Source organism: Balaenoptera ricei, chromosome 3 (genome assembly GCF_028023285.1).
Source record: "Balaenoptera ricei isolate mBalRic1 chromosome 3, mBalRic1.hap2, whole genome shotgun sequence".
Taxonomy (NCBI): Eukaryota; Metazoa; Chordata; class Mammalia; order Artiodactyla; family Balaenopteridae; genus Balaenoptera; species Balaenoptera ricei.
The window spans coordinates 25,909,210-25,981,298 of record NC_082641.1 but is presented as its reverse complement, the minus strand read 5'-3'; positions in this window follow the sequence as shown (position 1 = coordinate 25,981,298).

Genomic DNA, 72,089 nt, shown 5'->3' with positions numbered 1-72,089 from the left:
AACCTTTAGCCAGACTCATCAAGAGAAAAAGAGATTCCCAAATCAATAAAAATGGAAATGAAAAAGGTGAAGTTACAATTGACACCACAGAAATACAAAGAATCATAAGAGACTATCTTGCTGTGCAGCTAAGAACAAATATAAGTCAATAAAATGGACCTAGAAGAAATGGACAAATTCCTAGAAGTGTACAATCTCTCAAGAGTGAACCAGGAAGAAATAGAAAATGTGAACAGACTGATTACCAGTAATGAAATTGAATCAGTAATTTAAAAACTCCAGCAAACAAAAGTCCAGGAGCAGATGGCTTCACACCTGCCAGAATGACTAACACCAAAATTAACCCAAATAACATGTTGGTGAGAATGTGGAGAAAAGGGAGCCCTCTTATGCTTTTGATAGGAATGTAGATTAGTGCAGACACTGTGGAAAGCAGCGTGGAGGTTTCTCAAAAAACTAAAAATAGAGCTTCCATATGACCTAGCAATTCCACTTTTGGGTATACATGAAAAAAAATGAAAACACTAATTCAAAAAGGTATATGGACGCCAATGTTTATAGCAGCATTATTTATAACTGCCAAGTTACGGAAGCAAGCTAAGCGTCCATCAACAGATGAATGGGTAAATAAGATATGGTATATATATACAATGGAATACTACCTAGCCTTAAAAAAGAATGAAATTTTGCCATTTTCAACAACATAGATGGACTTGGAGGGTATTATGCTAAGTGAAATAAATCAGACTGAGAAAGACAAATACTGTATAGTATCACTTATATGGGGGATCTAAAAAACAAACTAGTGAGTATAACATAAAAGAAAGAGACTCACAGATATAGGGAACAAACTAGTGATTACCAGTAGGGAGAGGGAAGAGGGGGGAAAGATAGGGGTAGGGGATGAAGAGGTACAAACTACTGTGTATAAATCAATAAGCTACAAGGATATATTATACAACACAGGGGATGTAGTCAATATTTTATAATAACTATAAATGGAGTATAACCTTTAAAAATTGTGAATCATTATGCTGTGCTTCTGAAATTTATATAATAAGGTATGTCAACTATACCTCAATAAAAAGTAAAAAAAAATGTTGGTGTCCAGCACCCACTGGCTGTGACAAGTCTTCTCAAATTTTAATTTCCCCTCCTCTGCATTCTTTTTTTTTTTTTCTTTTCCTCATGTGTTCTTGATCTTCAGAAACAGTCATCCTCATTTCTCCCTCTCTTCAACTGCATTGGTTGGGGCTCACTTCTCCCTAGACCTTGGCAGAGGAGAATGGAGTAAATCATTTATCTGTTTATTCAGTACATGTTGAGCACTGACCTTGAGTTGTTCCAGGTGACCCATGAGGGGACAGAACACACAGATCTCCACCCTCTTTGAGCTTGTATTCAAGTAGGGCTGACTGACAGTTAACAAAATATGTAACAATTAGCAATGTTAACAGACACATATTAATAATAGTAGATGATAAATGGACCAAATAAAAGAAAAAATGTGAGCAGTAAAGAGAGCCAGGAATGCTGGGATTGGATTAAGCCTCAAGGACAGAGTTGAAATGCTTTATTTTACTCATTGGATCAATTTTTAAAAAATAATTAGCAATTCACAATTATGTATTGCCTCAAAATCAAAACATTGTTTCCTTTCTGACTCATCTAAAAATTTTAAGGTGTAATAAACTCAAAATTAATGCAAATATCCTCAATATGATTTCATTCTTATTTTCTGAGGAGAAATAAGCATATCTGTTTTCTGTGGGAAATTTCCCACTCCCACAGAGACCTACTTCCCTATTTTACTCATTGCAATAAGGCTAGATAATCACAAATAGAACTTGAAGAAAATTTGTATATATAGCATCAAAGGAAATAATGTGGGTGCAAACGTGCTTCAAGAAAAACCTATAAATAACTATAAAATGAAAATGCTTATTTCAGTCTATAAAAATATCTATATATTATATGTATCTCTTAAAAATTCATTCAGAGGGTTTTGATATTATATATCTTTTGGAAGTTGTATTATTGTCCTATGACTGCCATAAGAAATTACCACAAATTGGGTGGCTTAAAACAACAAAATTTATTCTCTCACAATTCAGGAGGCTGTATATCTAAAATCAACATGCCACACTCCACCCTAAGGGCTCTAGGGGAGAAGGCTCCCTTGCCTCTTCCACCCTCTCATGACTGTAGGTATTCCTTGGCTTCTTTGGCTTCGGACCACATCACTCCAGTCTCTGCCTCCGTGTGCCTGTGTCTTCTCTCCTGTCTGTGTGTTTCTTATAAGGACACGTGTCATTGGATACTATTTAGGCCCTACCTACCCATATAATCCAGGAATATCTTCTCAAGATCCTTAATTTAATTACATCTAAAAAGACCCTATTTCCAAAATAGCTAACAATAAATTCTGGCGTTAGCACCTGAGCATATCTTTTGGGGGGCTAACAGTCAACCCAGTACAGGGGGTTTGATTTTCATTTTTGTAATCACATTTTTATTTCAATTGTCTTATAGCTTAAAACATTTGCCATGGTTCCTAGTTATAGCCCATCAATATATGCAATGAAAATATTTTAGAAAGTAAAATACAGAGTAAAAATGCAATTTTATAACTACAACACACACAATCTGACGATACTGACTGGACCTTAATCATATATTTTGGGGGGAATAATTGGTTAATTTTGATGAAAACAGAAATATATCTTATATAATAGACTTGATTTTCTTTGCTACTGCCGTGAACCCCGTTAGTTACTTAGACAACCCTGTGCTTCTGCATAAAATTAAATGTTATAGAAAATTCCAGTAGGAAGTAAAATGTCAGAGCTCTACCTTTTTTCTTTTGTGCCACAAAGGACAGAAAAGAGGAAAAGGACTGGAAAAATTTGAAGCTTTGATATAAGAAAAGAGGAATGAAAAAAAAGAATTTTAATAAAATAAAAATGAAACATTTATACAAAACAGAAATAAAATAGAAAAATGTCATTAAAGAGACAAGGCACAAGTGGAACAGGCATTTGAGAACTGATGAATACATAGGCTGTATCTCAGATTTTCTGGTATATTCTGCTTCTCTCCTGAAATTCATATATCTGACCTAGCTGCCTCAGAGAATGCCAGGTGTTGGAAAACTCTTGCCTCTCTGGACATTACAGACCTCTACACGCCTCAAGGACAATGACCTAGTAGGTACCAATGGCAAGTCAAAATGGCCATTAGTAAGAATACAGAAGACCCTCTGACAACATTCACTTACCTGCTGTTGCACTGCTCTGAGCCGATCATTTCCTTCACTCTTAAAACTTGCCTTTCAGTGCTGCCCTGAGGCCTATTTTCCTCTCTAAGTAAGCAGTAATGCGTTTGATTGAGTCTCCCTTTCTCTGAGAGTGACCAGTGTAGATTTATCTGTTTCCTCTCTTCTTTCCCCTGTGTAGGGTTGCAAAACTTTTCTGCTTCAACTACAAAACTGCACTGGGGTCCTTTGGTTCTCTCTGTTCTTGAACAATAAAGAAATGTATTACCTCAATTCAATAACAGATTAAAGACAGAAGAGCAAAAGCAAATTTGCTGATTTAAAAGTCATCACTTATCCTTGTTCTTTTTTACTTCTTTCAAAAGAGAAGGAAAGTTCTCTGGCAGAAAATAGGTGATCCCAAGGGGATTGTGGGCATGTTTAATGAAACCAGCACTGTTTGATCAATTGCTTTTGCATAATTGAGAGGAAAAGATTTGCTGTCCATCCAGCTTTTATGATGGCTGAAAAATATCTTCATAAAAATCAACCTTTTAAACTTATATAGCCAAAGCCCTAGCATCCTACTTCCTTGTCTTTATTCAATAAAGGTTTTAAAGGCAAATGAAATGATCATTATTCAGTTTTCATTCTCACCTGAAATCGTTTGCTGGTGGTAAAATTGGTCAATGTGACACGGATGAGTTCTAATGGAAATTGACATTAACTCACTGTGAGGCCACTAAATCAGAAGTAACCAATCAACTACGTTCTGCACCTTGAGTTTGATTTTTCCTACTTATATGTTCTGTATGATTATGATTGTCACTCTTACATTTGTCAGTGAGTACTGGGTTGGAGTTTGGTAATATGAGAATATAAAACATGCAATACTCTGAGTGGTCAGAGAAAGCTAGTGTAACTTGATATCATATTTCTAGGAGAAATGTTTTTCTGGGAGTTTGGGAGAAAGCCTGTAAGAAGATGCTATGACCTTTGGAGGAAAAGCCCAATCCAAATTTAAGAGGTGTTATCTTGGGCTTGAAGCTCTTTGCAGATCTACTTTAAATATTTAGCTATTTGTTAGGTAATATGAGTATTACAGTTTTAATCTCTGCTGTGATTTAGAAAGGAATAAAGAAGTAGTGATCTGTTTACAGTACATATTAACTAAATGCATTCATTTGCATAATACCTCTTTAGGGATGGACTACATTATACAGAGATTTCTATATGTAGAACTGCAGGGATATTTTAGGCTTCAGTGACACTGAGGCCTTAAGTTAAAGTCTATTAGATTAGCACGACAACTTTTCCTGATTAAAAATTCCCATTAGTGGTGAGACGACTTCTGAGAACCACTTTTCACCTTATGGTGCCAGCAACAGGGTAGAATAAGTTTTCTTGTTTGAAAGTGAATTCCAAATAGAAAGGCCTACAGTTGCTTTTAAAGATATGGAAACAATCACTTTTTGATGCTGGAGGAATTTAAATGTCCTGGAGAAAAAAAATCCACCACACAATCCCACAATTTAAAAAATATTTAAATTCCAAATTTCTAATAAAAGTTCTAAGGGCAGCTATGTAAAAAATGCTGATTCCATGGTAGATTTCAATTTTGACATGTTCATTAAAAAATGAAAAGTCTTGATACTTGTTCTTGATTGTAAACTGCTAGTCTTACTTTTAACTGGGTAGTTATATGTGGTAGATTAAATTACAATTTCCAAATGTTTCCTTCTCTACCCTGTGAAAAAACATTCTCCCCCTCCATAATCAGGCTTGATCATGTGATTTTTATTACTCAACCTTATGAGAAGATTTTTCTTCTCCACCCATTGAAAACAACCTTATCTTGTGACTTGGTTTAGCCAGTGAATTGTGGGTAGCAGTGATGTATGCCCCTTTCAAGGAAAAAGTTTAAGAGCCACCAGTGGTCTGCCGTTTCTTTCTGTCTGCCATGGAAATGGCAATATTCTATCCTATATCCTCCTTCAACCTGGAACTGGAACAGATTTCCACTTGACCTACCATGTAAAAGACAATAACCTTTAATTATTTACATGAGAGACCTTTGTTGTTGGAAACCATTGGCATTTTGTGTGTGTATGTGTCTAGTGTTGTTGTTGTAGCCATTGATGTTACTGTAAAAATAAACTAGGGGAAGTTAAATGGTATAGCATTTTATTTATTTATTTTTAAGTTTTTTTTTTGATGTGGACCATTTTTAAAGTCTTTATTGAATTTGTTACAACACTGCTTCTGTTTTATGTTTTGGTGTTTTGGCTGCGAGGCGTGTGGGATCTTAGCTCTCTGACCAGAGATAGAACCCACACCCCCTGCATTGGAAGGCAAAGTCTTAGCCACTGGACCTCCAGGGAAGTCCCATGGTACAGCATTTTAAAATTCAAAATAATTATGGCAAATATTGGGAAACAGGAAGATGAAGCTTTTACTACAAAAAATAAAAGAACAAAGCTGCAATATCAATGCATATTTCTTTTCTTCTTTGAAGGTTATATAATATTATTTCATATTAGGGAAGATTACATCAATTTTTACCTCTTATGTGGCTTAAACCAAATCATTACATAGTGTAATTTTCAAGTCCATCACATGAAGAGGATGAATGCCCCAATTATCAGTTCTTCTCCCTCCCTCTCTCCCTCCCCCCTTCCTCCTCCTCCTCCTCCTTCTCTTTCCTTCTTTAACAAACCTTTTAAAAACACTTCTTGCAGTCAAACTTTTACATGCTATTATTATCCTATGAAAATAATAGAATTAGGTTGTTTTCTCTCTTTTTCTATGTCTGTTATGGAAGTTCTCTGCTCCCACTTTCCTCAACTCAGTAAAGCCCAAAGCTTCGGAATAAGGAAGATATAAAAATGTCTAACAGGTGAATAGAAGTACCAAAGAGAGTAATTCCTTGGGCTCTAGAATTCTAGTGTGAAAATGTTCCTAAGAAGGCACAAATTGTCTATATTTTTGGCTTTATGTGTAGATACCATGCATAAATAGAGACCTCCATTAGTTTGGAAGGTATATGAATAGAAATAAACATTCACTGTAGGATGATTTTTTTTTTTCTTACTGTGTAGCCCAAAAGATATTTAGTTGGGTTCTTCTTTAGGTGTGTAGTCTATGAATAAGGCTAAAGTTTTAATAAAGTACAACTAAAAATTACTGTTTGACTGATGCAATTAAATATAATTTTAAGCATCTGGAGTAAAAATTGTTGTTGAACCCAAGTTCATGTGCCTGACAGACAGTGAAGCCAAACAAACCAAAATGGAGTTTGGAGCAGAGAAAGGTTTATTGCAAGGGCCAAGCAAGCAGAACAGGGCAGCTTATGCTCAAAAGGCCGGAACTCATCTATGGGTTTCAGGGAAGCATTTTTAAAGGCCAGGTGAGGGAGGGGAGGAGTTGCAGGGTATGTGATCAGCTCCTGCACAGTTCTCTGATTGATTGATGGTGAGGTAGCAGGGCGGTGTCACAGGGGTTAACATTGATCCGCTGGCTCCAGTCAGTCTGAGGGCCACGTGCTCATGGTCATCATGTAATTAACTTCTTCTGTTTGGTGGGGGCTTTGGTATCTGTAAAACAATTCAGGAAGGTGCGTCAGATACTGTTATCTATGTATTTCAGAGAGGAACTAAAGATTCTGTGACTGCCATATGGCTGATTGACTGTTTAAACTGTTACCAGTTCTCCTGGCCCAACTGCTACTTTTGTCACTACATGTTCACATCTTTTCAATCACTGATTCTTGAGCCAGGCTTTTGTGACTCAGGGGAGGCCTGAGAGACTACAGTTTTTCCACAAACAAGAGGCAGGCAGAGGACATGAGGGGAGGGGTCTGTCCTGGGAAGGTGCCAAAGATTCCTGCTCAATTACAAAATAAAAACCTTCTTGGGAGAAAATTGAAACAGTGGTTATGAGAGTGAAAGTAAAACATAAGCCATAAGAAGTTGCAACAAGGTATTGTTGGTATTATATTGCTAATATGAAGATAAGATTGTTTTCTTACATCTATCACTAACCTTGAAAAAGTACATGTGAAATTCTCTATTTTGGCTAACCAAATTTTAATTTTTTGCTATTTTTAAAATTTTGTTTTATTTATTTATTTTTTTGTTTCTGCTTTTTAAGCAGAAACTGTGAAATATGAGCTATGGCAACTTTATATCTAAAATTTAGTGGGAACAAAACTTAAATTATACCTCATAAATAATAGTGCTCCCCGTGTCTATTACTTTCAATGCAGCCGCTGCATGGCTAGTATTAATCTCTCAATCTAGCTCATTACTGTCCATTAGTCAAAGAACATAACACTGGCTTAAGGCAGGTGTTTAAAATATCACCAAGGATGTGACATTAGGGCTCAGAGCAAGCATTGTATTTGTCAAATGATGGAGTCACCTCCCATGTCTTACTGACTGCTTGGAATTTTCAATTATTTATAATATATGTATATTTATTTGATGTATTTGATAAAGGTTTTGACTCTTATTTATAGGATATTCTATATTAAAGACATGTTCATAGCATCAAAATTATGGTGCTCCAAAGTGAAATAAAAATGAAGAAAGTCTGCTGTGAGGAAGAATTAGAATCAGTTATATTAGACGAATGAGGAATGAGCATTGAAAGGGAATCTAAAATCGAAGAAAACAAGGAAGAAATGAGAAGACCATGCAAAAAGAAAGAAAAGGAGATGATTTTAGCCATAAATGCCTTGGTCAGGAATTTAGAGTTTTCTAGCGACATGATTTATAAACAAATGCCCAAAGGTTAAATAGATGGATAATTTTGAGAACATAAAGAAAAGAAATTCAGAGAAATTCAAATTAAAAATAAGTATGTGAATATGGAGACAATTGAGAAAATGAGAGAAAACTGAGAAACCATACCTCCTTCTGCCTCATTCAGATCTACTCTTTCAAGGCATGATCCTTGGAAGGATTTGAAGATGATGTGCAACCTGTGAATGAGTCTCTGTACTCAGAAACATTCAAAGTATGCTTTCCAGTGTTATAGAATTCAAGGTGGGTCCTAGAGAGAAACTTGCAGTCATTCTGTCTTGTCTTACCTCAGGTGAGACAAAATTTCAGAAAACAACATTCAGAGACATTCCTGAATAAGTTAAATTGAGCACACTCAATTGTGCCTTCATTTTCTACTTTTTGTTTTTCTGCTGAGAAAACAAAGTCCATTTGGCCTTGTCCGTTTTCAGGAATAAAAACGTTGCTATGTTTCACCTCTGCTTCTGACTGTAACCTGCTGCCCCACCTACAATTGTGGGGTGTGAAAGTGAGAAATGAGGACTGTGTTGAAAAACACTAATGACAGGACAAGGGGTAAAAGTTTTAACTGGCCTGGAATAGGCAGTGACCAGTCAAAACAGGATGGTGCACAAGTGCATTGGAAGGCCTGTATGAGTGCTTATCAGAAGAAAATCAGTTCTGAAATTGTCAGCAAGACCACTGAGTTGCGAAAAGCTGAGAGAGATTCATGAATACAGTTACAGTGTTCTCATATAATTTGCCTTAACTCTTGTAATTCCTGAGTAAAAACATCTTTGTGTTCTTTCTCATCAGCCTGCTTTCCCTGTTGAATCAAAATAGTAACGGGTACAAAGTAGTATAAAATTTCCATCATTCATATGTTAATGTGATTTCACACTTGAACTGGGTTATATTCACCTGGTGGCCTGTGCACAGGAATCTGAAAGGCCAGAAAAACATCAATAAGAGGAGGAGTGGGCAACTTCCCTGAGTAAAAGCCAAAACCTATGACTGTCCTGCTGAGGTCAAAGTGCCTCTTCTCTTGGGAAGCAATACATTGTCATGGTTAAGAGTATGAACTATGAAACTAGAATGTCTGTATTTGAATCTGCCAATCTGTGTTGACCTTGGCAAGCTATGTAAATCGTGTGCACCTCAGTTTCCTCATCTGTAAAATGGGAAATACTCTATTATCTACTCCATAGGGTTTTGGGGAGAATTAACTAAGTACATATGTAAACAGTTATAAAAGTGCCTGGTACATACTATACATGTGAGTCACTATTGTATTAGTAGTGATAGAGGTCTAGAGTCTATTTCCCCTGTGTTTTCTCCCAAAGTCTCTCTGTTCTGGCTTTATTCTCCACTTTTAGTTGTGATGAAAATATTCTCACCTGTGGACTGGCCATCTCCAACTCCTGTCACCCAGTATCCTTAGCCTGAGCTTTTCTAGCAATTAGGGAAGGGCAGAAAACCGACATGTGTTCTATTAAATATTTTTTAGAAAAAGGATTTCAACAGATAGAGGACTCATGGGAGACATCTCAGTTCTGGGACATTCTGGGGACAAAGCAGTAAAAAGTCCAGGTGAAGTTGGATATTGTTAGAGTATATATGTGTGAGTGTATCCATTAAAATGAAATTAAACTGCACATAGAAAGAAGAAAATTATCAACGGCAGTGTTTATTTTAGAAACTGTAAAACTAAAATAACAAAAGAAAACTAGAAACTTAACCTAGTTTTTTAAAAAATAATTTTCATAGAATTTTTATATCTATTTTGATTACAACATGACTCAAAAGTTTGTGTCATGCTATCTTTAATGTAACTTGGTTAATAAGACACAGGCTGTCATGAATGTTTGATTTTCTGTTCATAGCACACCTTTCATGAAATGAGACTGTTTACTGTGTTGGTCTTTATTTTACCAGGGTGTTGCCAATTTCCATCCAAAAGCACATAACACCCAGAACGACTCGTCCTGTTACTTCTTTTAGAGACTGGTTTCCTACTTTGGCAGGAAATATAGTCAAATCCATATGACACTGGAATATATTTGAAGAAAGTTATTTTTGAAAGAGGAGACATATGACTTAGTAAAATTTTCTCTCTTTCTAAGATTCCACTCCATCTCCTTACAAGGCTACATTGCTGTTTATTTTATATTCTCCTTTTTTTGGTTTCTTTTCTTCTGCTTCCCCTTTAATATTAATGTTCTTTTAGATGGCCCAGTACTTCTTATTTTATTACTTACACTTCCTATGAGTTACCTCATTCAAAAGTGCTCCCACTCTCCTTATGTTAATAAAATAGACCAGTGCTTTCTGAAGAATCATTCCAAGATATTTGAAATGTACCAAAAAGACTTTGAGTCATTTTTATGGGAAACAGAAGGTTGATAAATCCATAGCAATAGAGACTCAAATATTTGAGTAAACTCCTGAACCCCAAAATAGTATGAGGAAATTCAAATGACTAGTTATGGAAAATCTTGAAAATAGTTTTCCTATTATTGGTAAAAATAGGTTTTTTAAAAATCAATTTATGATGAGTTCTCCAGTTGAGTCATTTTATTTATAAATCTTTAGTCTGTGATGAATAGAATTTTAGTGTGTTTAAATTTCAAGGACCACCTAATCTGCATCAATGGCTAAAAATATTTGAGGTAAAAGAGAAAATGAGAATTTTATTACAAAAAAAAAAAGGAAAATGTAAAGGAGAGGGAGCGGTATGGGAAAACTTGGTGAAACTGCAGAGGAAGGCCAAAAGATGTGCTCAGAAGCTTCATGCTGTTAACTAAAGTATTACTCTAAAGTTGATTCAGCTTGATGGGAGAGTGTGTGAAGAGTAATTTGAAGGGGTAGATGACATACAGCTTCTAATTGATTTGTAAAGACATATATCTGCTCTCCCTTAATTATCTCTTCACAACTAAGCAGGTTGAAGAGATAGAATCAATCATCAGAGATAATGATACAGGATAAAAGCAGTACAGAGAAGGACCTTTCTCTGCCAACTGTCCTGAGGTCCTAGACATGTTAATAATCCATGGGAGTATCTACATGTGATTTAGAAAGACTTATGCCTAAAGTTTGGGGATGCACCAAACTCAGCAGCAGTTAAGAATATTTTAAAATATACCCAATTACATCTAGGCATATGGTTCTTATCTATTATTGTAGAGGCATATGAATGTTGATACCACCACTGAACATTTTTTTCAACTTGAATAGGTTGTTTTGTGCTTGGGAAAGCAATCCAAGACCCTAAATAACTTCCCTAAACATGGCTGATTCTACATAGGCAAGCCTATTTACAAAATGTCCTGATTTTACACGTGAGCTTCAGTAAAGAAACATGTATTAACAATGACAATGGAATGGAATGGGAAATAGAAATAGTATCCATGAAGATAAATGAAGAAAATAGGGTTTTTAAAATAATTCTTCCTCCATCCAAGTCCTAATATTCCCTGCCTTTTTAACTGTCAACTAGTAAAATATGTACACTTTGAGGCATATAGACAAGAAACTTCCCATGTACACTGGTTGCAAAATATATTTTTGAGAACCACTGAAAAGGGTCCAGTTCCCCAACATTAATCATCTAAGAAATTGTGCAAATAACCGTTTTCTTTGTAAATATGAATCACGGAGAGATTGAACATGCATTTATTTTAGTGTGTGTGTAGTCTACACATTCAGTCACCTCATGTATTTTAAAGCTTTCTAGGTACAAGTATTGTATTCTTAAGGATATAAGAACATAAGAATATAAGTGTAATAACATATAACACCTAAAAGAGGAGTCTGGACTCAAATGCACATACCTAGGATATGGTGTAAAATGTATATAAGAAGCTTTATAATTAATTGAAGTAGATAGAGTTAGCAAAAGTTTTGAATCAAAACTTAACAGTGAAGGACATTTATTTAGCCCAATAGAAGATTCTAGACAAAGGAATAGAATAAACAAAGACATAGTGGAAAGTGGATGGATGGATGGATCAATGAATGAATGTATAGGGAATTTTAACTTTATTTAATAGAAAATCAACACCATTGAAAATGTTTAAGTAAGGAGAAAGTACGAATGGGTTTGGGATGCTGTGGAGTGAGCAGCATGTTCAGAGATGTTCTTCAGAAGCGTAAATATACGCACAGCCTGAAATGAATCAAATGGAGAGAAGAAAGTGAAATAGTGTTCCAACGTTTTTGACCAGGTTAGTTGGAAAAGGAGAAAGACTTTTAAAAGAAATGTTGAGAATTACTAAAGATATGGATTTAGAAATCATCTCCATATTTGTAATATCAGAAGCAATGGGAGGTAATCAGATCATCATTTACGATAAAATTAACTGCCATTTATTAAACCTTTATTATGTTCCACTTTGCTTAGTGCTTTACATCTTATTTTATTAATTCTCACAAGTCTTTGAAGCAGGTATTATCATTCACAACCCTCCTCCATTTACAGAGGTAGAAGTGGTGCTCCAGAAACCAAATGACTTGTTAAAATTTGCGCAGTTGGTAGGTAGTAGACTGGAGATTTGAACGTGTCTGCCTGGCGCAAGACTTGAATTCTTTTTGCTACTGCTGTTTGCTTCTCTCTCAAGACAAATAGTTTAGCAAGATAAAGGAACAAGGCAAAACCATGGGGAGTCTTCATGTTTAAGTGGGAGGCAGGGGTTTAGATGGAATGGGGAAGAGGCAATTTAAACTTAAAGACCTAGTCAGAGAAATGAGAAAAGAATCACATGTTTTATCTGTCATTTCATGGAAGGAGAGAGAGAAGCTTTTTGGGGGCGTGGGGTGGTAAGGGGAGTAATCACAGAAAGGCCGTGAGATACAGGTGAAGTGAGAGAAAAGTCCATAGACGTGTACACGTAGGGTTTTTTTTTTCCTTGCGGGGGCTGGGGGGAGTTTTAGAATCATTAACATGATTATTATGAAAGCAGCCATTTCCAAATGCCCTGATGTGTTATCATAGGGTCATTAGAAACCTGTTGAAGTTTTATCACTTTCGAAGAAGGTTTTTAGTTATACAAATGCCAATTTTAACCTTTATTAATAGAACAAACCAGAAAGAGATGGACTGCAACAAAGTATGGACAATATGGTATTGAAATCTTGACTGTGATGACGTTTAAAAGCAGAAAAACTATAATGAACATTTTACAACTTGAATACGTTGTTTTGTTATTTTCAAGCGAGAAACCTAAGATTCTAAATAATTTCTCCAAAAACGGCTAACTTTGCACAGCAAGCTTATTTATAAAATGGTCAGTTCTGAAATGTGTGCTCCAATAAAAACACACACACACACAAATTTTTAAAACTATGATAAATCTCTAAGTTTTACTGATATTCTAAATATTCGTGGCATTATCAAAAGCTGAGGCTGTGCTGAAATTATGGCTGGTTTGTGTAATCTGTAGTACTCTTGCCTTATCTTCCAAACTGATGTGGAGAGTTTGAACTGACAACTAAAAAATGTCATTTGCCACCTGGTTCTACAAGGATTTGGTCACTAGCCACTGCAGTCGCTGACCTTTAACTCACCCTGAAAGGAGTTCAGGGCGGAGGTCAGGAATGAGGCACTCTGTGCTCTGGTAAAACTGGCAGAATGGGCCTTCAGGTGGATATTTTCAAGAGACAATTTTATGAATCTGGAATCTTGCATCTTCCTATACTTAGACAAGCACTTAAGACCATTAACTAAGATATCTGTTCCTTGTGACCAGCAGCAACCCTCTATGGAGATAACTGCTTGGTTGGTACTTTTTGGCAAAGTACCCCCTTTGCCAAAATCACATATATGCCCCTTCTGAGCGTTCCTCAGAGCTGTCTGAGAGGCTGTCATCTGGGCTATGGTCTTTAGTAAGTCTACAAATAAAACTGAAACTCACAGCTCTTGCTATGTGTGTTTTTACTTCAGTCCACAAGACCCAAACAACAGATGGATTGTAACAATGATAGCAGTCATGCAGTCTTAGAGAAGATCTGGGCTTGACGCTTTGCTTTTTTCTTTACTAGCTAGTGACTGTGGGCACCCGCTTAAATTCTCCATTGCCCAGTTGCTTCATTTATAAAATTGGAATGATATCCCCTATACTGGAATGGAGTTGTGTGGTAATATTTGTGAAAATGCTATGTAAACTGGGAAGTATTTTAAAAATCCAAGCTTTTGTTATTGGTTCGGCAAACCACTTTCTTTCTGCTTTTTTTGGTTGTTGTCTGTGTAGTCAGACCTTGGTCTTAGAGTAAATATTTGGAAAAACAAGACCAACTATGAGAAAGTCCTTTTCCAGCCCTTAATTTTATTTTGCTTATGTAGTAGACAAAATTTCCTCCAAAGGAAAAATAGGTCAATTGGAGAACATAGATTTTTATTGAAGCAATAATACATTATAGGAAAAAAAAAAAACTTCAGGGTTATGGGATCATTTTTCATTCTCAATTGAGTTTTAATTTAAAGGTTTGTGTGTTACTTTTTGATTATTTTCTGAATCAGCTACTCAAACAATAAGACTAAATTGGACACATTACCCAAAGTTATAAATAAAGAGCATCATTTAGTGTGAATTTTCTTCTAAATTATGCACGAATTATATAAAATTAAAAAAAAAACCCTCACTCCAATCAATGTTTTTCTTATGTCAGGGAAAGAAAGAAGCCCTTGTAAAGTGCACCTAGCATTTTACAATTTCCTTCTGGCTCCTTGACACTTGTGTTGCTGTTAATGTTGCCATTGAATATTTCTCCTCTGTGAAATGCAGATGGGAAATTTCATTGCTTGACATTCTATAGCACCCTACTAAAGACAGTACATTTAATCATGGTATTTTGCAGATTAGATAAGGCTACATCCTTGCTTTCTCTTTTCCTCCAGCAATTTAATATTGTGGTTGGCTTGCATACTTGTAATTAAAAAGTGACTTATGAAAGTGCACTACAAACAAGACACCTGCACCCCTTAGCAGCCAGGGCTGGTGACTAGATGCAATAATAATACATAGAATGTCAAAATGATATGATTGTTCCAATGATTGCTCCTGTTTTTCTTGTAAAAGATTGTTTAACATGCAGTTATGTTTGATATTCCAAGAAAAGTAGTACCTAGAGCAGAAGAAGGGTGAATCAGCATTAATGTGCTCTGCAGCTTAAAGATGATGGGTCAAAAAGTATATCCTTTCTGTACTTATATCTACACTTATCTCTCTGCATATGTTGCTATTTTGTTTATGTGGCTTTTTAAGGTAAAGTATTTCTCTTAATAAATTTGGTTTCTTATATACTATGGAAGTGCACTGAACTCCAAAGTAGTGACTCTTCTTTAGTGAGAATTGTATAGCAAATGCCAGAGCTGTCTGAGTCAGTATTGTTGATTAGGTAAAGTTTGTCTTCAGTATATTCAATGCGCCGTACAAGATTCCCAGCTTCGTGGACTTCATCCTCAGGAAGTAAAAGTTCTTACAATCTCTCTTTTTGTCTCTTTGTCTCTCTTTCTGTTTTCACTTTATGCAGTCAGATGTGTATAAAATTTATTACAACCTGCACACCTGTACCTCTGCCAGGCATGGATGGGATACTGGGGGTAAGTGATAACAACAGTGGGGAAACAAACATGTGAGAGATGGGGATGTGTTCTGATAGTTGGGAAATACACGATCTATTAGGACCTAGAAAGGACAGGATGACCTCTTTTTTTTTCTTAACATCTTTACTGGAGTATAATTGCTTTAGAATGGTGTGTTAGTTTCTGCTGTATAACAAAGTGAATCAGCTAAACATATACATATATCCCCGTATCTCCTCCCTCTTGCGTCTCCCTCCCACCCTCCCTATCCCACCTCTCTAGGTGGTCACAAAGCACCGAGCTGACCTCGCTGTGCTATGCGGCTGCTTCCCACTAGCTATCTCTTTTACGTTTGGTAGTGTATATATTGTCAGTGCCACTCTCTCACTTCGTCCCACCTTACCCTTCCCCCTCCCCGTGTCCTCAAGTCCATTCTCTACGTCTGTGTCTTTATCCCTGTCCTGCCCCTAGGTTCTTCAGAACCATTTTTTTTTTTTTTTTTTTTTTAGATTCCATATATATGTGTCAGCATACGGTATTTGTTTTTCTCTTTCTGACTTACTTCACTCTGTATGACAGACTCTAGGTCCATCCACCTCACTACAAATAACTCAGTTTTGTTCCTTTTTATGGCTGAGTAATATTCCACTGCATATATGTGCCACATCTTCTTTATCCATTCATCTGTCGATGGACACTTAGGTTGCTTCCATGTCCTGGCTATTGTAAATAGAGCTGCAATGAATACTGTGGTGCATGACTCTTTTTGAATTATGGTTTTCTCAGGTTATATGCCCAGTAGTGGAATTGCTGGGTTGTATGGTAGTTCTATTTTTACTTTTTTAAGGAACCTCCATACTGTTCTCCATAGTGGCTGTATCAATTTACATTCCCACCAACAGTGCAAGAGGGTTCCCTTTTCTCCACACTCTCTCCAGCATTTATTGTTTGTAGAATATTGATGATGGCCATTCTGACTGGTGTGAGGTGATACCTCATTGTAGTTTTGATTTGCATTTCTCTAGTGATTAGTGATGTTGAGCATCCTTTCATGTGTTTGTTGGCCATCTGTATATCTTTGGAGAAATGTCTATTTAGGTCTTCTGCCCATTTTTGGATTGGGTTATTTGTTTTTTGGATATTGAGCTGCAAGAGCTGCTTATAAATTTTGGAGATTGAACCTTTGTCAGTTGCTTCATTTGCAAATATTTTCTCCCATTCTGAGGGTTGTCTTTTCTTCTTGTTTATGGCTTCCTTTGCTGTGCAAAAGCTTTTAAGTTTCATTAGGTCCCATTTGTTTATTTTTGTTTTTATTTCCATTTCTCTGGGAGGTGGGTTGAAAAGGAACTTGCTGTGATTTATGTCATAGAGTGTTCTGCCTATGTTTTCCTCTAAGACTTTTATAGTGTCTGGCCTTACATTTAGGTTTTTAATCTATTTTGAGTTTATTTTTGTGTGTGCTGTTAGGGAGTGTTCTAATTTCATTCTTTTACATGTAGCTGTCCAGTTTTCCCAGCACCACTTATTGAAGAGGCTGTCCTTTCTCCATTGTGTATCCTTGCCTCCTAAAGTGTAAAGGTACACTTTACAAGGGCTTCTTTCTTTCCCTGACATAAGAAAAACATTGATTGGAGTGAGGTTTTTTTTTTTTTAAATAAGGTGACCATATGTGCATTGGTTTACCTCTGGGTTTTCTATCCTGTTCCATTGATCTATATTTCTGTTTTTGTGCCAGTGCCATACTGTCTTGATTACTGTAGCTTTGTAGTATAGCCTGAAGTCAGGAAGCTTGATTCCTCCAGCTCCATTTTTCTTTCTCAAGATTGCTTTTGCTATTCGGGGTCTTTTGTGTTTCCATACAAATTGTGAAATTTTTTGTTCCAGTTCTGTGAAAAATGCCATTGGTAGTTTGATAGGGATTGCATTGGATCTGTAGATTGCTTTGGGTAGTACAGTTATTTTCGCAATGTTGATTCCTCCAATCCAAGAACATGGTATATTTCTCCATCTGTTTGTATCATCTTTAATTTCTTTCCTCAGTGTCTTATAGGTTTCTGCATACAGGTCTTTTGTCTCCTTACATAGGTTTATTCCCAGCTATTTTATTCTGTTTGTTGTAATGGTAAATGGGAGTGTTTCCTTAATTTCTCTTTCAGATTTTTCATCATTAGTGTATAGGAATGCAAGAGATTTCTGTGTATTAATTTTGTGTCCTGCTACTTTACCAAATTGATTGATCAGCTCTAGTGGTTTTCTGGTAGCATCTTTAGGATTCTCTATGTATAGTATCATGTCATCTGCAAACAGTGACAGCTTTACTTCTTTTCTGATTTGAATTCCTTTTATTTCTTTTTCTTCTCTGCTTGCTGTGACTAAAACTTAAAACTATGTTGAATAATAGTGGTGAGAATGGGCAACCTTGTCTTGTTCCTGATCTTAGTAGAAATGGTTTCAGTTTTTCAACATTGAGAATGATGTTGGCTGTGGGTTTGTCATATATGACCTTTATTATGTTGAGATAAGTTCCCTCTATGCCTACTTTCTGGAGGGTTTTTATCATAAATGGGTGTTGAATTTTGTTGAAAGCTTTTTCTGCATCTATTGAGATGATCATATGCTTTTTATTCTTCAATTTGTTAATATGGTGTATCACATAGATTGGTTTGCATATATTGAAAAATCCTTCCATTCCTGGGATAAACCCCACTTGATCATGGTATATGATCCTTTTAATGTGCTGTTGGACTCTGTTTGCTAGTATTTTGTTGAGGATTTTTGCATCTATGTTCATCAGTGATATTGGCCTATAGTTTTCTTTCTTTGTGACGTCTTTGTCGGGTTTTTGTATCAGGATGATGGTGGCCTCGTAGACTGAGTTTGACAGTGTTCCTCTCTCTGCTGTATTTTGGAATAGTTTGAGAAGGATAGGTGTTAGCTCTTCTCTAAATGTTTGATAGAATTCGCCTGTGAAGCGATGTGGTCCCGGGCTTTTGTTTGTTGGAAGATTTTTAATCACAGTCTCAATTTCAGTGCTTGTGATTCGTCTGTTTATATTTTCTATTTCTTCCTGGTTCAGTCTCGGAAGGTTGTGCTTTTCTAAGAATTTGTCCATTTCTTCCAGGTTGTCCATTTTATTGGCATAGAGTTGCTTGTAATAATCTCTCATGATCCTTTGTATTTCTGCAGTGTCAGTTGTTACTTCTCCTTTTTCATTTCTAATTCTATTGATTTGAGTCTTCTCTCTTTTTTTCTTGATGAGTCTGGCTAATGGTTTATCAATTTCGTTTATCTTCTCAAAGAACCAGCTTTTAGTTTTATTGATCTTTGCTATTGTTTCCTTCATTTCTTTCTCATTTATTTCTGATGTGATCTTTATGATTTCTTTCCTTCAGCTAACTTTGTGGGTTTTTTGTTTTTCTTTCTCTAGTTGCTTTAGGTGTAAGGTTAGGTTGTTTATCTGAGATGTTTCTTGTTTCTTAAGGTAGGATTGTATTGCTATAAACTTCCCTCTTAGGACTGCTTTTGCTGCATCCCATAGGTTTTGGGTCATCGTGTTTTCATTGTCATTTGTTTCTAGGTATTTTTTGATTTCCTCTTTGATTTCTTCAGTGATCTCTTGGTTATTAAGTAGTGTACACTGTTTAGCCTCCATGTGTTTGTATTTTTTTACAGATTTTACCTGTAATTGATATCTAGTCTCATAGCGTGGTCAGAAAAGATACTTAATACGATTTCAATTTTCTTAAATTCATCAAGGCTTGATTTGTGACCCAAGATATGATCTATCCTGGAGAATGTTCCATGAGCACTTGAGAAGAAAGTGTATTCTGTTGTTTTTGGGTGGAATGTCCTATAAATATCAATTAAGTCCATCTTGTTTAATGTATCATTTAAAGCTTGTGTTTCCGTCTTTATTTTCATTTTGGATGATCTGTCCATTGGTTAAAGTGAGGTATTAAAGTCCTCTACTATGATTCTGTTACTTTCGACTTCCCCTTTTATGGCTGTTTGCATTTGTCTTATGTATTGAGGTGCTCTATGTTGGGTGCATAAATGTTTACCATTGTTATATTTTCTTCTTGGATTGATCCCTTGATCAGTATGTAGTGTCCTTCTTTGTCTCTTGTGATAGACTTTATTTTAAAGTCTATTTTGTCTGATATGAGAAATGTTACTCCAGCTTTCTTTTGATTTCCGTTTGCATGGAATATCTTTTCCATCCCCTCACTTTCAGTCTGTCCGTGTCCCTAGGTCTGAATTGGGTCTCTTGTAGACAGCATATATACGAGTCTTGTTTTTGTATCCATTCAGCCAGTCTGTGTCTTTTGGTTGGAGCATTTTATCTCTTTATATTTAAGTTAAGTATCAATATGTCTGTTCCTATTACCATTTTCTTAATTGTTTGGGGTTTGTTATTGTAGGTCTTTTCCTTCGCTTGTGTTTCTTGCCTAGAGAAGTTCCTTTAGCATTTGTTGTAAAGCTGGTTTGGTGGTGCTGAATTCTCTTAGCTTTTGCTTGTCTGTAACGGTTTTAATTTCTCCATCGAATCTGAATGAGATCCTTGCTGGGTAGAGTAATCTTGGTTGTAGGTTTTTCCATTTCATCACTTTAAATATGTCCTTCCACTCCCTTTTGGCTTGCAGAGTTTCTGCTGAATGAACTAATTTTTGGAGTAAATTCATATAAGTATCTTAAGGAGTGTTTTCAAATTAAACTCTAGTATTATAATCAAAGTCCTTGCTAAACACTAACAAAAATTAATAGGTATGTCTAATACATTTTAGAGGTTATTAAAAAACTAAGTTTCCATTCTGCTGTGCAATGTGGTGGTCAGTTAGAGCAGATGGAAAGAAGAAGTTGTAATATGTAGTGTGACTTCCAAGGGCTAGGTTAGGACAAAGGATACAGGCTCTTATCTGTTTTCAGTGTGTGGTTCTGGCATTTAAACCTGATAGGTAGATTTGACCAAAGATAGAAACAGGTTGGAACATTCTACAGATGGTCTATAAAAGTGTTTCCAATTTTAGAGAAGGGAGTGAAGCACAGGAGTTAAAAATATACAGAAGTAGTGAAAACTTGAGAAAGACTAGCTAGTTGATTTTCCATGTTAATCCTGATTCTGAGCCATCAGTTTTGAGTGTTTGGCAAAGCTTGGGTGACTGTAATATCTAGATACTAAACTGGAACACCCTTCCAGGGTTAAAGGGAGCACTATTAGTAATTGCACCAGGACAAGAGTAATAAACAGGAAATGACCCTGGGCAAATCGGGACAGATGGTCACTCTAAAAAACTCCACTTCTAGGACCAGGCCCAATGTCAACCCTTACGACATTGGCTTTTCTATCTCCTTTTCTTATTGTCCTTTCCGCCTCCCCTCAGTGATGATAGAGACCATTTCTATGTGAAGCACACCTCTAATGCCCTGGGGAGGGAGAGAATAATGAGCTAAGACTGTAGTGGCTGGCTGGTCTTCTCCTTCATACTTCAGGAGACACTGGCCTCCGCTTTTACCACTGTGCCTTTAAGCATGGAATTCTCTATATTTTCCACAGCAGAGCTAATAACAACAATTCTTGTTTTTATATTTAACTAACTATATTGAGGTATAATTTACTTACAATTAAATACTATCATTTTAAGTTTACAGTTTTGTGAGTTTTGACAAGTACACTCACCTGTGTATATACTCGCCACTGCCAAGAAGATACAGAACATTTCCAACATCTCAGAAACTTCATTCATCTTCTTTACACTCCTTTTCTGATTTCTAAAGCTCACATTAGTTTGCTCTCCTAGACTTTCATATAAATGTACTCCTTTGATTTGGCTTCTTTTGTTTGGCATAATGATTTTGGATTCATCCATGATGTTGCCGGTACCACTAATTCACTCCGCATTATTGCTCAGTGTCATTCAGTTGCATGGATATACCACGATATGTTTATCCCTTCACTAGTAGCTAGACATCTGGTTTGTTTCTAGTTTTGGGCTTTAATTATGAATAAACTTACTATTAAGATTTATACACAGGTCTTTATGTGGATATCTGTTTTAATTTATCTTGGTTTAATAGTTTGAAATAGAATTTTGAGGTTGTATGGTGTAAGAAACTACCAAATTGTTACCGAAAGTGGTTGTACAATTTTATATTCCCACCGTCAAAGTATAAACATTCCTTTTACTCCACAACCTTACCAGCACTTCCTATCATCAGTCTTTTTAATTTTAGCCATCCCTGTAGCTGTGTAGTGGTATTTCATTGGGTTTTTAAAAAAAATATTTATTTATTTATTTGGCTGTGCTGAGTCTTAGTTGCGGCAGGCAGGCTCCTTAGTTGTGGCTCGCTGGCTCCTTACTTGCATCACATGGGCTCTTTAGTTGTGGCACGTGAACTCTTAGTTGTGGCATGCATGTGGGATCTAGTTCCCTGACCAGGGATCAGACCCAGTTCCCCTAAATTGGGAGCACGGAGTCTTATCCACTGCACCACCAGGGAAGTCCCTCACTGTGTTTTAATTAACATTTTTCTGATGACTAATGATGGTGAATATCTTTACATATGCTTATTTTGCATATTTTCTTTTGCAAAGTCTGTTCAAAACCTATGTTCATTTTGCTAAAAATTTTATTATAAAAATTTTCTAATATACAGCAAATTTTAAAGAATGTTACAGTTAATATGTGTATATCCAACACTTACAACCTGTCATTTCAGGGCAAGTTTTTAAAACATCATGTATCTGTTCATTTGTCCTTACTTCTATCTGTCCATCAGTAAATATTATTATTACTTTTTTGTTTCAGAGTAAATTGCCGATAATGGTATGTTTTTCCCTCAAATACCTGAACGTGAAATTCATTAACTGGATTTTAGTATGCTCACAGTTTAGATGTGAGTTTTGTAAGAAAATTGCATATACTTCTGTAACACAGCCATATCAATATATAGAATGTTGCCAGAATATTCTTTTAGGTCATTTTATGGTCAATCCTAATTGCAGTCACCTTTCTGATTTTTTTAAATCATAGGTTAGTTTTTCGTGTCCTGGGATATTATTTTTTAATTATGGATCAAAATATTTTATATTTTATCTTTAGCTATTTAAGATATTTTAAAAGATAAAATATTTTATATTTTATCTTTTAAAATATTTTTAAATTTTTTTAATATTTTAATTTTATCTTTAGCCTTTTTCCTCCACATATTTTTTTTGAGATTTATTCATGTTTTTATGTTAGTTCCTTTTTATTAGTGAGTGACATTCCATTGAATATTTATCTATCAATTCTCCTACTGATTTTTTTTTTCCCTGCTTGAGTCTTTTAGGAATAAAACTGCAGTAAACATTCTTATACAATGTTTTTTGTGAACACACATTGTCATTTCTCTTAAGTAAATTCCTAGGAGTGGAATTGTTGGATTATAGGATAATTTAACATTTAGTTTTACAAGAAACTGTCATAAAATTCCCAATACCGTTGTACCAGTTTACATTTTCACCAACAATGTATGAGAGCTCCAGTTTCTCCACATCTTTCCAACACTGAAGTTGTCGGTCTCTTTATTTTTAGTCACTCTGAGGTATGTGGAGTGGTATCGCACTGTAGTTTTAATTTGCTTTTCCTTGATGACATTGGGCACTTTTTCATGCAGTTATTGGACTTTTGTACATCATTTTTTATGAAATGTTACTTCAAATCTTTTTCGCATTAAAAATTGGTTGCTTATATTTATTATTGACTTGTTCTTTATCTCAGTCTGTGACTTGTCTTTCTTTGCCTTATGGTGCCTCTTACAAACTAGACATCACTGACTTTTCCCTGTGCAGTAGAAAATTTGAGATTTTAGCCAAACCAATACCCAGTCTTTTCTCACATATTATTGGTAAATCTGGTTATGTAAGCTTATTTATACTATCTAATGATGACAAAGAAATTATGCTTAATGTAATCTTTATTTCTAATTAGTGGAACAATTACGGAAGGAAAACACAAACACTAGGAGATATAACTTTTGGTTTATTTTATCACTGAGTGTTGCATCCTTCAGAGTGATTCGCTCTAGCTTAATAAAAAGAGTAAAGAATATTAATGATTAGTGAACTTGAGCTTTCTGATCCAATGAAATCATGTTAGATTTATACCCCATTAAAACTCTTGGACAGGGCATGCAGGCCACTTATTTTTTTTTCTTTAAAGAAATAAAAATAAACCTTCATAGATTCATGTTTTCTACTGTGTCTGTTTTATTAGCCATGTGTGAATTGATCCACCTGAATCTCACTTCAGCAGATAATTATGTATATATATATGTTAATATTATATAGATATATAGTATATGTAAAATGTATTATATAGGTATCTATTTATCTGTCCATCTATCTATCTATCTATCTAACATGCTTGGCCATGCCCTGGAAGTCATCATTAGGCTTTTTTGTCAAAAAGACATAGGCAGTGTAGGAGTCTGGTTCTGGCCTAAGGAGTTCTTTAGTAAATGTGATGATTCCTAAGTTTCTAGGCCTACAGTATTTTAGGAGAAAGAATAACTCGGGGAAAATGTTACACTGGCATTGAATAAGAAGGCCAAATATTCCAACCCAAATGTCCAGATGTCTCTAGTTATTTTCCTTGGTGCGCCCAAGCATTACGGTCCATGGAAAACCTTTATCTGAATATGCTTGGGTACTTCGCTGAAATATAGATTCATTTGCCGCACTCAGACTCTGAGTCAGAATCTCTGGGTAGAGATGCTAGTATCTGTATTTTCTAGCAAGCAGTACCGATAATTTTATAGTCTGCTAGATATAAAAGATTTTGCTCAATTCTTAATCCTAGCCAAACAGCATCATGAAGAGGTTAGAGGTTTACTTGGCGTGAGGTATCTTGGCTAAGGTTAAGGCTTTCCAGTTGCTAGAAAGGTGTAGGTGTTGGTGGGATGAAGGAAGCTCATTTAAGGGCAGAAAAATCATGAGCTGATCTATAGGCTTAATCATGTTTTCTCTGAAGGAACTGAGGAGGCTGTTCAGGGATAGCCTTTATCTTTCCTAAGATAGAGGTGGATCACATACTGTTCCTAAAGCAAAGAAATATCTTTGTAGAGTAGTCAGAAATAAGAGAGATATGAGCACATTTGCCCCTTAATTTTGTATCAGTCAGATCTATTCATAAAACAGAAAATATTCTTTATATGTAAATCTCAGATAATTTAAGACAAATGATTTAAAAAATAACTAAGAAACTGGGCAGGACAATAGGACAACTAAGATAGTCACAACAGAAGGACACTGTAAATCCTAAATTAGAGGAACAAAGAAGGGAGATGATATTAACAGAGCCTAAGTGCTTGAAATCACTCAGAAGAAGCAGAAATAGTGGTGGGTCTTCCCAGTAGGAGCTGCAGCCATTGAAAAAACATAGACACGACCAAAGACACTTCCAGAAACAGAAAAGTGCTACCTTCCAGTCTCCAGACTGAATCTTAATTGGCCAAACTGCAACTTAAATGGGTCAGTCCCTCAGTGGCACAGAGCAGAGGAAGGATGAAATGGATCTGATGGCAAACAAGCCCAGGACTGATGCAATCTGCATTTCACCTGGTCTAGAGAATTTGAACTCATTATCCAAGACTTGTTTTATTCCTCATCATCATTCTCTTAATTTAGAATTGCCATTTCTTTTTATAAGTGGAACCATGTGAAATTGCTGACATTCAATCACTCTTGAATTACAAAACCACATTTTCATATGGTTCAGTTTAACATCTTCCCCTGTTATACATGATACACACTAATAAGGATTCATAGAGAGGATATAAAACAAGATTGTCCTTATTTACACACATGTCCCTCGGCTAAACTGTAAGAGCTTTGATGGCTGAAATGTGCCTTACTTAATTTCCTGTCCTCAGTGCCACGCACAGAATCTGGGACAAAATTGGTACTTAAATGCTTGTTGGATGAAAGAAGGAAGGACAAATAGTTTTGCATTACAACCTAAATTATCAAACTAGATAACATTTACATAAGCAAAAATCCAGCATTCAATAAAACATATCTCAAAATAATATATTTTTTCATGTTAAAAGTTCAGAAATTTAGAACTATGGTTTTGCTGAAAAAGTTGGACTTTAGTTGTAGATTTATACTATGTACTCAAGGAAGTTTTGAAATTATGTAGGTATTAAGACTGAAATAAATCTAAATTTATATATGTTATATACTGTTGACCATTGAACAACACGAGTTTGAACTGTGCTTATAGGAAGATTTTTTTCAGTAAATATATATTACAGTATTACATGTTTTTTGATTGAAACCATGGATATTGAAGGAGGGCTGTATATCTGTATCTATATCTATATCTATATCTGTTTTCGACTGCATGGGGGCCAGCACCTCTAGTCCTCAAGTTGTTCAAGGGTCAACTGTATATCATATTGCTCAGCCATGTTTACTGCATACTCTCCAGATTTGTTAATTTTAATTTTTGAACTCTTTCACACAATTTGTCATTCTTTGTATAAAAAAAATGTGAAGTAAGCTTCTTTTGTTCATGAGCCTGGAATTTGAAATTTGTCTTCTAAGTAAAATTTTCATATCATATCATAGCTAAAAGTGGAAGGAATATATGAAGTCTTAGTACATATGGATTTATTTTACCTTAATTTGAAACTTAACTAAATAGTTAATAAACAAAACCCTAGAATGAAACTACTGATAAAACTAATAAAATTGTATATGCTTCTGTAAAATAATTAACTCAATAAAGTTGTAAATAACATGTTCTTTAACAAAAATATAAAAACTGAGACAACTCAGACAATGATAAGGTTTGTTTTAATTTCCCCCAAAGTTCATGATTTTTATGCTAAAGAAAAAAAAGCATGAGGTGGGATTTTTCTGTGGAAAAAGGCAAGAAGATTAAAAGACAAAAGCAGCACTCCATCACTTTTTTTGTTTGTTTTTGAGTGTGCGTTCTGTAAGGTGCCTTTATAACAAGGTAGTTACCGTATTCACTGAGGCCACATCATCTTATTTACTATAGGAAGTCACTGAACCCATGAAGATTTCATGATTTGTAGACACAGAACCTCTAATCAGAGAAAAAAAATCATGGGGCAAGAACTGCACAAAACAGCACAGAGAAACAAAAATAAAGATCTTTGGTTCATGGTTATTAAAACATAGGGATCCATGAAAAAGTGTCAGCTAATATTTTTTTCCTGTGGCTGGGAAATTCGTGAGCTCATCTCATATGTCTCAAAAGATTCCAAAGGATGAATTGGGGGATGAGTAAATGCTATCACTTGATTTGATTCACTCACTCATCAAAAATTTATTGAAAGCTCCTATACGTAAAGCTCAATTGGAGGTGCTCTACAAAAGGGAAAAAATGAGCCTAATGTAAATAATACACTTCCTCAAGGAGATTACTATCTTGATAGGGAAGAAAGAGTAAATGATACCTATACCAGTAAATGGTACCTGAGATGCTGATGTTATATTTCTATGTTATATGCACATAGAAATAACTAACTCAAAGATTGACATTCTCTTTAGCTACAGAAATGAAATGAGCATGAACTAAGGATAGGTAAGAATCAAATCTTAATATATGGAAGATGGAAGAGAATAATACATTAGTCCATGACTAGAAAGGGGTGGGCTGGGGTATACAAACCATGGAGGGGAATGGGAAGAGCTAAAGCTGGAAAGATGAACTGACTGCAGATTGTTACAAGTTTGCATGATAAGGTCAAATGTTTGAACTTAATTTGTTATGTTAAAGAAAGTCATTGAGAATTTTGAGCCAGATATGAAGGGAGACACAATCAGAGTTTGGATTTAGGAAAATACAGGAAAAGCCATGGGTTAAATCTCTTAGATCCTTTAAAGCTTTAAAACTGCATTTTTCTATGATTCTGTGAGTGTTTTGGCAGAGGATATAGAAGAGTTGGTCTAAAGAAGAAGGTCTAGCTGCTAGAGGTTGCCTTGATGCTATTCAAAGGGCCTAGGGGTGAAAGCAGGAGCATGTGGGTTTTTTTCAGGGAGGATGGCTAGAAAGAAGCTTTGTAGCAATATAAAGGGAAACTGAAAACTGCTAGCGTGGGAATGAAGGAAAGAGAAGAAGCTAAGGAGGTTTTGAGTTTTTTTGGCTGGATTGTGTCATGGAGAATTGAAAGTTTGAAAGAAATGGGGTAAATGATGGCACATTTTGAAACTTTAAATTTAGATATGTTAATTTTAAATACTGACAAGACATATGCTTATGAAACCTTACAAAATGCACTTGACTCAGGTTCTAAAATGTGCACACAGACAACATGAGGTCATTGACTGGATGTGCAGAACACAGAGGGAGGTGTCTGTGAGGGACAATCAAGATGAAAGATAGGCCTGGTAATTAATCAGGTGCCAAGAAGTGAGTTGTTTTCTCTAAGTGAGAATCAGAATCCAAAACTCAATTTGCCTATATCACTGGAAGAGCATGGAACCAAAAGCAAAGGAAATAAATTTTAATATATAATTATACAAAGAATTTTGAAGGCATTATTCCCATGTGGTCCTTTTTGAAGCCATATCATGCATCTGCTGTTCTTAAAGAATCATTAACAGAATTTTGGAAACTGGAAGAAACTTCAAATATTAGAACTACTGCAGACAGGATTGTTGAGTTAGGAAGACATTTGAACTAGGTTAGTGATAAAGACCACAATGAGGTGTTATGATTTTAGAAATTCTTAGTAAAATGAAGAGTCAGATTGAAACTATTCTGATAAAAAACGGCCTCTTGTCAGAAAGGAAAATAATTACTCATTTCAACCAACTGCATAGATTGATTATTCATAGATAAATGCTAGTTTTAATTTTGTGATGATCAAATGGAAAAATGGATGGGAATACCTTTGTATATTACATGGAAATATACTGTTTTAAGTTAATAGAAATGAGCAATTATGATATTATTATCATCTGTATAATCCAAGGCCTTCCAAAGTAAAGGTACATATGTTCAGGTATTATATTGTGGAACTAGCAAAATTCATCTTATGAACAGTGTTCCTTTTACTCTGGCTGGTCATTATTTAATAATTATAACACTAGAAAATGTAGAAAAATTATATATTATAATTATAATATATTATGATTGTATATTATAATTATATAAACATATAATTATATATAGTTTTGAAATCGAAGATATTCCAGTTTCATGGGATTTAAGTAGCATTCTTTAAACTCCTGCTTCAACAGTTTCTTTCATAACAATTCATGTGTATTCCAAAGGTGTTATCAAATAGATAGGAAAGGTGACAACACTGATTAATAGTGTAATAGTACATAGTAAACTTTCACTACATGCTATTTACCTATTATAATCATTATTATCAATATTATTGTTATTTATATGTTCACACAAAATCTGGAAACAAGGGATAGGGAAAAGTGTCATTTTAAAATTTATGAATTAGAAGGAAATAGTTGAGAAGAGAGCTTCCTGCAATGTTGAAGAATCTTACTTATGATCTTATTCACTTTTCCTGCTATAGTCTTGTGATTCCTACTTATTTAAATGAATGTATTTTAATAAATCGAAAATTTAAATTCAAATTACTTTTCTTCAAAACAAACATATTACCAAAAGCTCGAATGTTTGGTAATAGAGAAACCAATGGAATTGACATCAGCAAGATGCAGAGCAGGAAACCCTGGACTCTGTTTTTCCCCAACAAACAGAAAGATTCAGCAACAACTCATGGACAAATTCTCTTTGTGAGAACCCCAGAAATGAATTAAAAGTTTCCTGCTCCTAGGAGAATGTGAAACCAGACTCAGTGAAGCTAGTGGTGAGATTTGGGACATTCCAGAATCCCTACCCCTGGCACAAAACCATATAATCAAGGAGAAACCCACTAGTTCCCAGATTTTCCCAGGTGTGAAAAGGGTTAATTTGTGCATCCAGCACCCCAACTTTTCTGAGGGGTGTCCCCAGAGGACTGGATTCTGTCTTTCCAGTCTTGGAGCTATATCGGAACTGGCACAGTCTAGCCACCTGGAGGACAAAGGAGATGGCAGCTTGGATCAGTAGATTCTTCCCTCTGCCCAGAGAGTGAGTGGATGAAACATCCAGCTCTCAGCTTCTTCTGAGGAGGAAAAGAGTTGATCAGTGTGTCAAACATCCCACTTTTTCTGGGGCTGCCAAATAGCTAACATTTATCTTGTCAGTCTTAGAGTTCTGAAGGGTCTAATGAATAGTTAACTCAAGAGTTCAAAATAGTCATCTCTGGGTGGCATAATTATGAGTGACGTTTGTGTTATTTAAATTTTTAAAAAATGTTTTCCCATTGTACCATATTTGAACATGGATTTTATAATTATAAAAACCACAATAAATTTTGTTAAAAAGAATGCCATACATCATGTCCAGGCAAAAGGGAGAGTTTTTGTTTTCATTTATAATATTATTTCAGTTTTCTAATTCTCTGGGTTTATGTGTGCATCAAGATAACTTGAACACAAGTTTTATTTTACAAGTTATTCTTACTATACCATGAATATCATTTGCTCAAGGCAGATTGTAGAGATTAGGATTTATATGTATTTAAATCTATGATTAAAAATTAAAAACCATTTAAATGATCCCTGGTACACTATGATCACTGGGTTGAGTATTAAAGTGCAGTGTTTTTGAATTCTAGTCTTGCTACACAGAGGATATTCCTCATTATCCAAAACAAATTAATCCATGCAAAAGCCCATTGATGTGAACCTAATTAAAAGCATCCAAATTTATAATATATAAACAACAATCTAGCTCTACCTCAAAACATAAAACTAAGGGTCTGAAAATATTGTTGTCATATTTAATAAAATTTATTTTATAATAGCAACTATGAATAAAGTACATGAATAAATGATAACTCTTATATAATAATATTCTCTCATTTTTTAAGCTCCCAAGATTTTTCTGTTAGTGATAAACACCATCCTTTACTTTTGACCTTCGCATAATCAGAGCGTGTCACCATGCCGATAGAACTTTGCCACCAAAATAAAATTCAGTGGAGGAAAATCCACACTGCACCAGTGAGATTTCTTATAAAATTAGCTGGGTGACATTGGAGACTTAAAATTAATTGGCATGCTGGGTACTCTGTTCCTCTTTGCCTCTGCATACCCAGTTTTGTTACCAGCACTGAGGGACATCAAGGCACTCAATTTGCATTCTGAGAGTTCTTGTGATGTGAGAATTATATTCTACATTACTCCTGAATTACTGCTTGATCATCAATGCAGAGATGGACAGCTGTCAAGGAAGATTTCTGCATGATCATTCAAATTGGTACTGATCTTGTCATTTTAGAATAATAGAGATTATGTTTGTTTCTGCTTTCCTATGCTATTTCTAAAATTATCCAATGGCTTACACTAGTGGCAAACCAAATACTAACCAAGACCATTATCCAAAAACCCCCTGTTATTATAGGGCTGAAGTTGGTCAAATATAGACATAGCTTAATTTTTAAGACCTCCAACAGACTTTAGCACATAGCAGGCTGATAGTTTAATGATAAAACAAAAGTTCAGATTAATATACAGACATTAACACTTTAGGAGGACCTTGAATGCAACATGTTGCAACAGTTTTATATTAATAGAGCCATAAAATTTCTTTAGAAGACAGGCATTTATTATAAATTGGTTAATTTGAAGCACATAATTAAATTCCTTGCCAGATGGCAAATAGCCAGTCAGAGGTAGAGCATGATTTCTGACCTTTTCTCTTTAGTCACCAATGAGAGTGACTTTCAAACTGTTTGTGAATATCACAATTTCACACTTTATTAGCCCTGTGTCTGGGAACAACAAATTCACAGGGATTATAGATTCTAGTTTTCCTATATTTTAAACCAATTTATTTAATAAAAATTATGTAATGATATTTGCATGTTGAAATCCTATCTTTAAAAGCAGAGTTAAATAGTAAGAATCAAATGATTACAGTGTACATCAGTTGTGTAAAGGTTAAATTTTTAAAGTTTCTATAACTTTCATGACATGAAAAATACTTATTCTGCCATTTAATCTAAGAATTTGCCTTGATTTACATAATCCCAATATTTACATTACTTGCCCTCATCCTTGCTTTTTTAAACATTTTATTTTATATTGGAGTATAGCCGATTAACAATGTTGTGAGAGTTTCAGGTACACAGCAAAGCATCTCAGCCATACACATGCATGTATCCATTCTCCCCCCACCCCCCGCAGTCTTTATTTTGTTGTTGTTGTTGCAGAGATTCTTGGTCCTGAAGAATCAAATATTAACATATTCAAACATCATTAACTGTCTGATTACAAATAAAGGCATTCTCACCTCCTTATCATGACTTAACTTCTACCACACTTACAAATATGACCATCTTAAAAAAAAAGGCTTAAATAAATCAGGAAAATTTCAAATATACAGATGAAAGTGAATTTTAACATACATACATAATTTCTTTTGCTTGTGGATGCAGAGTTAAATACATAAGATAATCATGATATCATAAGTCATAAATTTGTATACCATTTCCCAAGGAACATTGATTTGGACATGAAATTAAACAAGATGCTGATTTCAGAACATGTAGGAATCCTTTTTAATGATAAATATATACTTATCTGCTTTTTAATTTTTGTAAGAAAATTTGTAAACACATTATTAAAAACTAAAAAGTATACATTAAAGTAATTGTGAACTAGCTCTAAAAAAGAAAAATCTTGAAAAGGTCTTAGGCTTTTGAGATCTAACTAGTAAGGCTTTATATAAGCCTAATGAAACTCCTGAGTATGACATTACATGGCAGGCAAACTGCTCTTTCTCTAGAGAATGTTACAAAGGACATTCATTATCTGTTAATGGTGTCAGATTCATAGTGAAGACTGTAGCTATTTCCCTGAAACAAGGAAGCTATTTCAAAATTACATAATTTGGATTTAGGATAAAATGTCCTATTCTGTTCACTGAGTACCCATTTTAAATATTTATTTCAAAAACAAAACATAAAATAACAGAATTTAAAAATAGATATTATTGCATGTCAGAACAATTTGGGAACTTTGTTTATACCATAATACAGTTTTCTTTCTTATTTCTAAACAGTAGCAAAAAGTTTTAATAGCACTTTTACTGCTACTAAATTATTTCAAGGATTAATGCAGGTGTTTCTCAAGCTGTGTTCCAGGGAACATTTGTTCTGGTGAATACTACTAGGTATTTTTTTTAAGTGTCCTGTAATAAGTTTGAAGAATGCCAAATTGGAAAGGGTTTTGGATTCAGAATTTTCAGACAGCCACTATGATTATGTATCTTCTTGAGAAACTCTCTAAAGTTTGTTTTTTGAACTGGATAGAGAAGAGAAAGTGTGGTAGGGGAGAGAAATAAAAGCGAAGAGAATCTGTGTCCTAGCTCCATGAAAGCTCCAGAGAAGTTTGTTTCCTACATGATTAAGAGCAGCATGGACCCAGCACCAAGAGCTGGCAGCCCTGAACAGGACATAACGAGGCCGTGTGGTGGTGGTCGCGTGGCCTAACCATCAGACATCAGAAAAGGAAAAGGACACCTCGGAAGATGCTGCTTTCATGGACAATGACAACCCAGACAAGATACCGCCTGTCCCCCAGGGACTTTGAGTGTTTGAAATTGTATTTCCACAACAGGCTGGAATGGAAACCCAACTTAGAAATTATGCTCAGTGAAAGAAAAGTATAGAAAATTGCATTCCTTGCACATTTGAGTCTGTAGCTTGAAATTTATTTTGACTGTAGGAACATTTCTTTGGACTAGGATTCCTAGGACTGTACTTTAGAAAACAGTAATCAAGCTAATTAATTCCTGACAGTATATATATTTCATACTCATAGAGCTGAGAAAGTTTATCTTCAAAACACAAATTACTTAATAGGTCTGATCAACTTAAGCCTCATACTAGATGTATGAGGTATGGAATATTGATAATTAATGAGGAAAAAGAAACAAGTTCTGTCTAAATGTTTTGTGACATTGCAGTCTTGACCTCGGCTTATCTTAGACTTCAGTTCCTACTGTTTTTAGTCTGAAGATATTTTGTGTGGCTATAATTTATGAAAAATAATTATTTTTCATCTAAGAAATTTTTCTAATCTAAGTTGTCCTTTAAAACAATCCTTTCTTCCTTCAAAAAATTGTTGCAATCCTCTCCTTCAAGCATTCCTGTCTTCTGGAATAAAACTTTCACTTTGATCTAAAAAAAAATTGTTGCAATCAAGCAAGACAATGTAGCACATTTTAAAACTTTCTTTGGGGTTATTTTACAGGCTATAATCAAAACTCATTTTATTACTTAACTTCACATGCACTTTTAGATCGTACATAGTATTACCTAAACTCATCACTATGTAGGGTCTGGTGATTTTGGAAAGTTTAATGAACCATATTGAATCTTGAAAGTCGAAGATTTGCTATTAAAAATATCTGGTTCATACTAGGGGTGCATTAAGTACTCGTTGAATAAATGAAAAAAAAATTCTGAGAGTATACTACAGGTTCTTCATAGCTTTTCAAAGCCTAGTTTAATTGTTAACCTTCTTATAAGGCATTCCCTATGACCTTTCTCCTTGGCATTCTTCTATTATTTTTATGTTAAAGGCTACCTATATGTTAAAATTAATAGAATTATTTATAGTTTTAATTTATTTTACTTAATTTATTTTACTCTCATTATCTTTGAAGAAAAGGATAAGATATTATTAAATTTTAATCCTACACTATATCTAGTTCTGTATCTATTATATAATAATTGTTGATATATTTGGTAAAGATTTGTAGCATTCCCGTTGTATTTGAATTGTTTTTATTAGTTTTCCCATTTAATCAAGAGAGATTTTCAGTTATAGAAACAAGTATGGGCTAAACATTGAAAGATACTTTATAGAATAATGTCAATCATATATGCCAAAAGGCTAATACCAATATGTGGTTGTACAAAATTTGACAATTAAGAAATGAAAGCAAATTCCAAAAGCATGAAAATATATTCCATTTATAACAATGTTACATTTCTATTTGTTATAAATAGAAATATCTATTTCATATGATTAATATTTTGGCTTAAAAGCAGCTGTCTTGATTTCCACTTTTACACTCAGATAATCAGTAAACATCTTGGTTAATTATAATGGGTTCGTCCCTGGGTAGGTGCTGAGTAAGATCAAGGGTACGTGTTAAGAAATCACAGTTTAAATAGGGAGGATAAAGAAATGCACACTGAATCAATAAATGATAAAACAATATAAACTCACTACAGTCAAACTGTGTTCAATCAAATCAACTGCTAAATTGTGCAGTGAAAATTACAGATAATGAGAGTTCAGGAAAGTGGTATCTCTGTTAATGTGTGTAATCTGAGGAGGGCTTTACAGAAGAGGGGAGACGAGGTGGACTTCAAGTGTAAGTTTATACAAGATCTGTATAGGAACTGACTGAAATAAGGAGGGAAGCTAGAATTAACTCTGTGTTTCCCAGCCAAAGAAAACTGTCCTTTTTTTCCTCCAAAATATTCTGATTTCAGCTTTAAAATAGCACAGAGTTGAATTTCTGAATATACAGTATTTTTATTTATTTATTTATTTATTTATTTATTTAATAATTTTGCCTGTGGCCTTTTTTCAACTTTATTTATTTATTTATTTATTTTTGGCTGTGTTGGGTCTTCGTTTCTGCGCGCGGGCTTTCTCTAGTTGTGGCAAGCGGGGGCCGCTCTTCATTGCGGTGCGCGGGCCTCTCACTATCGCGGCCTCTTTTGTTGCGGAACACAGGCTCCAGACGCGCAGGCTCAGTAGTTGTGGCTCACGGACCTAGTTGCTCCGCGGCATGTGTGATCTTCCCAGACCAGGGCTCGAACCCGTGTCCCCTGCATTGGCAGACAGATTCTCAACCACTGCGCCACCAGGGAAGCCCTACAGTATTTTTAGAAGTCACAGTCATAATATACTACAAGTTGAAAACACCAAGAAAATCAGTATTCTGTTTTTATTTAAACTACTCATATGGTGTTTTAAGAGAATTTTGATTGCTTTACCCTCCTATAAACATTGGAATTATTAGGTCATCGCTGTTAAATTATTTTCTTATTGCTGGTATAGATTTGCACAATGGCCTAGAATGTTTAGCAGGGCCTAAACTTTCGACTAAATTTGTACGAAAGAGCCTTAATGTTTTACAAATGTCAACAGAAAATCGATTCCATTTGTGATGTCTTTTTTTTTTTTTTTTAGTACTTCTGTCAATCGATTCTTTTTTTTTTTTAACAATTTTATTTATTTATTTATTTATGGCTGTGTTGGGTCTTCGTTTCTGTGCGAGGGCTTTCTCTAGTTGTGGCAAGTGGGGGCCACTCTTCATTGCGGTGCGCAGGCCTCTCACTACCGCGGCCTCTCTTGTTGTGGAGCACAAGCTCCAGACGCGCAGGCTCAGTAGCTGTGGCTCACGGGCCCAGTGGCTCCGCGACATGTGGGATCTTCCCAGACCAGGGCTCGAACCCGTGTCCCCTGAGTTGGCAGGCAGATTCTCAACCACTGTGCCACGAGGGAAGCCCAATCGATTCTTTTTGAAGGTGTTTTTACAGCAATTTCTAAACAAAGCTGTGAAGATTTTCCATTCCAAGACTTTTGTTATTTCCTAAAAAAATACACAAATCATTATATATAAAATTAGTAAACACCACTAATTATCTGAGATATTGTAGGTTCTTCATTAATTATAGATTTCCATGATGAGTAATGCTGGGTAACAAAATGTTAAACAAGTTCCTTTGCTGGGTTTTCCCAGATTTTATTACACCAAAGTGTATGTAAATCGCGAGGGGTGGATATGTTATGCAGCATCTAATATTTAATCATAAAATATCTATTAATACTTAATGGAACAAGTATTCCAAGGAACATAGTGAGGGAAATGCTAATTTAAGTCAAATATCTGAACCCCCTTCCGTTTTGTAGATGGAAAATTAGAAGCCCAGATAAGTTGTATGTTTTGTTCTAGGTCATCTAAGTGGTCACTTGCAGAACAAACACTTACAGCCTCTCCTTCCTGAAACTGCATTAAAATGAGAATAAAGGAGGTTTAAAGTGTAATAGTAGAACAACAGAAGACATATGGAAGAGGAGTGATTGATGGAAGAAATGGAAGCGAGAAAGTGCAGCTAGAATATGAGGCCTGCTTAGCAAAATCAACACAGGTTCCTGATTCAGATGGATAATGGGGAGCAGCTGTAAGAAGTTAGGCAGGAAAGAGCAGACTAATTGAGGGTACCATGACAAAATAGTTGACGCTCCAAACACTGCATATGAAGGGAAGAGAGGCCAGGTATTTACATGTTCAACAAGCAAATAATCATTCAAACCCACATATATAAAAGAAGATATTTCTTGCAAAAAATATAAGCAACTATGACATGATGTTTCAGCTAGTGGGTATTCCTGCTGCAAATCAAAGCCTTCTGTATTCCCTTTGGGATTAGCTGCCTAACATCTAATCCTAAACATTTCCTGTCAGTCAGCAGTACCCACTCAGATAATGAGAGATACCAGCAGCCTTTCTATTGCCTCATTCTTAAATATGGGTGGATTAAAAAAAAATCTATGAAATAGTTGAAGCAAAAATAAACATCAAGATAATCAGAAAACCAGCCCTAGTGCAGACAGACATACTTAAAAGAGCAGAAATAAACTTAAAAAAAAAAATTGCATGATCTCAGCAAAGTTTGAGATGCATTTTTGGAGAAAAAGCAAATATTAAAAATAATCCGTATAAAATATTGTATAACTAAGCTACTTAAATCACTATATAAATATGGTAAGAGCAGAAATACAAAATACTAAAAAAATTCAGGGAAAATATGTAGTCGTAGCATACTGCTTGACACTACATTGAATATTATTTATATATTTGTAATAATGCATATTCTGATTTATTGAGTTTTCAACATTTAAAACCAACTAAGGAACAAAGAAGATCTAGTTATGTTATGCAGCAGAATGTAAGTTTTATCCCTAATGTTGTAAAATTATGACAGAAAAGATAACTATTGTGAACGTCTTTCTTTTAAAAATCTAACAATGGAACATCAAGACAGGGCTGTATCAGCATATTATTTTAGAGACTTGAAAATAGCCATCAGACAAATGAAAACATGTAAACAGTTAATGGTGGTTCTTTAAGTGAGAGTAACAGAGGGCGAGCAGTAGAGAAGGAAACCACTGGCTTTTAAGCCCATAGGATTTAAAATTATGTGCATGTATGTATTACTCAAATAAGAATAATAAATCAATTTTAAAATAGCATTTAGCAAATAAATTAAAATATGGATCATTTCTTAACAAACTTTGGAGAGAGATACAAGAAGCCTTAATATCTTTTCCTTTTAGAGATTGAAATTGTTTAATTCCATCTTTCTAATACTTCAAATTTAGTAAGGCTCATTATGTTATGAATTTTGAGAGCAGGCATATTCTCTAATTATCTTTGTATCCTCAGCCTCTAGTAAGTACTTTCTATAGAACAGGTATTCAAATGTTGGTACTTTCCATAGACAAGGCACTCAAATATTGGTAATGCATCAAAAAGACATGATTGAGATCACATTAATATTCATTAAAATTTATTTACAAAATTCATACTAAAATAATTGAGGAATAGATGGCTAAAGTGTGTACAATGTTATCTATGAAGTTGTTTCCTTGTAAACAGGCATATGCACAATATACACGTTTGTTCACACTCAAATATGTATTCTATATGTATATGGATTTTAAATCTTATATGTTATTTTTCCATATATTGAAGTCAGTCACTGATTTTTTTTAAGTTCAAAGAAGATAACTGAGCTTTCTATAGGAAGTATTTGGAATCTTATTAGCTCTCATTCATGCAAAGTAAATATATTGTCTGAAGTTTACCAAAATTAATTATTAGCATTGATCTCTTATTCGAAGTACAGACAGATGAATGTATCAGTAATGATTCCAAACAAGAATTTTTAAGCCTAGATTCTCTCAGAAAATTTATTTTTGCGTGCTTAATAATGCATGCAATCTGATATTTTTTGCATGCTTAAATAAGAATAAATGTATGCTTATTCCCTTTATTTTGAATTCTCTTTTTTGGGGAATGCTTGTATCATTCACAATTAATACTGATCACTTATCTTCTTACTTATGAATCCTAAAGAGAATGGTCATAGTCTTCCTGGACTATCGTCTTTATGTTATCTCGTATTAGAGGTCAGTGTCTGCCAAATTTTAAGCTATCCTTTATTATAATAAACAGATTTGCATATGTGAGATCAATTATAGATACTTCTGTCTTTTAATATAAACACTGTATTTCTTCAGGATTCCACCAACAGGACATATTTTAACATGGTGAGATTAGGAAGGATAGTAGAAAGAACATACTGTGAGGATTTAAAGGAAAAATCATTTTCTCACTAAGCCAACAAACCTAGAATTGTTTGATAGAATGTGGATGCAAATAAGGTCACTTGCTATTAACTTTTGTTTCTCCTGAGGCCTTCTTGTTTGACTTGTAATTCTGTATTCCTGCAAGGCAGTGACTTTCAGGAGGGAATTTCTGTCTCTTGTTTCATGGAAAGATTGAGGTAGCAAAATAGTTTGTAATAAGGAAGAAGTCAACCTTTGCCCTGAACACAAAACAAACCTTCAGCATACTTTCCAAAACTCAGCAAAACTTGGATACATTGTTTAGAAGTGTGTGTGCAGGTGAAACCCCTAACTTTTAATTTTGCCTGGGTCTGGAAACAATCAATGTGGAAAATGAGTAGAAAACCTGTTCTGGAAGAAATTTTTAGTCTCTCTAGATGTAGGAATGGATACCTGAACAGAGACTGAACTCATGTTTACATTAAGTAAGATTCTTCTAATTTATTGTGTATTTAATAAGAGACCTAAATAGCTCAGAACATAATGCCAACTTTTTCTTTCAACCCCAAAACGTGTTGAAGAGATGTGAAAAATGGTTACACGCTCTTAAATTTTTCACTAAACAGACTTAAATAAAATTCAAATATTCACATCTACTCTTATTTAGCTACTATTAGGAAAAAGAAGTCCAAAGGAATACAGTGTTGTTTTATTATAATATATATATAATATGTAATAGTCTCAAATGTAGGTGTCATGTAAGGAAAGATGGCATATGAGAATACTTGCAAATGGGCAGAAAAATAATATGCATAGAAAAGCTTAATCTGAAAAATCTATTTCTTAATGCACAATTTCTCATTGCTTAGTATTTTTTATTCATGTATATGATAATGGCTTAATTTAGTAAAAATGGTTTCGTTTCTATAGTTAGGACTTTATATAGAAAGAAAAAAAAGACATTTACTAGTAAGGAGTGGAATGGTATAACAAAAATAGTAGGATTATTTTAAGGTAAATAAATACAGCCTAGCAAGAAATTAAAAATGTAAATAGATGGAAAATTAATACAGTTTCCATCAATTCGTAGAATTTAAAATTTAAGGTGAATTGCTAATCATCAAGTTCAATTTCTTCTGTTGCATTTCTAGAGTTTCATACATAAAATCATATAATATACTCTCTTTGGGTCTGGTTAAACTCAGTATAACACTTTTAGATGCATCATGTGTTGTTTTGCAGGGTTAGTAGTTTGTCCATTTGTACTGCTGAGTAGTATTCTGTTTTATGATTGGTCTACACTGTGTCCATTTACATGTTGATGTACGAGTTTATATGAAATTTATTATTTCTTCCTAACAATATTTTACAGAATTCATGCAGGTCTGAGGGCTTTCTTTGCATGCATTTTTCATTAGAAAATTCTACTGATAAATAATATAGCCATTCAGATTTTCTATTTCATTTTGAGTCAGTTCTGGTAATTTTTGTCTTGCAAGTAGTTTGTAAATTTCATGTAGATTGTTGAATTTATTGGCATTAATTGTTCATAATTTTCCCTCCTTCTGGTAATATCTGTAGGATCTGTGAATCTCTTCTTATATTCCTGTTATTAGCAATTCATGTATTTTTATTTTTTTGTTGATGATTCTAACTGAGGTATATAAGTGTTTTTAATATTTTCAGAGAACCACATTTTGGTTTTATTGATCTTTTCACTATTTTTTCTTTGTGTTTTTGTTTTCTATTTTATTAACATCTCTTATTTTTATTTTTTGTTCTTTCTACTTGTTTGGATTTAATTTGCTCATATGCTTCTCGTTCCATGTGTTCTTAAATCATTGATTTTAGTTCTCTCTCAATATCTGGTAGAAGCATTTAAAACAAAACATATAACTCTAATTGCTGTTGTAACTGCCTCCCACAGATTTTGATATGTTGTGTTTTTATTTTCACTCAGTTCAAGGTATTTTCTTATTTGCCTTGTGATTTCTTCCTGGACCTATGATTTATGTACAAATTTAATGTTTAATTTCAAAATATTTGCAAATTTTCAAAATATCTTTCTGTAGCTGATTTTGTTGTTGTTGTTATTCATTTTCCTTCTATCCGTCAAGACCCTGAGCTCAAGGGACTTGCAGTTACAAAGAGCAACTATAACAGTGGCTCATATTTGCTCAAGATTTTCCTTTCTTTTTTTTAGTGAATCTTATATATTTATTTATTTATTTTTAGGTTCTCATTAGTTATCTATTTTATACATAGTATTAATACCGTATATATGTCAATCCCCATCCCCCAATTCATCCCACCCCCCCCTTCCCCCTTGGTATCCATACATTTGTTCTCTACATCTGTGTCTCTGTTTCTGCTTTGCAAATAAGATCATCTCTACCATTTTTTTAGATTCCACATATATATGTTAGTATACAATATTTGTTTTTCTCTTTCTGACTTACTTCACTCTATATGACAGACTCTAGGTCCATCCATGTCTTACAAATGACTCAATTTCGTTCCTTTTAATGGCTGAGTAATATTCCATTGTGTATATATACCACATCTTCTTTATCCATTCCTCTGTTGATGGACATTTAGGTTGCTTCCATGTCCTGGCTATAGTAAATAATGCTGCAGTGAACATTGGGGTGCATGTATCTTTTTGAATTATGGTTTTCTCTGGGCATATGCCCAATAGTGGGATTGCTGGGTCATATCGGAGTTCTATTTTTAGTTTCTTAAGGAACCTCCATACTGTTCCTTAAGAAACAGTATGGAGGTTCCTTAAGAAACTAGTGGTTGTATCAATTTACATTCCCACCAACAGTGCAAGAGGGTTCACTTTTCTCCACACCCTCTCCGGTACTTATTGTTTGTAGATTTTTTGATGATGGCCATTCTGACTGGTGTGAGGTGATAACCTCATTGTAGTTTTGATTTGCATTTCTCTAATGATTAGTGATGTTGAGCCTCTTTTCATGTGCCTCTTGGCCATCTATATGTCTTCTTCGGAGAAATGTCTACTTAGGTCTTCTGCCCGTTTTTGGATTGGGTTGTTTGTTTTTTTGCTGTTGAGCTGCATGAGCTTTTTGTATATTTTGGAGATTGATCCTTTGTCAGTTGCTTCATTTACAAATATTTTCTTCCATTCTGAGGGTTGTCTTTTCATCTTGTTTATGGTTGTAGCTGATTTCTAATTTAATTTTGTTGTAGTCTGCATTCTGGGCAAATTCTCTCTATATGATCTCAATATTTGGGAATTATCAAGATTTTTCAATTCTGTTGAAAGATACATTTGCACTTGGAAAGAATGTGTCTTACACTGTAGTTGGGTTGTTGTAACAAATTACCACAAACTGGATGGCTTAAAGCAACAGAAATTTATTCTCTCACCATTCGGGAAGGCCAGAAGTCTGAAATCAAGTGTTAGTAGGGTTTGTTTTTTCTGGATGCTCTGAGGAAGAAGCCATTCCATGCCTCTCTCTTAGTTTTTGGTAGTTGTGAGCAATCTTTGATATTCCTTGGCTTGTGGAAGCATCTTTCCACTCTGTACCTCTATCTCTACATCATCTTCTCTGTGTCTTCTCCTCTTCAGTCATTATAAGGACAGAGTCATTGGATTTAGGGCCACCCTAATCCAGGATGATCTCATTTCAAGATCCTTATCTTAATTACATCTGCAAAGACTCTTATTCCAAATAAGTTTACATTCTGAGGTTCCAGGTGGATATGAATTGGGGGACCATTATGCCACTCACTATTACTGTGGGTGGGTGTTTCATAAAAGTCAATTAGGTTCAGTTGGTTGATGGCGTAGTTTATGGTTTTCTCTTTCCTTGTTTTTGTCTACTTGTTCTCTCAGTATTAGCTGCTGAGAGGTCTGTTAACATCTTCAACTACAATTGTAGATTTGTCTATTACTCCTGTCAGTTCTTTCAGTTTTTGCTTCATGTATTTTGAACATTTAGGATTGCAGTGTCTTCTGTGTGAATTAATCCTGTTATCATTAAGGAATGTCCCTCCTTATTCCTGGTATTATTTCTTGTCCAGAAGTCTCTTTCTGATGTTTATCTCACCACTCATATTTCCTTTGATTAATATGTGCATGATATATCTCTTTTTATTACTTTACTTTTAACTTCTCTCTCTTTTTTTTTAAGATGTATCTCTTTTTAGACAGCAAATAATTTTGTCTTGCTCTCATCTGATCTGAAAAGACCTACCTTTTAATTGATATATTTAGATGATTTACTTTTCATGTAATTATTGATATTTCCAGGTTTAAATCTACCATCTTAGTCAGTATTTTCTATTTATCTCATCTGTTATTTAGTTTATATTTCCTCTTTGTGTTAACTCATTATCTTTGTCATTTCTGGCTCTTTCTCTCCCCCCCCCGTCACCCAATGCTTATGGGTCATGTTTTCTTTCTTTTTCTTTTTGTTTTTTGTTTTCTTTGCATATCTGGTGTTTTTGGTATTGCCATTGTGTACTTTACATTGTCAAATGTGTAGTTTGTTGTTTTCTTTAAAGAGTCTTAGACTTTGTTCTTGCCTTAAGTTTGGTAGTTTGGGTGCAAGTTTGAGTCCTTTAACATTTTTTAACCTATTAAGAGATGATCTATTATAACCTTTACACTTGGGCTAAATTAGCCCCACAACTGAGGCATGGCCTTCCTGTGGGTTCAACGACTGCCATCATGTAGTCACCAAGATTTCTACATGCCTGCTAGTTAAAGCTTGACCACTCATTGGATTTTAGTGTGTTCTGCTAATTATTTAGCTCACAGCTCTCCTATAATTGTTTTTTCCCTAAAAGTTGTTCTTCATTCAGCATCATGGAATTTCCCTTTACATATGTACAGACTGATATTCAGTGAAAGATTCAAGATCGCTCTGTGCATATGTATAGAGGTCTTTGCCTGTTGATTCCTCTTTTCCAGTATTCAGTCCTACGAATTCTACTCTTTGAGTATTATGGTTTTAGCTGGCCATTTCAACTTTTCTCTTCATAACTCCTACCAATTATCTTGTCTTCGTTACCAGCTTCATTTTCTAGATTATTGAGAAATTTTGAAACAATAAGAAGGGAACTTTGGTAAGCTTTATCAGCACACCTATCTACCATCAGACATCTGAGTACATACACACTTGGATGTTATTACCTTGAGTGAATGATTTATGCTATTGACAGTGATCCATGCCTGCACATGTATAGTAGGAGTCATATACTCTCACCTACTCAAGGACATTGCTCCTACAATTCTTCCATCTTTCTCTTGATTCATTAGTTCCTTTTTTCCAGTATACAAATATCCTATAATAACTTCTACACCTAAACGAAAACAACCCAGTCACCTTCTCATCAGTCCAAAATCCTCTTCATCAATTGCTTCCATTTCTCTACTTCTCTATGGAGAGAAATTCCTCCAAAGGTACTTTATACTCTCTTTCTCTACTTCCTCTTCACTCATTTTCCTTTGGATTTAGTCTAATCAGACTTTTATCTTTACCATTCTACTGAAACAGCTTTCACCAAGTCACCAATAACCTCAAAATTGCCATGTCGAATCTAGTCCAGGATTGTCTAGTCTAATCCCTGCCCCCATGCAACTCATCCAGTTGTCAGAATTTGGAGCAAGTGATCAGCCTCTTTTTCTTGATATACTTCCTTCACTTGGCCCTGAAGTCATTATTCTATAGGCTCCTACCCACCTCACCACCTGTTCCTGTACTGTCCCCTTTGCTGGTCTCTTCTCTCCTCCTCAAACTTTCTTTTCACCCTTAGAATGCTCTATGGTTTAGTTCTTGAACTTCTTCTATAGACTCACTATCTAAATTGTATTATCCTCTTTTATGGATGTAAATTCTATCTACATGGTGATGAATTCCAAATTTATATCTCAAAGCCTGACTATTCTGTAAGTTCCAGACTTTAAAACTGACTGTCCAAAGGATTCATTTTGATGTATAATGAATGACTTTAAAACCAAAGTCCTAATGTTGCTTCTCTCATTTTATCATCTCATAATTGGTAATTGAATATTTCTACCTCCTGAGACCAAATACCCAGGGAGTATCCTTGACTTTTCTCTTTTCCTCACAATCCACCCAATATATCAGCAAATTCTTATAGTTCTACTTTCAAAATATACCTCAAATCTATCTCCTTTCTTCTGCTTCTGCTGCTGCTGCTTTGCACCACAGTACCATAATTTCTCTCTTCTTCAGTTGAAATAGAGCATAACTTGTTTCCATGCCTCTTTTGCTTTATCCCTCCTTCACCACTATTTCTCGCACTGTAAACAGAGATACACCTTAAAAATGGAATCGTTCTTCTGTTGTATCAGTCCAATATCTTCCCTCTCAATTCACAGTACAATCCCAATTTGGTATACTTGTTACCTCGTGTTCTTCTCTGTCATCACTTCCCTTTGATTGCTCCTCTCTACCCACACTTACCTCTTGATATTTTTCAAACATATTCTGCCCTCAGAGCACCTGATATTCTCTCTGCTGGCCTTATTAAGTACACAGTAAATATTAACTAATTAAAGTGAGAAAGTGAGATAGATGGATTATGTAACTTGGCTAATAAAATACACCAAGTTTAGGGCAGAATAAGGACTAAAACCTAATCTCTTTTTCCACAATGTTTTTTTCTCTGGATATCTAGAATTTAAAATTCAAACAATGAATGCACCTTCACAGTAGAAACATGTTATATATTCAGACAGACATGGAGTTTGTTTATTTATTTATTTATTTATTTATACTTTATAATTTTTTCTACCTTGCAACCTATTTATTTTCAAACACTATCTGTATACTTTTAGTATTAAAAAGTGTTTCTTGTGTTACCATGAATGTTGTTGAAGATCTTTCAATAGATTTCTTCTGGTTGTAGGGAGAAATTTAAATTGTGCTAGTTTCATATTAAAACAATCAGCGACAACAGAACAATCTAGCTATCTAAAGTTTTACTCAGAAAAATACTCAAAGAGGAAATATGTGTAGATTACTTACAATGTTGAATTAAAAAATAAACACATTCAAAATGACTACTATAATTTTGTCATGTGAGCTATAAAATGTTTTATTCTTTAACTTCTATAAAAAGTTAGCAGTAAAGCTCTGTCCATTTGGATGGTGCCATAGTTATTATATTCATTGAGCAATTCTCCCTAATTCCATATTGCCAGCTGAAAAAACCAAATTGTATTTCAGTAAGAAAGAAATGGCTACACTCTTCCTCAATTCTGCCATAATTCAATTTCCTCTGCTGGCTGCTGCAGTCCACCCCTGACTGATGGTAGGAAGCAACATATGGCAACATAGAGAGAATTTATAAAAGAAATCTGCTAATGGCAACAAACAAATAAGCAATCAGGAAGACCCACCAGTCAGGAAGAATTAATAAAGCTGGCGAATGCTTGGTAGTAGAGCTTCTCACAGTGAACAAAGCCAAATGTCTGCACGTATCTTGGTTGAGCTTTTCCCTTGTCAGGCAGAGCATATTAATTTCCAGGGCTGCACTGAATTTAATATAGTTGCAAATATAAGTACATTGTTACTAAGGCCTTCCATATTTCTTGGGCTCTGAACCTCCAAAAACCAAGTAGGCAAGCTTTGATGATCTTAGCAGAATGCAAAATCTAATTATTTCTGACTTACAATTCAAAACAAACAAATAAACAAATAACCCCCCGAAACAAAACAGAAACCAAACAACAACAACAAAAGATGCAAACCTTCCCAAAGCAAGGCTAGATTTGTGCCTTTTATGTCTTATTAACAATTCTGAAAGGAATTTTAGGCTTCAAGGATAGTTTGATGTACAGTAAAAAATAAGTGTATGCTTTGAAAATTAATTTGCTTTTTCTAAACTAGTTGCTAAGTCCCTCTTTTAGTGACAAGTAACTATTTTTCCATTCCTGTTATAATACTTAATAAAAAGGTGAAAGTTTTTCTAATCAAAGAATACAAGAAAACAACGGAAAATATCAATATTTTAGTAGACTAGATTTTCCTCCTTTGGATATGTGCCTTTGATTTCACTTTTGTCTAATTCTTCTAGACTTTACAGGTGAAGAAAACTGCTTGTCTTTTGGTCCCAAATTAGAATTTTCATCTTAAACATGCCATATAGATCCATTTCCTTTTTAAATTGTGGTGCTTAGCCTCATGTAGTTCTTTGGAATGCAGAATTGTTTGTTCAACTTTCTAGGTTTTTAATGTAGTTTTGAGTCTATTTAAAATGATCAGTTTTCAATTTTATTCTTCAATGACTATATTCATGCTCTTTTTCTGTCTCTAAGATATGAGTTTACCTCTTCCATTAATGATGAGGGGGCAGATTATCAGTGGGTCTCAAACTTAGATTCAGATACTAATCACCAGGGGGGATTTAAAACAACAACAATGAAAAACAAACAAACAAAAACTAAAACTGAGCTCTAGATAAGTAGTAATAGACTTTCGACGAGTTAAAATTGGAATCTTTTGAGACTGAAGTCCAGATAACAGCTTTTATTAATATTTTTAAGTCTCCAGGTGATTCAAGGGTTAAAACAGCCAGTGTTGAAACCACTGCATTGGAGATTGTAGCCAAAGCTCTACATCTCTTTCTGTATCTATGATGAGGAATCTTCAGAGTTTGGGTCTTTTCAAGCTTCACGCAGTACAACACAAGAAGCCCAAAACTTCCTAGGACCCTACCCAATTTGGACTTCCTCAAGTTAGTTGTCCCCCATCCTCATTAAGGAAAACCAAAGCAACTCACCAACATTCATAGGAATTCCTGGACAGTGTTCCAGAGTTTTGGCCTTAGCAGATCTGGATCCTTGAGCTGAGCCATTTGAACCTTGGAAGATACTTAATCCTGCATGACATTCCATCTCAGTTTTCTCCCTTATAAATTGTACCTCAAACTCCTCCGTTCATCAACATTCTCCTATACTCTCATCTTCATGTTGCCCTGTATTTCATCAGCAACAGGATAAACTGTCAAGTCAAATATTTTCAGGTAAGAAAGACCTGTTTGTGATTTTTTTTTCCCTGAAATGTACATTCAAGCTTTATAGAAGAGATAGCAGTGCCTACTCCTTGGGCTTGCTTCAAGGACCATGCAGAGTAATGTATGTTAAGTGTTTAATATAGGGTTTGATGCCTAAAAGCTACTTCCTTTTCTAATCTGCTGCATCCTCATACATCCTCAAGAATACAGGCCCTTTGGAAACTAACTTCCACCATTCTGAACTTTTTTTCCCAGTAGGCTCTTCATGGTCCCAGCTGCCACCGAACTCAAATTCTTCTCTGAAATTGCAGTATCCCTGTGGTCTTCCTAAAAGGAGATGCTCAAGCTCCCACATTTTCTCTATTATTTTCATATTACAGCCCCTTGAATGAATACTTAAGCATATTAAGAAAGTTTATTATTCTAAAAAATAATGCCATTGAAATGACTAAATGTGTACTGACCACTTACTCTTTGCCAGGCACTGTTCTATGCAAAGAGGAAATGTGACTTGCAATCTAGTAACTGGCCCAGGGACTAAAGTGCTGTAAATGATCAGCACTCAGATGCAGCTTGTGGTTACTGATTATATTCTGCTTAAAACCTAAGTATGCTTTTTCTCCATGCTGTATTTGAGTAGATTTCCTAACCAGCTAGAAAAGCCCTTTTGATGCTGTGGATTTAATGTACTAATAGGATTTGATGCTGTGGATTTATGTACTTCTAACCCTTAATGTAAAAAAAAATCAACACAGATTGATTCTTAGATGAATAAGACCACAATGGGTGGAAATGGCATGATCTACTTCGTGATATATCCCATCCAGAAAGGTGGGCCAAGGGCAGCTGAGGATGCTCAGGGCAAATCTCCCAACGGAGTAATTCTGCAATGAGTAGAAAAGCCAACTGTACACTGAGTCAGAAAACTTACAGTTAGACTTGATATTTCCATTACCTGGCTATGATGACTCAAATCAGTTAACTCTCAGGGCCAGATACTTCTTATCTGTAAGCATTCATGTAATGTGTACTTTGTGTCCTAAGTTCCATTAGACACTATAAAGTATAGATATAAAGCTTAAGAACTTTATGGTTTTGCTGGAAGGAGAAGATCTTCAGACATGTCATGAAGAACAAAATAAAATGTTATATTTGCATTCTATGTATTTGGTTACAAAACTAAGTAATATTATTAAAGCACCATAAAGAGAGCAAAATTATTGCTAACCACTGTAGTCAGTGATGACCCACGTACCACTACAAAAGGTTGTTGGGAGAATTAAGTGAGAAAAGGGTTGGTATGCATTGTAAAGTGTAGGTATTCAAAATAAAGTATAAGATCTTTACAAAGGTCTTCATATGATTAAGTGCTATTATTCTATGAAACCAGAAATCCATTGCTGAGATTTTTATGTTAGATCCATAGTTATTTCCTTTGAATTGAAAACATATGAGTAAATTCACCAGTGAGCTAGTGTGATTTTACTATCTGAAATAATCGCCTAGAAAGCAGGTGGCTTTTATGGAGCTTTATGGCCTCTTCCAGTGTTATGTGATGTGCTTTCATCATTCACTTCCTGTTACCACCAATCCATCTAGATTCTGTTTCTTTGGTGTAAAATTTTTTATCTTTCCCCTTAAACAGCAAAGGTCACTTGACAACAAACTTTTGGACAATATCCAAATACCATTCCAGGCAAACTACCAGCATCATGGGAAAGGCACTGAGGGTGTGTAGGTCCTTCATAATGGGCAAAGTCAGATCTGTGATGGAATTGATAGTAGTTTGCATTTACATAGAATCTTTGACACTGTAAATTCACGGACTTTGCAAACTACCTGTCATGAAAGTGAAGAACAAACTAGAACATAGCAACCATACATTGGTACATAGGGATTTGATAGACTGAAGTGTTATATTTAATTGAAAATGTAAGGGAATGTTAAATAGGAAGAGTGCAATTATGTGAAATGGAACGGTGCCAGGCCTTTTACTCTGTCCTGGGGGTATTATGGACTCCCAAGAAGTGACCAGATTGTCGGTACTAAGGCTTACATGTGAAGGACACCACAGAAGCAACTGGTCACTGGGGATAGTTATAAAGTGAGAGTGGGGATTTTATTTCTTACAGTGAAATAGCCCTTGTCTAGATGACAGTACAATCATAGGGTGAGGTGACCTAGAGAAAAGTTCCTTGCATGAGCACTTTTTCTGTTTTAATCTTTTGTTAAAAATCTCAGAGCTGAACTTAGAATTTGGCTTAAATTTTACAAAGTGAATTATTATCCAAATAATGATACTGTGTAGGATTAAGGATAGAATACTATGTAGGATTAAGGATAGAATTCTGAAGAACTAACCACTTCAAATGAACCACACGTATTTCCAGCTAGCTGCATGTATTTTAAAGGCTAATTACTCAGGGGAAAGAATAGGTAAGTTCATATTATGTTTTGGAGCTGAAGAAAATACATATAAAAGAGCAAAGGAAAAGGGCAAGGGTACGAAGAAATCCCTTCATGTAGACCATGATCCTAAAGGCAGTTTTATTGTTATTAATATTTCATAGCATTTTTCCATTTTAACATTTATTTTTACATATTACTGTTTCCTTTTTCTGCTCTTTGACATGACAACTTGACACGAGTTCACATATACTAGGTGAAAAATGATTGTACTGATATAGCTTTATATTTTATTTCCATTTCCTTCATAACGAGGCAATGGAAGCAAGAAGTTAGCTGGCAAGTGACACTTGTATGTCAAGAACCCTAGGTTAGCCTCTGGTACATTTCCACTATGCACATTTCTTTGAGTTGTATTGAGAGGCATTTTCTATTTACAAAGTTCTTTACATTCTCAGGTATGCTTTCAAGACATAGCCCCTCATCTTCTCCCAACTTTATATCTGTTTGCTAGAGCACTAATCTGAGTCTTTCATGAATTCTCTTCTTATTTCTTACTTATTCCTAATGCTTGTTGCAACCCTAACCCCCATTGTGACTGTGTTTGGAGATAGGGTCTTTAGGAGATTCATAAGGTTAAATGAAGTCGTCAGGGCGGGGTCCTAATCTAATAGGACTTGAGCATGCTCAGAGGAAAAGCCATGTGAGGTTAAAGAGGCCATCTGTAAGCCAGGAAGAGAGTACTCACCAGAATCTGATCCCTGCCAGAACCTTGATCTTGGATTTTCCAGCCGCCAGAACTATGAGAAAATAAAATTTTTGTTGTTTAAAAGACACACAGTCTATGGTATTTTGTTATAGCAGTCCAAGCAGACTAGGAGACCTGTTTCACACATATTCCTCCCCACCTCCATCCTTAACACTGACTGTGGCTATTTCCAAAACCAGAGATCCCATAATTCTGGAAAATTGCTAACTAAAAGCAAATATGACAATCAAGATGTGAACTCAGTCGGCGACAGAAATTTTACCACAGTGCTTACTGCTGGTCTGAACTTCTATGACCTAACAAATTTCTCAAATCATAGGATTTCAGTGCCAGGAAGGAAATATTGTTGGGTGTGTTCTAGAAATTGAAATAAATCTAAAGTGTGTATAGCCCCTACTCTGACAGATATTGCATGTGGTAGATTGCAATTGGCATCCCACCTGTTGCCGGACTTGCTAAGGGAGGCGTATGTCCCACCTCCTTGTCCCCTCTTAATATCAAAATTAGTCATTGACTTGGTTCAGTCAGAGAAATATGAGCAGAAGTGAGAGCATGCAGTTTTTAGCAGAATCTTTAATAGCCCCTGTTGGTTTTGCCAGTTTTCTTGTTCATTTGCCTTTGTCAAGAGAATAGCATGTCCTGAGTAGGGCTGTTTCTCAGCCTAGATCCTGAAATGAGAAGATATATATATATATAGAAGAACCACAGTCAATCCGTAGCCACTGAGCTGTGTTGGAAGAAGCTGAGACTTAGGACTTTGTTACCACAGCTGAACTTACCAAAAGATAACTGATGCTGAGTATTGTGAAGAGTCTGGAAAGCTAAGTCAGATCATGAAGGATCCTATACACTAAATGTTTAGACTTGATCTTATTGGCAAGAGGAAAAGCACAGAAAGGTTTTAAGGATGGGAATGTAAGCTTTACTTGTTCATTTTTGTTTAGTTATATTGAAGTAACAAGAGCAAATGATTCAAAAATTAAATAGTAATAAACATTTTATAATGAAAAAGACTGGTACCCTATTAGACTTTTTCCCAAACACAGGTCTTATTTCCCAGTGGAAAAGAATTTTAATAATTCTTCTTGCATGTTAGATCATATTTCCTCCATATTTCTTAAACATTTGTTCATAATGCTTTTTTGATTTATACATTTTAAACATTATTGTTATTTTTTACTTAGATAGATGCGGTAGTTATTTGTTTTTAAATGGCTGTAAAATCTTTGACACTCCTCCCGTTGAGAGATGGGGTTTATGCTTCTTCCTCTAAAATCTGGGCAAACTTAAATGGCTTGCTTGTAACCAATGCATTGTAGCAGAATGTGCATGACTTCTGAGGCTAGTTTTGGCCACATGAAGATGTGTCTGTCAGATTTATTTGCTGTGGGGAGCCTAAATGAAAGACAAACTCAGTCTCTGCCTTCTGGATCCACCCCAGCCTTCATGTTGAGATGATGCTTCCCATGGGCTGCTCCCAGTCAGTGACTGAATATAGTAGGGACACTAAGGCAGGCCGGTTCCTACCAGATGTGGGACTCCTTTGACATGCATCTTTGGCTTAAAGACTTCCCATCAGCTTGTCTAATACCTTCCTGATTGTCCTGCAGTCAGAGACTCTGCCTATCCAAACTTCTTCCTTCTCTCCCTCCTTTATAAGAGTCAGACCTGCATTGACATCTGAAAATGCTCATTGCCTTCTCTGGCTTTCTCCTCTTTTTCCTTCACTGGTGTATGACCCAGTAAATCTCTTGCACAACTAATTCCCATCTTGATGCTGTTCTTCAAACGACCCAAACTAACAGTCTAGGTCAGAAAAGGCAGTGTAGCTTTCTCCTTGTGTACAGGGCCCCCCTATGTTGAAGGTCTGATCCACCACATAAGAGGTCTGACCACCCTCACACTGTTATTCTGGAAGGAAGCCCAGAGAATGAGGAACCATGTGAAAGGACGTCTAGGACCAGTCACCAGACATGGGAGAGGAGATGCAGCTCCATGATTCCAAACCCCAGACATCGTCACCCCTAGCTGTTTGGTTTTCCTATCTGAGGCTCTAGTCATTATATATTAAAGGGAAGCCATTTCTTCTGTGCCATGCTGGAATTTCTGACACACAGAATCATAAGCATAATATGTTTTTTAACTACTAAGTTGTGGTTGGTTATTTGTGGATTGTGAGTTTGATCCATAGAAACCTTTTGTGGCCTACTGTGAGGATGTGTCCTTTCTGGGAAATTTTGCAGTTGTATCTTTCAGGTACTCCAGGGGCAAACAGGAGGCTATGTTAGTTTTCAGGATGAAGTTTCTCAGAAAGTATAGATATGTTAACAAGTTCATGGCTACATGTATTTTTTCAACCAGAGACCTCTGCACCGGAGACCTTTACAACCAGAGAGCTCTACTGAAACAGTTCCAATGTTAGCTGATATGCTCATCACAGAATTTTTTTTTTTTTGTAACTGGGTGTGTTTTCAGGCTGTCTATTGGTGGATATGGAAGTAGTTACTACACTTGGTAATGGAAAGAACTTTTTGGTTTAAAATCGTTTTCTCTCAGAAATAGTTATTCTGTTGTATTTTAGCAGTAAGTATTACTTTTGGGAAGTCTGGTAATGATGAGGTTGGCCCTTTTTCTGAAATCCTGCCCTAGCTTGGGGTCTTCTCCTTCACTGTCCTACACCACCCCCCCTTCCTTGTACAGATTTTTTTGGGAGCCTGCCCTTAATAAATCACTTACACGCACCTCCAGTTCTCAGAGTTTGCTTCCTGGAATCATACCTAAGGTAGGTGGTGGACTCAAATGTTTTATTCTCTTAAGAGAAAGGCATTTCAAAGAGGGATGCAGAAGCAATTGAGGTGCAGAGAGGTCACTGAGTAGAGCCTTGATCCCTGAAGTATGTCCAGTTGGGGGAGGCTAAGAGCGTAAGGAGTTTTGTATGGGAGGGCCCAAGAAGTGTATTTTAAATAGAAAACATTGCAGAGTCTCTGCACCCTTCTTTCAGACATCTGCTTTTTTGGTGAAATTTTAGCTACTGCATCACAGAAATACCAACTACTGTCTCAACTTCTAGATAGCCTTTGAATTTAGATAGGTTATTGTCAATAAGGTAAATATATTACAAAATCTAATCAAATTATTCAGTCTTGGTTTTTATTTATCAGATAAAAGATCACAAGCTTCAGATACAAGAAATTTATAGAGACGCTTTCATATGCACCTAAACACCTACTATTTCATTTTCCTCAGGACACTAATCTTTGCATTTATCATCTTCGCTTTTTCATATGTTCAGACCCTGGCGCCTTATCACAAATTCATAAGAACACAATAAAAACAATGTTTGCTTGTGTGTGTTTTGGAGCAAATCGTTACAACCTTCCAAGGGAGGAAAACATTCAAAGGTTCCACTTTAAACCGTGTTTTCAATAATATCCTTCATTTGCTGTTATCTTTCCTTTATTCTCAGTATTCAGAGTCGCATATGGAGATATTATTCCTTCTGTTTACCAAGGTTCCTGCTGTGCTCGAAAGCTAGTTCCTGACAGCTCACGGTCACTTCTGTGAGAAGAATCTAGGGCTCTCAAACTCTAAAATGCTTACCCAAGAGGAAAAATGCTTATATGTTTCATTTCTACCATCTTCCAACATTTCTACTGCTGATAAAATACAGAAAGAGGGCAAACGAGGGATAAGTTTCATGATAACCTTTCGGTGCTGGTGCAGACCTCCCACTGGGATACATTACCCACCTAACAGGTGGTCTATTCTCCTCAAATACTACTGAGCTGGTGAACTTAAGCAAGAGCATATGACCCACTTCTCAGACCTGGGACTCAGAGCAGCAGGGTTCGTATAACCGTCTGAGAATCTCATGTTGAAAATCTTTTCTGTAATGTCTTTATTAACCTGTGCATCTGCTCTGCCCACTTAGAAATTTCTGTGGATGATGAAGGCTGAGATAACAGAATGAGCCTTCTGCTCCTCGTGTTTCCTAGGAACTCTCTCACCTGTGTCTGAAGGACTTCTAATGGGTTCTGATTATAAATCTAAGAAAACCATATTCACATCAAGAATTTGCGTTTGTAGTCTTTCCTTAGATTAGAACCATTTTTAGTGTTAGTTTCCTTTGAGATTTGATAACAAATACATGCTAAGGCTTCTCGTTACAGGAGAAACGTATAGTTACTGTCAAATTTCCAAAGTGTTAGGAAAAGTGAGAATCTCTTATTTGTAATAATTACATATAACAGTAATTAATGGTCTGGGACGTGTATGATTAAGGAGATTTCATACCTAGATTGTTCTGTAAGTCAATACACCTGAGTATTTCCAGTTTCTAAACATATCTACCTTCTTAATTCATATCGACCCCATTTCTTTTAAACTGTACCTCCAAGTATTTGAAGTTCTCCGAAGTTTATCTGTTTTGTCCTCTTTCCAATTCACAAACAGAAGCCATGTCAAGGTAATTAACTGTGATAACCTATTTAGCATGAAGTTATTATAAGGGAACAAAGAGCACAAAAACTTTCCAGAAACACCCCCAAATTCTTAAGTTTCTAAATTAGAGCACATGTTGCCATCTTCCAACCTTCATTTTTTATTGTTTGAGTGAAGAAATATTTTCAATAAATTACAATAACGAAAAAATCCAGAGATAGGCCTAATCATCATGTTTTAATTGCATAGATTATAAGTAAATACTTTTCAGCCAAAGATCTTCTATAATTTCAACTGTGCTAACACTTTCTGAAGTTGTACAGGATTTGATGACGTTGGGTCTACCAGAAAAAAAATCCACTAATTTTTGAGAAAGCCCTCAGCTTTTGGTTACATGACAATTCGTTGTCAATGTCTACTTCATAAGTTTGCTTCTTAATATTTTGATGTTCTATTGGTGAGGCCCTCCAGGGATATATTAATTTGGGTTGGAATATCCCAGATATTAAAAGAAATAAAATAAGGTTTCATCTTCAAGCACATTTTAGACATAGGTCGGTCAGTATTTAGAAATGCTCATAAAATAATGATAAAGAAGGCAACTGGGAGAAATGCCAGATAACGACGAGCCGTGTGTTTATACTGTGGTTTAAGTCATCTGCACAGAGATCCTCAGTAACTTTGAATATCAGCACATCCTTCTTGCCTGGACTGGGAACGCTAAACTTTCTGTGTAACTACAAGAAAGCTAATCAATTCTGTGTGACAACATAAGCCAAATTAAAATAAAACCTTTTTTTTTTTCTTTTTCTTTCTTTCTTTTTTTTTTTTGTCTTCTGTGTTTAAAACATTGCTAGGGTTTTTAGGTGAGAGGAGGGGAAGTTTCCAAGTGGGAGCAAGAGAGACTGATTAGAAAAGTTGGTGTGAATTCTCTTATCCCAGATCTAAAAGAGGCAGGGAAATTGACATTTTATAATGAAACCGTCTAGGGTTTTTTTCCCCTCTGTTTAAAATACTAGATCTATTTTCCAGAGGAGAAAATAAGTTTCTGATATCTCTAGAAGTTTACCAAATTTAAAAATAGGTACAACATTTGAAACTTTAGATGAATATTGTTGTTGGCTTTTCTGTTAGATCTATTAGCTGTACCTTTGATATATTAAAACTTATTGCGACAGTAGAAGATGTCTTTCTAAAAAAGTTTTAATTTACATTAAAAAAGCTTTAAAAATAGTCCAAATATGAGGCCAAATTAAAACAATAACTGAAAGTACTAAATGTCCGCTTTAAAATCTAAGTGTTCATATTCACACACATGTAGCTGATTCTCCCAATTTGAATGTATTTGAAGTTATAGCAAGTGAATTGTTTGAGATACAGTGTTTGAAAATCTAACTTTAAATGAGAAATTTGACGTCTCATGTTAGCATGAAATGCTGCCATTCCGCGGAGGAAAGAAGGAAATATACAGAGTTTGTTGCTAGCATGTACCAAAACTGGGACCTAATTTCCTTGCATTTTTGTTCAACGCTGTTCCAGTTGGAGGCATGAAGTGAGCTGGATGCATCATCTGAGGATGGCAGCTCCACAGGCATCCACGAACCTGCTAAAAGGCTTTGCATGTGTTTGTTTATTTTTGTGATTGTATTTCTCAGTTTACAGATGCTTATCCAGAACCAGCCTTCTACGCTGGCAAGCAAAAATGGATATACTTCAAATGTGTGTGTTCTAGTCATATTGACATACTTCAGTGGGAAATTAAAAACTATTGATGAAAGTGGGGGTCAGGGAATCTGGTGATTTTAAAAGGATAAGTACTAATCAGATATACTTGAATAAAATCTGACTACTGCTGAATGGATAATGGAATTAAATAACTGAGTGATAGAAAGTTATTGTGTAATATGAAAGCAATTTGTTATGGGAAAAGGTAGTGCCCATGTGTTAGAAGTGTGACTATGCAAATTAAGGAAAACATACTTTTCCTCTTCTGATCTCTGGCAGGCATATGTAGGCATAGCGAGCTTTCTCATATCATTTCCTCATTCCTTTTGGTTCATTTACGTTATTGTATAGACATAATCGTAAATAAGACTAAGCAACTATAAGACATAGATAGGCATACATCAGCAGCAAATTTATGTACAGAAATGTTAAGAGGCTGGTTTCCTGGGGTGAAGATTTCCACAGGTTGGAAGGAAAATGCAGAGATAATAGGGCAAACTGGATGGACCAGCTGAAACATCTTAATAAAAACTTGGATAGTACTTTATTTTATAGCAATACACTGCTTTGTCTCACGTTTCTCATTTGTGATTTATTCTGTGATGTGAATCTTTTTTCTGAAATTTGTTAAGCTCTTGTTTTAGCCCTTCCACATGCTGGTCTCAGTTTTTCCTCCCAATTCTGTCCTTCAACATCAGCTCTGCCATCCCCTTCTCCATAAAAATGGATCTGATTAGTAGTTTCTTGACTTCTAACTTAGACCATTTCTGTCACTCATAAAATTTCTTCCCTTCTCTACCCTACTATATTTATTTAAGCCTTAGATGGACCATATCCCATCTTCTTTGTGGAATCTTCTGAGAACTCTGGGCAGAATTGACTTATCTATTCTCTGAGTCCTCTACCCTGACCTTTTTTAGAGTGTGTGTGTGTGTGTGTGTGTGTGTCTGTGTGTGTGTGTGTGTAGTGTAGTGTGTTAATGGCCTGTTAGTGTGTTAGTTTTTTATTGCTGTCGTAACAAATTACCATGTATTTAGCAAAAACAGCACATTTATTATTTCGCTATTTGGTATGTCAGAATTTAAGGCACATGGTGGTAGTTTCACAGGTGTATACTTACCCCCAAATCATTGAGATGTATACATGAAATATGCACATCTTCTTACATGTCAATCATACCTCAATAAAGTGGTGTAAAAAATAGTTCAGGCACAGAGTGACTCATCTGGTTTTCTGCTTAGAGTCTCCCATAGCCAATATCAAGGGGTCAGCAGGGCTGCATTCCTTTCTGAAGACTCTGGGCATGAATTTGCTTCCAGGTTCATACAAATCGTTCACAGAATTCGGACCCACAGAGTGGCCACAGGACTGAGGTTGCCATTTCCTTGCTGGATGCTGGCCTAAGGTCTTTCTCAGCTTCTAGAGGCCCCTGTGTTCTTTGGTGGTTGGCCTCATTCCTCCATCTTCAAAGGTTGAGTCCTTCTCAAGCTTTGTATCTCTCTGACTTCCTCTTCTGCAGCATCTCTTCTGCCTCCAGTCAGAGAATTTTCTCTGCCTTTAAGGGTTCATATGATTAGATTGGACTTACCTGGATAATTCAGGATAATGTATCTATTTTCAGAACCATAATCTTGTTTTCATATCTTGGCTATTGTGAATAAGGATGTAATAAACATGGGAGTGCATATAACTCTGCTAAATCCTGTTTTCATTTCCTTTGGGTATATATCCAGAAGTGGAATTGCTGGATCATATGGCAGATTTATTTTTAATTTTTTGAGGAGTCTCTATGTATTTTTTCTTTTTTTCAGTTGAAGTATAATTAATTTACAATGTTGTGCCAATCTCTGCTGTACAACGAAGTGACTCAGTTATACACAGAGACATTCTTTTTTCATATTCTTTTCCATTATGGTTTATCACAGGATATTGAATATAGTTCCCTGTGTTATACAGTAGGACCTTGTTGTTTATCCGTTCTCTATATGATAGTTTACATCTGCTAACCCCAAACTCCCAGTCCTTCCCTCCCTCATCCCACTGCCCCCTTGGCAACCACAAGTCTGTTCTCTATGTCTGTGAGTCTGTTTCTGTTTTGTAGAGAGGTTCACTGTGCCATATTTTAGATTCCACATACAAGTGATATCATATGGTATTTGTCTTTCTCTTTCTGACTTATTTCACTTAGTATGATAATCTCTAGTTGTATCCATGTTGCTCCAAATGGCATTATTTCATTCTTTTTTTATGGCTGAGTAGTATTCTATCATATATGTGTACCACATTTTCTTTATCCATTCATCTCTCGATGGACATTTAGGTTATTCCTATGTTTTGGCTATAGTGAATAGTGCTGCTATGAACATAGGGGTGCATGTGTCTTTTTGAATTATAGTTTTGTATGGGTATATGCCCAGGAGAGGGATTGCTGGATCATATGGTAATGGTAATTCTATTTTTAGTTTTCTGAGGAACCTACACACTGTTTTCCATAGTGGCTGTACCAACTGATATTCCCACCAACAGTGCAAGAGGGTTCTCTTTTCTCCGCACCCTCTCCAGCATTTGTTATTTGTAGACTTTTTAATGATGGCCACTCTTATCAGTGTGAGGTGGTATCTCATTGCAGTTTTGATTTGAATTTTTCTAATAATTTGTGATGTTGAGCATCTTTTCATGTGCCTACTGGCCATCTGTCTGTCTTCTTTGGAGAAGTGTCTATTAAGGTCTTCTGCCCATTTTTTAAAATTTTTATTTATTTATTTTAACATCTTTATTGGCGTATAATTGCTTTACAATGGTGTGTTAGTTTCTGCTTTATAACAAAGTGAATCAGCTATACATATACATATATCCCCATATCTCTTCCCTCTTGTGTCTCCCTCCCACCCTCCCTATCCCACCCCTCTAGGTGGTCACAAAGCACTGAGCTGATCTCCCTGTGCTATGCCCATGTTTTGATTGGGTTGTTTGATTTTTTGTTGTTTAGTTGTATGAACTGTTTGTATATTTTGGACATTAAGCCCTTGTGTGTCACATCATTTGCAAATATACTCTCTCATTCAGTAGGTTTTCTCCTTTTTTTTTTTTTTATTGGTTTCCTTTGCTGTGTAAAAGCTTGTAAGTTTGATTAGGTCCCATTTGTTTATTTTTGTTTTTATTTCTATTGCCTTGGGAGGCTGACCTAAGAAAACATTTGTATGATTTACGTCAGAGAATGTTTTGCCTATGCTCTCTTCTAGGAGCTTTATGGTGTCATGTCTTATGTTTAAGTCTTTAAGCCATTCTGAGTTTATTTTTGTGCATGGTGTGAGGGTGTGTTCTACCTTCATTGATTTTACAAGCTGTCCAACTTTCCCAGTGCCACTTGCGGAAGAGACTGTCTTTTTCCCATTTTATATTCTTGCCTCCTTTGTTGAAGATTAATTGACCGTAGGTGTGTGGGTTTATTTCTGAGCTCTCTGTTCTCTTCCATTGATCTGTATGTCTGTTTTTGTACCATTACTACACTGTTTTGATTATTGTGGCTTTGTAGTATCGTCTGACATCTGGAAGGGTTATACCTCCTGCTTTGTTTTGTTTCTTCCTCAGGATTGCTTTGGCAATTCTGGGTCTTTTATGGTTCCATTTAAATTTTGGATAATTTGTTCTAGGTCTGTGAAAAATGTCGTGGGTATTTTGATAGGGATCACATTAAATCAGTGGATTGTTTTGGGTAGTATTGCCATCTTAACAATATTAATTCTTCCAATCCAAGAGCATGGGATATCTTTCCATTTCTTTGAATCTTCTTTAATTTCCTTTAGTAATGTTTTATAGTTCTCAGCATATAAATCTTTCACCTCCTTGGTCAGGTTTATTCCTAGGTATTTTATTTTTTTGGTGCTATTTTTAAAAGGTATTGGTTTTTTGCATTCCCTTTCTGACATTTTATTGTTAGTGTAAAGAAATGCAACCAATCTTTGAATGTTAATCTTGTATCCTACTATCCATATTGTTTTCTATAGTGGTTGGATCCATCAACAGGTGAATGGATAAAGGAGTTACACACAAACCCACACACACACACACACACACACACACACACACACACACAGAATGGAATATTATTGAGTCATGAGAAAGGACATCCTGGCATTTGTCACAACATGGATGGACCTTGAGCACATACAGTATACTTAGTGAGATAAGTCAGCTAGGGAAACAAAAGTACTGTAGGATACCACTTATATGTGGATTCTAAAGAAGCCAAACTTAAAATCAGAGAGTAAAATGGTGGCTACCAGGAGATGGGGACTGGGGGGATAAGACAGACACTGTTTAAGGTGCAAGTTTGCAATGAATAGTAAATAATCCCTACAGATCTAATGAACAATACTGTATAGTGAATATAGACAATGATAGTATACTATAATCACCAAGTTTGCTGAGAGACTAGAACTTAATTATTCCAACCACTATAAAGAAAGGATAATTATGTAATATGCTAGAGGTGCTAATTATCACTACAATGGCAATCATATTACAATATATAAATGTACCAAATTAACATGTTGTACACCTTATATTTACACAATATTATAAGTCAAATATATTCATTAAAAACATTTTTTAAAAGGATCGGAATCTTAATTACATATGAAAAATCCCTTCTCAGCAGTAACCAGGTGAGCATTTGATGGAATAACTAGGGGACAGAGAATTCTTCCTATCACAGCCATTACCACACAATTGGCTTCTATCCTTTATTACCTCGCTTTGGCCATGGTAGTATCTTTTTGAATTGTCTTTCCACACTCCCTTGGAGTTAGTGTTCTTGGTGTGAATTAAATTGTGCAAAGGAAATCCTTCATGTAGATTTGAAAAGTATGAGTTAGAGAAAGATGCTATTCATATAGTGCTATAGCACCTTGAGAATCAGCTAGTAAAGTAATTGTTATCCTGATGCAGATTTCAGTGTTTATTTCTAGCTTCCTAGGTGTCAAGAAACAGTGGGGGTTGCATTGGCTTCTTGAATTCACTCCATATTCCTTGATTTATGCTGAGTCTTTAGCTTTGTCTTGTTCAGGGTGCTACAGCAGTGGTGGCAGATGTAGGCCATAATGAACAGTCCCCAGTGATGGTTTCAAAGGAAGTAGCTCCCCTGATGAGCCGGTTCTCTATTCTTGGAATCTTTTTAAGAGGCTCAGGCTTGAACATGCTTCTTTATTTCCTATAAGGTTTTATAAGAGCCTATTTCTCTGTGTTCTTCTTTATTCTTAAAACATAGCAATGGCTTATGGTTCCTGCACTGAACCCTGCCTGACACAGTATTTGATCCCAGGAATAAGTGCCACATAATAGATCCTTAAAATATGTGGCTTTGGTTTAGTGGTTAGGTAACAGATGTAGGGAAATGATGCTGCAAGTTAGGACCTTGTGAGGATTTGGCCAAACATTTGTAAAATTGTAATCTACAGTGACCTGGAAGGAAAATGTTCCACAGTGCCTACAGCTTTGAGGGAAATTGTTATATAGAGCCGTAATGTTGGCATATCATACCTGTTTCTAGCTGTATTTAACAAAGTATTATATAAAAACCGACCATCTGTCACAGGCAAGAATTTTTAGGTGTGTAGACAGGGAGAGAAAGATATGGAAAGGTCCACAAATTTGGCGCTTCACAGCGTTAAAAAATCTATGGCTACCTCTGTGCCCAGAGAATTAGGTGTTAAAGCCAATCAAGTAAGCCAGTAAAATAAGACAGAGTTAACGTAATTGTTAAGTCCAGAAAAGAAGTTTGGATATGGTTATTGGCATATGGAACCAACTGCAAGCAGATAGATCAGATGCTTAATATATTTTGAGATAGTCATGTTACCAAAGAAACCATAAAAAAGCCTGTGTTTTTTCAATTTCAAAAGCAACCTTCAAGTTTCCAATGACGAGCTAGGAGAAAATAGACAGCCTCTAGGGAGAATCCACTCTCTAACATCCATTTCTTATATGTCCCCAAGGGATGAAGGAGAAGAAATACCTCTAAGAGGGCAAACCATGGCAACAGAAGAAACTGGAAAGGTGTTACTCTCAGAATGCTGAGGTACAATTTATATGAGGAACCCATTTCATTGCCAGGAAAGGAGTTTTGCAGTTCTAGCCCACCAGGATTTTTTTTCACTAGTGACCAACTATCACTGAGAATCGTTAATGCCTTTCCTTTTTTGAATAGTAATTTTAATTATATTTATCTTGTTCCTATTCCTTCATGTATCTCTCAATTAAAGACTTTATTCTGAAATCACATAGGTAAAATGAATTATTTAAAACCTTAGTTTAAGTGTATTTAAAAAAATTCATTGGGAACAATGAAAGTGATCAGTTTTATTTCTTAGTTATGTTTCTACATTAGAAACATTGCAATTTTATACTCAATTGCGTAATTTATACAATGGTTAAATTATCCATTTCCTAATGTAACCAACTTAGAGTTATGAATAAATTTTAATGAATGCCTTGAATTATTTTATGATTTTCATATTCTGCCAAATTTCTGCAGTTTGTGTAAATGATGCCAAATGTTTCCCCCTTATTCCCTAAATAATTAAGAAATAGCGATAAAGAGATCTAACCTTTAGGTGAATCCAAACATCATTAGAATGTAACAGAATTTTTAGCTATTTGCATATTAGATGATACCATCTTGATTATTTGTTGGTTTTCACAAGTTAATTTTTTTGTCACAAACTGCAGGAATCAAGATGCAGTCTTTGATGCAGTAAGGGTAAATTGATAGGAGATTTTATACACCCATAACTTTTGGGAACTTGAAAAAACTTACTTTTATTATGGTGATGTCATACTCATATCTTCTTTAAAAATCCTTTAAATCTATTATAGAAGTTAATAAAAATAATATTTATAACATATTTATCAACTACAATGTTCTAGGCATTCTGTTAGGCATACTTAATATGTTATATGTAATCTACCAGTACATAAATATTATTTCAAATAACATAGTAAAAACAATTTAATAATTTCTAGAGGTACAATATGAATCTTTAAAATGAAACAAACATAAAGAATGAGAGTGAATAGGAATGAGAAAACATTAGAAAAGATAAGAATGGTTTTTACTTGTAGAGAAAATACATTGTTTGCTTTTCTGTAAGGTACCACCACATACATAGAAACTTGTGCAATAAACCCCCATGAGTTACAAAACACTATCAACATTTTGTCAATTATAATTTATCTATCCCCTCCAACTTTCTCCATACTCCTTTAAGGGAAAAAAATCTAGATGTCTTGATCTCATCGCTAGGCCAAATTTAGTGAAGTGATACTTTATAGAAGGAATTGGTTATCTCTATTTTCATATATGTAACGTGCAAAAATTTTGAGAATTTTTGAAGTTATTTGCCATTGAAATTCACCCTTTTTCTTCTTTCCTAGTAATTTTACAGTTAATTATAGTCAATATCCTTCCTTCTTCAGTGTTTACATTTGAATATTTCCTGTTGCTGTGGAGTGTGTCACTTGAACAGGAAAAGTCTCACTCCAACTCCAATCCTGTGCTTCTAGAATCCCAGGAAGAGGGAAGCTCCACTTAAATTAAAGGCGTTCTACTAATTTCTTAGGAATTGGGGAGGTTTTCTCACTTGAGTAGGGTCAAAGGGTCTGGGTAAAAGTAAATATATGTATTTACTTTCAGTTTGCATTCCAATAATTATGGCGTAAAGGAAAGATGTTACTTCAACTTGTAAAATATATGTTTAGTTATATCAGTGATTCATTCATTCATTCCAAAAAATATTTATTGGAATCCTGCCAAATTACATGATCAAATACAGTTAATTTAACCATAGTTCATGTGCCATGTAGTGCCAACTAAGTATGTTGAAAGATATGTTATCACTTACTGAGCCAACTGACTAAATTAAAATTGGGGTGAAAAACTATACAGATTCTATGATAATTCAGCTTCATTTTCCCATATTTTTGCTATTGAAACCTATGGCCACTGCTAAAACCCCAAAGGAGCGAGAGCATTTTCCCTTTTCCCTCTTTGAGTCTCAATTCAGGTTTATTCTTTAGTGAGAGGAAAGAATTTCTGATCAGCATACTGCAGCCTTGAGCACAGCTGGCATCTGCAATACTTTTGTGCATGTCCAAGAGCCATGCAGAGAAATGACATACCAGGGACTTAGACATGATTTCTCTACTCCCTGTAGAAGTCTGAACTCAGCACAGTGGCAGAGGGCCCAAAAGGGAGCTGAAGGAAAGTCATTTCTGCGCACATACGTAAATCTGCACCTGGGTTTTCATCACAAGATTTAGATTGGTCTAGTGTCTGATTTCTTGGATCGAAGTATCAAGTCATTTTTTTTTTTCTGTAATTACTATTGTGACCATAGCATTTGCTGCAAGGATTGAATTCACATTACTCCCCATAGGCAAGTCTAAGGATTTGTTTATTGATGGTTGTTTAGAGAGGAAAAAAAAAAATCCCTGTGCGTTCAGGATTGTGGTTTGTAAATGCTGTACCAGTGTCATTCATTGTTCTCCAGTTTCCCTGGTGAGGAAGAAATTTCATTTGAGTGTAATTTTGTCAGAGCTCTGGGAAGTGCATACCACTTCTGACATGTGAGACATCACAGCTCTGGGAAAGAGCTGATTACCAAGTCATATTTGTTATGGTTTTCCAGGTGGCTGGGTATTTCTAAAGCATCCTGCCTCTCATACAGCTGTACTCACACTGTTTCTTTAGAAGACTGAGTCTACACTACACAACAGCAGGCAAAGAAATGCTGCCAGTTATATAGAAAATTTATGCTTCATAATAAGGAGAATCAGAAAGGCAGTAGAGTGCACTAGTTCCACTCAGTGGTTACATTGGATTATCCTTGAACCATTCATTCTTCCAACAGTGTTATTGTGGGCAACTTATAAATGTTTAAAGTCTAATTTCCATAATCTGTAAAATGGGGTTACCAAGTCCTCCCTCATAGGCATCATTTTATACTGTTTAAAGTTTTTTCAATGTATGTAAAGCATTTATCTCAGTATCTGTCACGTAATTACCTTTCAGTAATTAGTAGTTCTTACTGATGCATTACATAGTTCTAAAATGTTTCAGATCTGGCATAAAATCTAGTTATGTATGCTGAAGAAATAAGAAATTTATAAGGATTTGGAATACCTATTCATTTCCTTTGTAAAGCCAGTTTCCACTCATTTGCATTCTTCATTTTTCAGGAAAGGGGGGTATCATATCTGTAGTCTATATGGAGCATCGATGCATTCCATTCACTGGTCTTTTTCAAATAAAAACCTTACAGACAAGGGGAAAATTTTTGTTTACTTCTTCTGCTCAAATTGCAGGCTACAGTTACTTTTAAATTACTCCCTTTGATAAATAGAAGAGCAGATTACTAAAATTTTAGCAAAGAAATGCACCACAGAAAGATCCTTTTTGACCAACCTACTAGAGAAATGGAAATAAAAACAAAAATAAACAAATGGGACCTAATAAAACGTAAAAGCTTTTGCACAGCAAAGGAAACCATAAACAAGATGAAAAGAGAACCCTCAGAATGGGAGAAAATATTTGCAAACGAAGCAACTGACAAAGGATTAATCTCCAAAATTTACAAGCAGCTCATACAGCTCAATATCAAAAAAACAAACAACCCAATCCAAAAATGGGCAGAAGACCTAAATAGACATTTCTCCATAGACGATATACAGATTGCCAACAAACACATGGAAGGATGCTCAACATCACTAATCATTAGAGAAATGCCAATCAAAACTACAATGAGGTATCACCTCACACCAGTCAGAATGGCCATCATCAAAAAATCTACAAACAATAAATGCTGGAGAGGGTATGGGGAAAAGGGAACCCTCTTGCACTGTTGGTGGGAATGTAAATTGATACAGCCACTATGGAGAACAGTATGGATGTTCCTTAAAAACCTAAAAATAGAACTACTATACGACCCAGCAGTCCCACTACTGGGCATATACCCTGAGAAAACTATAATTCAAAAAGAGTCATGTACCACAGTGTTCACTGCAGCTCTATTTACAATAGCCAGGACGTGGAAGCAACCTAAGTGTCCATCGACAGATGAATGGGTAAAGAAGATGTGGCACATATATACAATGGAATATTACTCAGCCATAAAAAGAAACAAAATTGAGTTATTTGTAGTGAGGTGGATGGACCTAGAGTCTATCATACAGAGTGAAGTTAAGTCAGAAAGAGAAAAACAAATACCATATGCTAACACATATATATGGAATCTAAAAAAAAAAAAAAAAGGTTCTGAAGAACCTAGGGGCAGGACAGGAATAAAGACGCAGGTGTAGAGAATGGACTTGAGGACACAGGGAGGGGGAAGGGTAAGCTGGGACGAAGTGAGAGAGTGACATGGACTTATATACACTGCCAAATGTAAAATAAATAGCTAGTGGAAAGCAGCTGCATAGCACAGGGAGATCAGCTCGGTGCTTTGTGACCACCTAGAGTGGTGGGATAGGGAGGGTGGGAGGGAGACGCAAAAGGGAAGAGATATGGGGATATATGTATATGTATAGCTGATTCACTTTGTTATATGCCAGAAACTAACACACCATTGTAAAGCAATTATACTCCAATAAAGATTTAAAAAAAACAAAAAGTAGGAGCTTTATTGAAGCAATCACTGAAAGATCAGATCAAACCATTTGTTAAATTGCTATCATTACTATTAGTTTTGATATGTTGACATATAGTGTAGGGTGTCTGGAACTTGACTTTATTGATGGGGTTAGTGGTAATTTACTTTCACAGCGCCTTGCTTGTTCAATGAATTTAGAACTAGAAAGCTTACATTTGCTTCTGTAAACCTGTAAATCCATGTGAGTGTTTAAACATTGAGCACTTAGATACAATTAACTGATTGGCAAGAATTTGGCCAGCTTTGATTTCAACAACCGTATTTATTGTGGGTTTCCAGTTGGAATTGTACTGTATCATACTGAATGGTATCGATCAAGTCAGTTGGGTGATTGGCATGAACCCTCTGGAAATAACTCACCTCATACCCAGCTTTTCTTAATGCTAGATCGTTTATCATTGTGTAGCATGGATATCTGGGATTATTTTGCTTCTTTTTTAAATGATAGACAGTACTCTATTTAAATGAATAGAACAGTTAGAGGAAATTATCAAACTTTCCTCTCAGATAATCTGGGAGGTCCTTACCAAAATTACTGATCAGTCCTGAATAAGGAGTAAGTAAATGTTATGGAAATTATGATTTAAATTATATAACCAATCGTTATTTCAGATTTGAAGTCTAATGTAAATGTAGTATCAAAGGGCGAAAGGAAGGATCAGAATTTCACAAAAAAGTAAACAAATGAGCTAACTTCAAATAATGATTTTATTAGTTTCAATTACTTAATATTTGAATATTATATTTCACCAAACCATTTTATAGCCTATTGATATATTGGGGAAATTTAGAGAATATAGTTGCTGATCATCTTCTTTTTGAAAAAAGAAAATCTGGAACTTAAATCCTCATCTTCAACTTGGAGAATATAGTGCCCAACTCATAGGATTGTTGAGTGTTAAATGAGAAAACACAGATCAGGTGCCTGAGAGATGGGTACAGAGAATGTTATTTTTCTTTTTCCATTTCCACTATTGCACTTTATCCTTAAAACATCAGGGTTCATATTTTTTTAATATTTACCTCATCACCCAAAATGAACACTACACCAAGAAACAGAAGTGAAAACAACAACGACAACAAATGTGGTGGGTGATTAAAGCCCAAAAGAAGGTAACTTATGCATAGAAGATACAACTGAACTTCCTCCTGAGTATACAACCTTCCCAGCTTGAAACACTTTCATGAATGTAGTTCAGTTTTACATTAACAAAAAGTAGAGAAGGCAAAGTTAAATTCAATTTAAGGGATTACTAGAAGAGCATACATCAGACTGAACCTGATTTTAATGCTAGAATGTACCTGTGTCCAGATAAGTTTTCAGATTTTAAGGATCTCCCCTCCCTTCAACCAGTGATTATTTGATATTAGGATTTAGGGACATTTTAAGACAGCCCTGCTAAATTTTCAGCAGAGGAAGGTTGAGTAAGAAATAGACTAAGAATCATTTTAAAGCCTGGAGGACATCAATCATAATTTGTTCTAGTAATTAAATGATTTTTATGCTTTCTTTAAGGAAGCACCATAGAGGCTAGAGTCTATAGACTATGAGGGTCTACAGAAAATTCTGGGCGCAACCTACAACCGCCCAAAGGTGCTCAAAGGTAGACTGGGCCAGAACTGGGTTTAGAGTACAGTGGATCCCCAGGCAGTAAGGGAGGACCAGGGCTGACAGGCAGGAGGAAGCCTGATAAACTTAAAAAGCTGACTCAGGTCCCTTTTTTTTTTTTTTTACTGATTTATTTCACTCGGGGACTTCTCAGAGCTTTAAAATGCAGCTGGGTATTGTGGATTTCCAAGAAGGGAATCTAGGATGCTATACTACCTAAATTTGACCACGAAATGATTTTATTTTCTGAATGCCTATTAATGTCTTATAGAATTAGTTATTCTTTTTTGGGACAGAACTGTTAAAATATGGACCTAAAAAGTTCAAAGCCCCTTAAGAGAAATCCTTTCTACATCTTCTTGGCCTCTTGATGCTCCTAAAACTGGAGGAGATTTTGCACCTCTTTGGGGATCCCAGTGAGATATGAGCCATAATTAAATGATAGCAACATGAAAATAATTATCAATGTATTAATAAAATATCTAGTATGAATATAAAATCTATCTTTCATCATTCCTATGGATGAATTCAAGTGGAATACACTATCAGTCAGTCAAGTCAGCTTTATAAAATTGATGAGGTACTAAGAATAGGTTTGGCTATTGGTTGAATTATGTTTAAAGAAAACAAGAACTAAGTTGAAATATGCCTTAATTGTCCACTTGCATCTTTTTAAAACTTATATTATACATTCCTCACGGATATATAAAAAGTAAGATAATAAGACAGTTTTGAAATAAGTATACTATATTTTCCCTGAGAAAACTATGTATGTATGCATATCTCTATCTAAATGTCCTTCTATCTATATAATTTTCAGGAAAATTTAAGGACATGACATCAGTTTTATTAAAGGACATTTAAACTGAAGTATGTGGAGCTATTTGAATAATTAGAACAAAAAATTATTCAGAATTTCATTTCAAAATATGGGCAGTTGTTTTGGTTGTAAGAGAATAATGCTCTGGAGGGCTGAGTGGCCCTGCCAGAACCGAACACATTTGAGAAATCTCAAGGGAAGCTTCATCCTCCAGAGATTTTCCGTTTGCTTTTCACTTCAAAGCAGTCAGGCTCAGCATCTTGATAATAAGCCAATGTGAACATCCAAACATCTGTGGTTTCTCTCTTCACGTACTCAGTCCTTTTGTCGGTATGTCAGAACATGGCAATGTAAATCATAAAGACAAGATTGCCCTTTTACTTACGTTTTAACTTCAGCACATCCCTCGCAGAGTCAAATGATCATATTTATGTTACTTGTCCATGGAATTAAAGAAATAACTGTTTAAAGCTGGATGGGATCATAGAATCTGATTTTGCTGCTTTACAGAGAATAAATGGGGGCACAGAAATGTCCAGGAACTTGCCTAATGCCACACAGTGGGTAAGCAGATCAGCTCCGGTCCTGTCTCATGTGTCCCTCTTCTCTCCTGTCATCTGCTGCTTACTGGCCGTCTGCCGTCACAGCAGCACTGTGCCAGGCTCTGTGCCAGAGGATGCTAAATTCGAACATGATGTGATCCTGTTTTGTCCTAGAGTAGCTAAGGGTATATTTTTTCACCAAACGTTTTTGAGTGGCATAGTAAGATCATTTATTTATAATGATTAAAATTCAAAGAGTTTCATATATATGTTTGCTTATGCAAGGACACAAAGGACATAGAGTTAAAATAATTTTGCTAGTGTATAATGTCTAAAGAATTAAAGTAACTTAAGAGTGATTTTTTTCCAATTTTTTTTTTGTTGAAAATGTTTAATTGGATGGATTTGTATCTGTATCTATATCATCTGTATCTCTATCCATACCCATTATCATTAGTCTTTCAACCATTTGAGAGCAAGCTGTAGATGTAATGCTTCTTTACTCCTAAATCCTCAAGTGCGAATTTCCCCTAAAGGAGTATACTTTTTTCATTACTCCATAAAACCCTCTGAATAGGATAACCAACTTTTTAGGTCAACCCAGGACACAGTCATACAAGATCAAAATTTTTTATGTAATGTATAATCAGTAAGTATATACATGCATATTTTTTTTAAAGATTTATTTATTTATTTATTTATTATTTTTTTTGGCTGTGTTGGGTCTTCATTTCTGTGCGAGGGCTTTCTCTAGTTGCGGCGAGCGGGGGCCACTCTTCATCGCGGTGCGCGGGCCTCTCAATGTCGCGGCCTCTCTTGTTGCGGAGCACAGGCTCCAGACGCGCAGGCTCAGTAGTTGTGGCTCACGGGCCTAGTTGCTCCACGGCATGTGGGATCCTCCCAGACCAGGGCTCGGACCCGTGTCCCCTGCATTGGCAGACAGATTCTCAGCCACTGCACCACCAGGGAAG